This window comes from Triticum aestivum, chromosome 2D (assembly GCF_018294505.1).
Source record: "Triticum aestivum cultivar Chinese Spring chromosome 2D, IWGSC CS RefSeq v2.1, whole genome shotgun sequence".
Lineage (NCBI taxonomy): Eukaryota > Viridiplantae > Streptophyta > Magnoliopsida > Poales > Poaceae > Triticum > Triticum aestivum.
The window spans coordinates 108,001,846-108,073,934 of NC_057799.1; the positions used below are offsets into that span (position 1 = coordinate 108,001,846).

A 72,089-nucleotide genomic window follows, 5' to 3' on the forward strand; every position below is an offset into this window, starting at 1 on the left:
GCTAAATATTTCAGGTGCATCAGTCTATTGGCATGCAAAGGCAGGTTCTGCCCACACACATAGATGTTTGTTGCAGAAAGGTTTTAATTATGCTTATTGCATTCTTGTGCCATTGAGTATTATTTAAAGAATTGTTCTTCCACATATTTGGAAGCAAAGTAAGATGGGTCATATTACAATTGTGGGGCGTTAATTATGTGTTCAGTGTAAAAGCACATTTGGACAAGTACACAAGAATTTGTTGTTAGGGTCTACCGACAAAACATGTAGGTGAGGCCATTCATGTACATCATCTTATCTTGTCCTTTCTTTGTTCTGTTTTCCCCTGATTATGCCTGCAATGGAAGTGCTTATTTAGACAGTGCATATTGGAACAACATTGATCTATTCTGCTTTTCATTTAGACACTGCATCTTTTCCTGTACTTTCTTTGTCCTATTTCCCCCTTCTGTAATGTGAATTTCAAATGGAACAAATAAAATAGTAAATCACCTCCTTGTCAGCAAGAAGTTTCTTGCTGAAAACATTTGGCGACTGATCTGTAACATTAGAAGCCATGTCACTCTTACCATGTTGTGAGCAATGCAACATTTCTCTTGCTATTTTGTGTATAAATATTTCATCGGAAAGGATTGTGCAACTATGCCTTATATATCATAACTCTTGGATGCAACTGTTTGCACAACTTTTGTGCGAGGATGTATTACTACTTTGATGAAAATTTACTTGTTGTTTTTTGTGTGCATTGCATTTCAGATCTGACACATAAAGGCACCTTGCCTTGTATCATGCATTCCGCCCCATAGACATGTTCTTTATCAGATCTGATGGTTCTCTGGTGGTTACATGCCGACTGAATCGAATTGGGTTGGATGCTCAGGTTTCTTGTCAACCATTTAATTTTAAGCATTATCTTTCATGTCATAGGCTATTATGTGCCAATCCCTAATAAAGGAATCTGGTCCAGAATTCTGTGGTGTACAATATCTCAAAAACTCTTTGGAATTGGTAGGTAAAAATTGATTTGTTGTGAGCAGAAAGGATCTTGATATGGTGCTTAAAAGCACTAACCCCGTCCTTATTGTTCACATACAGATTTTTATATTTATTTTAATCGATTCACTTTCGTCGGCATTTTAGCGTGTGTTCCTTTTCATGGCCAGCTTTACCATTTGCTCTAGAAGGTGTTTTTCAACTCGGAAAGAACAAAGGATTTGAGACTGCTTTATCTTTCATGTAATAGTTCAGTTCAACTGTTTATTTTTTCCGTAGTTCATAATCAGTCTGAACAATAGTACATCAGTAAAAATAATAGTAGTTAATTTAAGACTGCTTTTACCTTTCCTGCAATAATTCAAGGTGATTGTTCTTAGTTTTTTTTTTCTGTAGTAGTTAATTTGATGATCTAATTTACAAAAAAGCAAGCACCTCTGTTTGTAGGTTGCAGGTTCCAAGGTGTGATCGTTGTCCATTTGTTTGAGGTCGGGCAACAACGATAATTAGCAGCCCTGTATCCTAACCAGGAGAACATCCCTTCCCCAATATTGGTTTTTAGATTATGTTCAGTTAATTAGAAAAATAGTGGGCTTGCTAAAACATCGCAATTTTCCATGTGAGTCGATATGGAATTAACAAACACTATATGCATCAATGTCTATTTAATGGCCTAAAAACACTGGCATGTTTGGATCTAATTTTTCATCTGTACGTATCAGCGGTGAGCTATTCCCACTTGAGGGTGACTATACATCAGTTGCACATTCATGTGTCTTGTGTTGAGTAAATAGGCAATTTCTCGATTAAATTAATCCACGAGTAAATCACTAGCATGGCATTGACACATATGATCGCATACTGATATTCAATCAAACTAGCACATACTACGCTAATAGCAGAAAGATCTACGTATAACGCTAGCATGGCTAAAACAGAAAACAGTAGGAGCGGGATAAACGAGTTATACCCTCCAGTAGGCCATGCAGAGGCCGCGGCTTTGGTGGCAGCAGCGGCGTCCTCGGCGGCCTTCTTGTCAGCTTCAGCTTTCTCGGCGGCGGCACGTTCGGCGTCGGTGGACATGGTGATGATGAAGGCGACGCGGACGTAGAGGAAGTAGACGATCGGAAGTGAGCAGTCGCGTAATCGCTGCCCAAAAACCTATTCGCCCCTCACCCCGTACAGGAACCAGAAGGGCGTGGTTTCGGAGACCTGCTCTCCCGTCGACCGTGTACGCGGCGGACGGGATGGAGTCACCGGCGGCAGCAGCAGCAAGGGAACGACGGTGGGCGTGTGCGTGGAGCAGATGTGATCTGTTCGTGGCGGCTAGGGTTAGGAGACACCGCACACTTATAGGCGCAGCCGCGTGGAGAGACGTGGGCTCGACCCACGTCCGAGTCCGTGACAGCCCACGATCTGACGTCTCAGATCGTGGCCCAGCTGTCAGAGAACTCTCCGTTAGTGACTGACAAAAATAAGCGCGTAGGTGTAAGCTCGGCTCGGCTCAATCCCGCAACCCGCGGCGCGTCGTGACGAGGCGTGGCGTGGCGGGCGGCGGAGGAGGAGTGCGCGAGGGCCTCTTCTCTTCTCAAGCTCCAATAGCATGTAGAAGAGAAACCCTTATAAGGAGGTCCAACTCCTCTTCCACTTCCGGGGTGGGACTAAACTTCCCACTACACCTAGTGCCATATAACCCACATGGGCCCTTAGAGATTTTTCAGAAATTGCTACATGGGCCTAGAGCCCATCTCAAATTTCAGCAATCCCCCACCAGATCTCGAGGGCCCATTGTGTCCTCTGTTCCAATTACTGTTTTGATATACCAGTGTTTCAGTGAAGACCTGTTAAGGTTGAGCTTCACCTAGAGCAAGTAGCTACACTCCTTCACAACTGAACAATGGACTATGCCTTGAATTGTCAGTTTGGCGTAAATAAGTTTCACCACATGTCTCACTAGTACTAGGCTGCCGAAGGCTGACCCCTCGGGTGGAGCATATAAGTCACACTCCTGGCCTATTCATGAGCTTACTAGAGATCACCCCAATCTCATAGATTGTGACCAGCAGTCGGACTCATATAGGTGTGTTCCTCTAAAGATCACTCTGTAGGATAGCATCTTGCTTATATAAGCTTCGGAACACATTAAGACAGTAGTCATCCTACCATACAGTATCGAGAGTATTGCATCTCCAACGGAGTGGGTTAGTATAGTTACTCTCCTCAGTTCACCACTGGCTTGTTTTCTCAGGTCCTAATTCACGGGATCTCCGATCACATAGGTTGGGTTACTACCATGGCAACTCATGTGGGTCTCATACCCGTCTCCCTCGATGCATTATCTATCACAACACGTGATAGCCCTTTCGTAAAGGGATCTGCCAGATTCTTAGCCGTATGGACATAGTCCAACGCTACCACTCCGGAGTTTCTTAATTTTCTGACAGCTTTTAATCTCATTCTTATGTGTTTGGTGGACTTCATGTTGTCCTTTGAACTCTTCACCTTGGTGATGACAGTCTGATTGTCACAGTTCATAAGGATAGCCGGAACCGGTTTGTCAACCAATGGCAAGTCCATCAAAAGATCTCGAAGCCATCTCGCTTCAACACCAGATGTGTCTAATGCCGTTAATTCTGCTTCCATTGTCGATCTCGTTAAGATCGTTTGCTTGCAAGACTTCCAGGAAACAGCGCCACCTCCAAGAGTAAACATATACCCAGTTGTGGCCTTCATCTCATCAGCATCAGAGATCCAATTTGCATCACTATACCCTTCAAGTACCGACGGGTCTCCGGTATAGTGAAGTCCATAGTTCATAGTACCTTTCAGATAGCGCATGACTCGTTCAACAGCATGCCAATGTACATCACCCGGTTTGGAAACAAACCGGCTCAGTTTGCTCACAGCAAACGCGATGTCGGGCCTCGTTGCGCTCGCTAGGTACATCAGTGAACCAATGATTTGAGAGTATCTCAACTGATCTATAGCCGTGCCTTTGGACTTTCGAATCAACACGCTAGGATCATATGGTGTTTGAGATGGTGTGCAATCCGAATATCCAAAACGACTCAACACCTTCTCAACATAGTGGGATTGCAGAAGTGTAATCCCACCCTCATTATCTCTCAGTAGCTTGATGTTCAAGATAACATCAGCCACACCAAGGTCTTTCATCTCAAAGTTCTAAGACAAAAACGACTTGACCTCCTCAATGACTTTGAGGTTGGTTCCGAATATCTGTATGTCATCAACATACAAGCACAGTATAACTCCTTCGCCCCCACCATGGCGATAGTATACACATTTGTCAGCCTCATTAACAACGAAACCAACAGATGTCAGAGTTGTATTAAACTTATCATGCCATTGCTTAGGTGCTTGCTTCAGGCCATATAAAGATTTCAGCAACCTACACACCTTTCTTTCCTGACCATCTATCACAAAGCCATCTGGCTGTTGCATGTAGATTTCCTCTTTTAGCTCTCCATTCAGAAAAGCCGTCTTAACATCCATCTGGTGGACGAGAAGACCATGCGAGGCTGCCAACGAGAGTAATACTCGAATGGTGGTCAGTCTAGCTACAGGTGAATAAGTGTCGAAGTAATCTTCCTCTTCTTTCTGGTCATAGCCCTTGGCCACAAGCCTAGCCTTGTACTTTTCAATCGTACCATCGGGCCTAAGCTTCTTCTTGAACACCCACTTACATCCTAATGGTTTGCAACCATAGGGACGTTCAGTGATCTCCCATGTCCCGTTAGCCATGATGGAATCCATCTCATTATGGACCGCATCCTTCCAGTAGTCAGCTTCTGAAGAGGCATACGCTTCTGAAATAGAAGTGGGAGTATCATCCATGAGGTACACGAAGAAATCATCACCAAAGGTCTTTGCAGTCCTTTGTCTCTTGCCCCTACCAAGGGTTTCCTCGTCATCCTCCTCAGGATTTTCATCATGTGTTTGTTCATAATATTCCATAGGGATGGCAGGTTCAGGAGTCTCCTCAGATTCCTGTCTAGGAGTGCTTTGCATATCTCTCATAGGAAAAGTATCCTCGAAGAATGTAGCATCCTTAGACTCCATAATTGTACCGACCTTCTGGTCAGGTACCTCAGATTTCACTACTAGAAATCTATAGCCAACGCTGTTCTTAGCGTAGCCCAAATTAACGCAGTCCACAGTCTTGGGTCCAAGCTTACGCTTTTTGGGGATCGACACATTGACTTTCCCCAGACAGCCCCAAGTGCGCAAGTACGAGAGTGTTGTCCTCCTCTTTGCCCATTTATCATAGGGAGTGATCTCATTATCCTTTGTCGGAACTTTATTCAGGACATGACATGCCGTCAATATAGCCTCCCCCCACCATGCCTTGGATAAACCCGATGTATCTAACATGGCGTTAACCAAATCAGTTATAGTACGGTTTTTCCGCTCGGCAACCCCGTTTGACTGGGGTGAATAGGGAGGCGTCCTCTCATGAATAATGCCGTGTTCCGCACAGAAGGAATCAAACTCACTCGAGAAGTACTCTCCACCACGATCTGACCGGACTCGTTTAATTTTCTTTTTAAGTTGATTCTCAACTTCTGCCTTATAGATTTTAAAGTAGTGTAGAGTCTCATCTTTAGTATTTAACAGGTACACATAGCAATATCTAGAGGAATCATCTATCAATGTCATGAAGTATTTCTTTCCACCTTTAGTCAACACACCATTCATCTCACAAAGATCAGAATGTATGAGTTCTAATGGTGCCAAGTGTCTCTCCTCCGCGGCCTTGTGAGGCTTGCGAGGTTGCTTAGCTTGCACACATGAAAGGCACCTAGAGCCTTTGGCTAAAGTAAAACTCGGGATTAAATCCAACTTGGCTAGCCGCGTCATAACACCGAAACTAATGTGACAAAGACGTGAATGCCAAACTTCAGATTCATTAACATTCGAATGAACATGGTTCACGACTTTATTACAAAAATCTGCGAGGGAAAGGCGGAACATCCCTCCGCTCTCATAACCTTTTCCAATAAAGAGTCCATATTTCGTAACAACTAATTTATTAGACTCGAAAACCAACTTAAACCCTTCTCTACATAGAAGGGAGCCACTAACGAGGTTCTTCTTGATGGCGGGGACATGCTGCACGTTCTTCAGCTGCACGATCCTTCCCGAAGTAAACTTCAGATCGACCGTGCCAACACCATGAACAGAAGCACTCGCGCCATTTCCCATCAATACGGACCCGTGGCCTGTGACCTGGTAAGAAGTGAACAATGACATGTCAGCACACACATGTACACCTACACCTGTGTCCACTCACCAATCGGTGGGCTGAAACACTGAAAAAACAGTAAATAAATTACCGTACCCAGGTGCACCATTCTCATTGTTGTCCACAATCATGTTGACGGACTTGGAGTCCTGTCCTGACTTCTTGTACTTGTTTGGGCACTTTTTGGCCCAATGTTCAACCGAACCACAAGTGAAGCAGCCCTCGTCCTTCTTGTTCTTCTTGAAGGTCTTCTTACCCTTCTTCTTAAAGTCGGTATTGTGTTGGACACCGTTCTTTTCCTTGGGCTTGTGGGAGTTGAAGTTCTTCTGGTTCACCATGTTGGCGACAGAAGTCCCTTCGGCCCCTTTTCCGTGCGAGTCCTTTGCCCTTGAATTCTGCTCAACACTCAGATGGCCAATGACATCCTCCACAGAGAATTCACGCCTCTGATGTTTCAGAGTGGTGGCAAAGTTCCTCCAGGAATTAGGGAGCTTAGCGATTATGCAGCCCGCGACAAACTTGCCCGGTAACTCGCACTTAAGAAGTTCAAGCTCCTTAACAATGCATATTATCTCATGAGCCTGCTCCAATACAGGACGGTTTTCAACCATCTTGTAATCATGGAACTGCTCTATAATATACATCTCGCTTCCGGCGTCGGCTGCCCCGAACTTAGATTCGAGCGCCTCCCACAAGTCCTTGACGACATGCACATGTAAATATGCGTCGACCAGTTTATCTCCGATCACACTAAGAACTGCTCCGAGAAACACAACGGTAGCCTCCTTGAACGCCTTCTCCTGTTCAGGAGCAATCGTTCCCGTGGAGACACCGGTGACCCAGAACACGTTCATAGCCGTGAGCCATAACGTGGTCTTAGTCTGCCAACGCTTAAAGTATGTACCGGTAAACTTATCCGGTTTCAGTGCAGCGGCAAAGCCACTTGCCGAAAAATTCCTACACATAATAGGTTTTTGGATTGTTGAGTAAATAGGCAATTTCTCGATTAAATTAATCCACGAGTAAATCACTAGCATGGCATTGACACATATGATCGCATACTGATATTCAATCAAACTAGCACATACTACGCTAATAGCAGAAAGATCTACGTATAACGCTAGCATGGCTAAAACAGAAAACAGTAGGAGCGGGATAAACGAGTTATACCCTCCAGTAGGCCATGCAGAGGCCGCGGCTTTGGTGGCAGCAGCGGCGTCCTCGGCGGCCTTCTTGTTAGCTTCAGCTTTCTCGGCGGCGGCACGTTCGGCGTCGGTGGACATGGTGATGATGAAGGCGACGCGGACGTAGAGGAAGTAGACGATCGGAAGTGAGCAGTCGCGTAATCGCTGCCCAAAAACCTATTCGCCCCTCACCCCGTACAGGAACCAGAAGGGCGTGGTTTCGGAGACCTGCTCTCCCGTCGACCGTGTACGCGGCGGACGGGATGGAGTCACCGGCGGCAGCAGCAGCAAGGGAACGACGGTGGGCGTGTGCGTGGAGCAGATGTGATCTGTTCGTGGCGGCTAGGGTTAGGAGACACCGCACACTTACAAAAATAAGCGCGTAGGTGTAAGCTCGGCTCAATCCCGCAACCCGCGGCGCGTCGTGACGAGGCGTGGCGGGCGGCGGAGGAGGAGGAGTGCGCGAGGGCCTCTTCTCTTCTCAAGCTCCAATAGCATGTAGAAGAGAAACCCTTATAAGGAGGTCCAACTCCTCTTCCACTTCCGGGGTGGGACTAAACTTCCCACTACACCTAGTGCCATATAACCCACATGGGCCCTTAGAGATTTTTCAGAAATTGCTACATGGGCCTAGAGCCCATCTCAAATTTCAGCATCTTGTGCTTCTTGTTTGAATTGTATAAAATCTAGAGCCACCTTACAAAATTGTTCTGATTACTATGACCTATAAAATCTAGAGCTAGCTTATAAAACTATTTTGAAAATAGCTTTGGGCCTTCACATGAGGGAGTAATAGGACACTTTATATTCCTATTTTATTTTTTCTGTATATGTACACTGTTTTCAGAATCTATTCGTTTGCTGGTTGCTGCTGAACCTACTTTCCTTTACGTCCCTTGCTTCCCCAATTACATCATATTCGGCTTTAACTTCGCTGAATTAGCTCTGATTAATTTTCAGTTGGACAGTTACATTGGAATAGATTCAGCAGCAAATAGATTCTGAAAACAGAACTACATCATGTTTGTGACATCAACATTTTTGCCATGCTAACTGGTTAGTTTAACTTGTTACAGATTGCATTTTATATATTTCTATGTATGCTTCTTTTAACTAACAAACCCGTCTACTGGTATATCGGTAACTATATCTTTTTAACATTCTTTTGGGACAATGAATCATATTCACCTATTCAGTTGTCCATGATCCATTACAGGAATCACCTTTAAGGTAATCTGTTCATTGTGCATTTTTGGTGAGACTTGCATGCGGGCCATGGGAGGAGCACATGAGAGGCAAAGGCGGCAGCGGTAGCGATTTCGATCTGTGGTACGCCTCCCTACTGAAGCTGGCAGCGTGATCCGTCCGTGCCACAAGACGTCAACTTCCTGACCGTGCTACTGCACCAAGACTTACCCATTCGTATCCCCTTTGGCTTGCCACTAGACTCTCGCTGTCAGGCCAAGAAAGAGGGCGACAGAGAGGGCTCAGCCTCGGTCGTCCGGCAATCACTTAGGATACGTATGTCTCCTCGGTCTATTTCTAGGAATCCTGTATTCTCCAATAATCGTTTACAAATCTGTGAGAACAAGTGATGGGAGGTTGCGAACCAACCTGTGGTTGAGATGGTTAGGTGGACAGTGGTATCACCAACCCACCAGGGTTCAAATCTTGGTGCTCGCATTATTCCTGGATTTATTTCAGGATTTCTGGCGATGCGCTTTCAGTGGGAGGAGACGTTCCCATCGACGACGAGGCGCCTACGGTGGCTTCGTAAATCTCAAGATGATATGCCGGCTCGGTCTCTCGGAGGTGCTCATAGGGGTAGGGTGCAGTGGCGAGTTCATAAGGTAGGCTTCGATAGGCTTGAGCCTACCCTCCAAATTCGCGGAATTTTTTTTACTACTAGGCTTCAAAATATTTCTTAGGCCTAGCCCAGAAGAAACGGTCCAGGAGGCAGCCCATCTAAGAATCGGTGACTAACCTAGCCTCCCGCACGCTCGCACGCGCACGAAGCACATCAGGCGCACGAGCAGCGGGCTCCCAATAACCTAGCCGCCGGCCGCCAGACGCCACCTCCTAGTCTGGCGCCGCCTCCCCACCTCCTCGTCGTGCGATACGTCCTCGCCGGGCGCCGCCTCCCCGCTTCCTCGCCGTGCGTTGCGTCCTCGCCGGACGTCGCCTCCCCGCTTCCTCGCCGTGCGCCGCGTACTCGCCGGGCGCCGCCTCCCCGCCAGACTGCCGCCTGCCGGGGAGCTCGTCGCCCACGACGCCCAGGGCTCTCTGCAGGTCGCCGGATCCGCCGCCTCCCCACTGGACGCCGGACGCCGTCTCCACTCTCCAGTCTCCAGAGTCCCAGTCCAGAGCAGTTCGAACTTCGAAGTAGGTTGTCTGCAGTCTCTCTCTGACTCTGTTTGATTCTTCTTAGTTTAGTTGATAGCAGTTGCTAGTTTAGTTAATTCTAGTCAGTACCTAGTTTGGTTCTAGTCAGTACTAGTTCTAGTAACAATTAATTCATGAACTAATTTATGTCCTTGTTTATTTTTTTTAGAAATGAAGAGAAAGAGGACCCTGCATAGTTGGTTTGCAAGTAGTTCAAATACACTTCCTATAGTTTCAAAATTTGGTTCAAAATTTGATAATTTCTAAAAAATCAAGAAAAATTCTGGTATATAGTACGTGTTTCCAGGGAAAGTTTCAGTTTATTTGTACAAAAGGACTAGGAGATAAGCATCTTTTTCTTCAAAAGAGCGTTCGATTTTCTCGGCTTAAACTTTGAGCCCACCCTCCATTTTTTCTCTAGATTCGCCACTGGTAGGGTGTGCGTGTGTGTGTTCATAGGGGTGAGTGTATGCGCATGTATATGAGCGCTTGTGTCTGTATTGATGCTCAAAAAAAGTGATGGGAGGTTAATTCTAAAGTATATATGTTAAGCTCCAATATATTACGCTCATCAAATCCTTGAAGTATACTTTATTCTCCTATCATCACTTGTTGAATTCCTTTCTCTTACTTTTTACGCCACCTCCTCCCAATCCTTTTAAGTATCCATGTGCTAAACAGAACAAAGAAAAAATAGGTGAAAGGGTTGCCTCCTACCTAGCACCGCCTGACCTTCCTCTCAGGAGGCGCACCAAGGGTGCGCCCCAACCACTAGTGACTTGTCAATAGTGACCTCGCTCCAAGCTGGCAAATTGTCGATGCAATGTAGGTGCCAAATAAGTGTTGGTGTCATACCACAGTGCACTGACACAAAGCATAGAAGAAGAATGGCATATTAACATTTCATTGTTGTACCAAAGAACAGACCATATCTTCACTGCTAAGATTAATGCGGTAGTAGCACTACAATGACTTGTCAATAGTGACCTCGCTCCAGAATGAGAGCAATTACAATCGGTTAAAACCAGGAGTTCCCGAACTTCATTCACAATTTTGCATCATCCTCGTGGACCAGACCGGCGCAACCGCCGCTGCGGGACATCCCTGATCCACCGCACGAGGATCAGGACGTCGAGGTGGATGTGGTTGCTGTCGCCGAAGCCTTAGAAAAGGACGGGGTGCCGCCGCCTTGAAGCGAGGGGATCGAAGGTCGGGGAGGCCTGTCATCTAGGATCCAGGACCAGCGCAGAGGCAGCAGCGGTGCGCCCAAGCTCGGTCACACCACTGCGGGGCGGAGGGTCGGCAAGGGCCAAGCAGCGGGAGGACGGCGGCGGGGGTGGAGATGGAGACGCACGAGACGGGCACTGGATAAGATAGAACAAATGGTCGCGGATCAAATTTCCTACAAATGCAGGGGTTCTTTTGCAAAGACAAAACATTTTCTCAGGTCCACTTAAAAAGGTATCACAGGTTCAATAAACAAGAAATATAAGGATTGTTTTGTAAAAACGCCGTGACGGTGACCCGACTGAGTCAGTCCGTGCTTTATTATTAGGGAAAGATTTGGCTACACACTGTTCTCTCTCTCAGCTCATCCATACATTTGTTTTTTAATCCATTGCATGGACCATCACCTCGGGCTTCAGCCAAAAACTCCGTGTGGATTGTTTAAGCGGAAGATCAACTTGTATTGATTGGTAGAAAGAGTACAACTTATATATGACTGGAAGAGATGCGTCGAACAGACTCGACGGTTCAAACAGTCATATCCTAGGTCGGTTGCTAATTACAGGGATGCAGCGGTTGGAAAGAGAGACACGTCCCTTGCTATGCAACCGTACAGTGTTTAGGCAAAAGTAGATTCCCTATTAATTAAACATAATTAATTAATTCTAACATTCCCCCTAATCTACGCTTGTCCATGTAGAATCTTCATATGCTTGTCCAGGTATGATCAGCGTCTCCAAGGTTGTCCATCATAGTATCACCACCTCGAAAAGATCCTTCTTCAAAAATTCTTCAATAGGATTCTTGATGAGAACCTGAACATAAACTCACAAAGAGAACGAGTGCAATATGATGTTTTTAATCAGGAATAGTTCAGGGAGAAACTCCCCCTGATACTTGCAAGTCCCGAAGTCGTCGCATACCAATTCCATGAACATATTTATGGAATGTAGTATTTGGTAGAGACTTGGTAAATAAATCAGCAAGGTTTTCACATGATTTAACTTGCAAGATGTTTATTTCCCCACTTTTCAGAAGTTCATGGGGAAAAAACCATTTAGGAGAAATATGCTTAGTGATATTACTCTTGATGTATCATGTTTGCATCTGTGCAACACAAGCTGCATTATCTTCGTAGATAATGGTAGGTGATTCAATAGAACCAATTCCACATAACTGTTGTATGTGGTTTATCATTCTGCGAAGCCACACATTCGCGTGATGCCTCAAATAATGAAATAATTTCAGAATGATTGGTAGATGTTGCCACCAGAGTCTGTTTAGAAGACTTCCATGATATAGCAGTTCCACCATGTAGGAACACAAAGCCGGACTGTGATCTGGCATTATGGGGATCAGATAAATAGCCAGCATCTGCGTATCCAATCATATTAGAGTCCTGATTTCTTTGGAACTGAAAAAATAGGCCAAGATCCTTTGTGTCTTGGAGATATCGAAAGATATTCTTGACTCCAGACCAATGACGTTTAGTGGGAGCTGCGCTATGTCTAGCAAGTAGATTCACTGCAAATGCGAGGTCAGGTCTCGTGCAATTTGCAAGATACATGAGCGCTCCAACAGCACTTAGATATGGAACCTCGGGTCCCAATATTTCTTCTCCATCATCCCTTGGCCTAAACGGATCTTTCTCTACGTCTAGAGAATGAACCACCATGGGAGTTTTAGATGGGTAGGATTTGTCCATATTGAATTTCTCCAATATTTTCTGGATATAGGCAGCTTGGTGTACCATGATTCCTGAGGGAAGGTGCTCAAGTTGAATACTTAAGCAAAATTTGGTTTTACCCAAATCCTTCATCTCAAATTCCATCTTTAGGTGATTGCGTGCTTCATCAATATCTTGTGTATTGCCAATGATGTTGAGGTCATCGACGTACACTGAAATGATACAAAATCCTGTAGAGGACTTTTTGATAAAGACACATGGGCAATCACTACTATTGGAGTAACCCTTATGAAGAAGAAACTCACTAAGTCGGTTGTACCACATCCGTCCCGACTGTCTTAAGTCATGTAATGACTGATTCAGTTTTACACAATACATATTACGTCTTGCGCTTGTATTTGGGATAGAGATTCCGTCATGAACCTTCATATACATGTCCGAATCTAGTGACCCATAAAGATATGCGGTCAGGACATCCATCAACTGCATAGATAGATGATTTTGCACTGCCAAAGATATAAGGTATCGGAAAGTGGTTCCACTCATTACAGGAGAATATGTCTCATTGAAATCAATGCCGGGTCTCTGCGTGAACCCTTGTGCTATGAGCCTTGCTTTGTATCTCACCACCTCATTGTTCTCATTCCGTTTTCGGAGAAAAAACCCATTTGTATCCCACAGGAAAAACATTGGGAGGTGTCGGTATTGCTTCAGTGAATACCTTTCTTTTGTTAAGCGAGGCAATTTCTGCTTGCGTCCTTCCATTTAGGCCAGTCGGAGCGCTTTTGGCACTCAACGATGGCCTTTGGATCATGATCAGTGAGAAGGATATCTGCAATTTTTTCAGCAAAATAAATGTCGACAGTCGTAGACTTACGATCGGAAGATTCTCCAGAATCGATATAGTTGATGGAAATTTCCTGCAGCCCTAGTGACTCTTCGTGATTTCCCAATACGCATGAATCTGGGTGTTCCGATGGCCCAGCCAGTGTGTGCAAACTGAAGCTGGGTTGTGGAGGTTGCCCTTCCACTGGGTGTATACTACCCATGAGGTGTTTGTCAACGTTGAGTTGACTTGCATTTACTGACTCTGAGGTTTTTCTCCTCGATTTCCTTTGTTGCTTGCTGGAAGCTTGTTCCAGGTCAGAGGCCGTACTACTCCCCCTCTTTTTAGGAACAGGGAATTGAGTGGTTTTTATTGGTACCTCCACTCTTTCAGGCGCATTTCTGGCCGGGTTTAAGGACTTTGTAACACCTTTTAGATCAGTAAATGAATCTGGCAGGTTATTTGCAAGATGTTGCAAATTAATGGTTTTCCGAACTTGGAGTTCGGTCTCTTGTGTATGTGGATCAGAGGACGAAATGGCTTGAGCATTCCAATCAATTTCCAGGCATTCTTTCTGGTACTTGAAGTCCCCCCCTAATGCCGGAAAGTGTTCCTCATTAAATATACAATCAGCGTGACGGGCTGTGAACAGGTCCCCAGTAAGGGGTTCCAGGTACTTAATAATTGACGGTGATTTGTACCCCACATAGATCCCCAGTTTCCTATGTGGGCTCATGGATGTCCGTTGTGGTGGTGAGATCGGGATGTATGCAGCACATCCAAACTTACACAGATGGGAAATGCTAGGAGGATTTCCACGTACCAATTGCAGAGGGGAAGTACTGTGATATGCAGTAGGCCTCAATTGTATCAAGTCACCAGCGTGTAGAATCGCATGACCCCAACAAGAGGTTGGCAAGTTGCAATTCATTAACAAAGGTCTTGCAATGAGTTTGATCCTTTTAATCAATGATTCAGCCAAACCATTTTGTGTATGGACATATGGAACGGAGTGCTGAGCTTCAATCCCCTGGGCCATGCAATTATCATTGAAAGCACGTGAGAAGAATTCTGCGGCGTTGTCCATGCGAATTGTCTTAATTCGACTTTCTAGATAATGGGCTTGTAACTTAATGACTTGCCTCATTATCTTGGCAAATGCATGGTTTCGTGTGGATAGAAGACACACGTGTGACCACGTGTGGATGCATCAATTAGAACCATGAAGTACCGGAAAGGTCCAGATAATGGTTGGATGGGACCACAAATGTCTCCTTGAATGCGTTCAAGAAATTGAAGTGGTTCAACTTGTACTTTGAGGTGAGAGGGTCTCAAAATTAGCTTTCCCGTGGCACAAGATGTGCACACAAAGTCTGAAGATTGAGGAAATTTTGACTCAAGCAAATTATGACCAATGGAATTGCTGGTAATTTTTCTCATCATCCCGATCCCGGGATGGCCTAGGCGATCATGCCAGGTTTGAAATGCGTCAACATTTTGAAAAACTACTTTGTATGCAACATGTTCTACGGGTTTGATGTACGTATAGTACAAACCAGACGATAGAGAAGGAATTTTTTCATGTACCTGCTTGCCATATCCGTGATCTTTGGTGAAGAGTAGATACTCCTCTTTGTTGTCTTCACGGGTTTCAATGTGAAAGCCATTTTTACGGATATCTCGATAACTGATCAGGGTACGTGATGAGTCGGGATACAACAAAGCATCCTCAATTATCACTTGTGTACCGCCTGGGAGGGTAAATATGGCACGTCCAGTGCCAACGATTACCGTATCACGTCCAGCGCGTTAGAATATCTCCATTCATCTTTTTTAGAGTTTGAAAATATTTCATCTCCCTCAGTATGGAGTTTGTGGTTGCACTATCCACAAGGCATAATTCCTCTTCCATCGGATTGTCCCCGTAGAGAACTATATATAAGACAAAGAACTTTCAATAAGAAAATCTCATGTAAATACATAGAATACAATCTTATTTATATCAAATATGTTGGTACAATTACAATCTTATTATATCAAATGTGCTGATACAATATAAAGAGAACAACAATACTTATGTTCTTATTACAACATCACAAATGGACATAGCTAAATAGATCACTAAGGTGATTGTGGGACTAGTCGAAGTCTCCAAACGTGTCGTTTGAGGTATACTCAATCATCATGTTCTCCGTGTCAGCAAGGTCCTCTGGCTGATGGAACTCGATGGTGTTGCTCGGTTCAGGAGGAACGTCATGCGAACTACCGGCTCCATTGGCGCTGTCCGGATGAAGGTTGAAGTTGGCTTCAAACCTCTTCCCTTGAGGTGCTTTGCGTCCCTGAGATTGCTGGTACAACATAACCAGATGTTTTGGGATCTTGCACTTGTCGGTGGGGTGCGTGTAGCATCCACACTTGTTGCAAAGCAGAGATTTATCATGCTTGGGCTTTGCAGTGCCTTTTCCCTTGTCTGAGTTCCTAGACCTCCTGTTCCTAATGCGCTTTCGCTTGTTCTGGAAATTTGATTGATTGCCCCTAAAGGCACCATCAAACTTCTGTCTATTCGCGACATTCATATGAACTTCGGGTAGAGGTTGTGCCCCAACTGGGCGTTGAGAGCCATTCTTAGCGAGTAGCTCATCATGCTTTTCAGCCTGAAGTAACATATGAATAAGCTCGGAATAGACAGTATAGTTGCGAGCACGGTATTGCTGCTGGAGGATCCTGTCTGAAGGGAGCATAGTAGATAAAGTTTTCTCTATTTTCTCCGCATCAGTAGGTTCCTTCCCGCAAAAGCGAGTTTGGAACTTATCTTATGAACCTTGTGGTTGTACTCACTGATGGACTTGAAATCCTGAAGACGAAGGTGAGTCCAATCATGGAGCGCTTCTGGCGGGACAACTGCCTTCTGCTGTTCATATCTCGTTTTGAGGGCTAGAAACAAAGTACTGGGAGATTCCTCCTCTAAGTACTCAGACTTTAGATCTGGGTGAATATGGTGCCTTATAATGTATAAAGTTGCATAGTTTTGCTGTTCAGTCAGCGGCGTGGTTCCGGCCGGTAGAGGAGTCTCCGGATCCTGGATTGCACGTGCTATCCCACGGGAAGCAAGGCTGATCTTGACGTCCATGGCCCATGTAGGGTAGTTGTGGCCATTGAGGGCAAGCTCCTCAAATTCTTTTGCGGTCATCGTGTTGGAAATATGCCCTAGAGGCAATAATAAAATGGTTATTATTATATTTCCTTGTTCATGATAATTGTCTGTTGTTCATGCTATAATTGTATTAACTGAAAACCGTAATACATGTGTGAATACATAGACCACAACATGTCCCTAGTAAGCCTCTAGTTGACTAGCTCGTTGATCAATAGATGGTTATGGTTTCCTGACCATGGACATTGGATGTCATTGATAACGGGATCACATCATTAGGAGAATGATGTGATGGACAAGACCCAATCCTAAGCATAACACAAGATCGTGTAGTTCGTTTGCTAAGAGCTTTTCTAATGTCAAGTATCGTTTCCTTAGACCATGAGATTGTGCAACTCCCGGATACCGTAGGAATGCTTTGGGTGTACCAAACGTCACAACGTAACTGGGTGGCTATAAAGGTGCACTACAGGTATCTCCGAAAGTGTCTGTTGGGTTGGCACGAATCGAGACTGGGATTTATCACTCCGTATGACGGAGAGGTATCTCTGGGCCCACTCGGTAATGCATCATCATAATGAGCTCAATGTGACTAAGGAGTTAGCCACGGGATCATGCATTACGGAACGAGTAAAGAGACTTGCCGGTAACGAGATTGAACGAGGTATTGGGATACCGACGATCGAATCTCGGGCAAGTAACATATCGATTGACAAAGGGAATTGCATACGGGATTGATTGAATCCTCGACATCGTGGTTCATCTGATGAGATCATCGAGGAGCATGTGGGAGCCAACATGGGTATCCAGATCCCGCTGTTGGTTATTGACCGGAGAGTCGTCTCGGTCATGTCTGCGTGTCTCCCGAACCCGTAGGGTCTACACACTTAAGGTTCGGTGACGCTAGGGTTATAGAGATATTAGTATGCGGTAACCCGAAAGTTGTTCGGAGTCCCAGATGAGATCCCGGACGTCACGAGGAGTTCCGGAATGGTCCGGAGGTAAAGATTTATATATGGGAAGTCTTGTTTTGGTCGCCGGAAAAGTTTCGCGCATTATCGGTATTGTACCGGGAGTGCCGAAAGGGGTCCGGGGGTCTACCTGCCCCGGGGGGCCACATGGGCTGTAGGGGTGTGCGCCTTGGCCTATATGGGCCAAGGGCACCAGCCCCAAGAGGCTCATGCGCCAAGAGATAAGGGAAAGGGAGAGTCCTAAAGGGGGAAGGCACCTCCTAGGTGCCTTGGGGAGGATGGACTCCTCCCTGGCCGCACCCTTCCTTGGAGGAAGGGCCAAGGTTGCGCCCCCCCTCTCCCTTGCCCCTATATATATGTGGGGAAGGGGAGGGCAGCCATACCCTAAGCCCTGGCGCCTCCCTCTCCCTCCCGTGACACATCTCCCTCCTCCCGCTGCGCTTGGTGAAACCCTGTTGGAATCCCGCCACTTCCACCACCACGCCGTCGTGCTGCTGGATCTCCATCAACCTCTCCTTCCCCCTTGCTGGATCAAGAAGGAGGAGACGTCGTTGCTCCGTACGTGTGTTGAACGCGGAGGTGCCGTCCGTTCGGCGCTAGGATCATCGGTGATTTGGATCACGACGAGTACGACTCCATCAACTCCGTTCTCTTGAACGCTTCCGCTCGCGATCTACAAGGGTATGTAGATGCACTCCTCTCTCTCATTGCTAGATGACTCCATAGATTGATCTTGATGATGCGTAGAAAATTTTGAATTATTGCTACATTCCCCAACACATCGTTTACCTACATGGATGAACCAGAGATAATTAATTTATGGCGGGTAAATTAAAAACCATCATGGTTGTATTGTAATAATGGTGCAAATTTTGATAGTCAAGTGGAGAACTTGAATAATGTAGACCTCCATTGATTAAACATAACACGTCGAAGATCGCGTAGATCTCATAGTAATAGGCTACATAATCTGACAATGTCAGTAGATGCGCTCGCCTCTATTACCTTGTGTATGTTATCAATTTAAATATAAGGAAGTGCACATTCAAGGTAATCATTTGTCGAACTGACCGTGATTCCAAATATAATGAGGGAGGCGTGTATCAAAAATTTGCAAGTTTGTTGTACGAGAGAAATTAATCTCAATCGTTGGAACATGTTCTAGAAATTTTTTTCTATGTGGTAAACACATTGAACATGTCATTTCCAGATAATGCTGGTTCTTTATTTACATTATCAAATATATTACACAATGTAAACATACGCCTACAAATATTTACACAAGTACTAAAAATAGAGTAAATCTAGATACCAGACTAGAATGTACGTGTACATAGGCTAAACAGTACTAAAACAGTGATAGATTACTGCTACAACTACTGTTAAAAGAATTGAACAGAAGAAAATCCAGAAAAAGAATTCTACGAATTCGGCCCGTAGCCAGGGGCGATCTAGGCCAGACCCACAGCCCAAGTGGAGAGGGGGCGGTTGGTGGCCTTTTAACCAGGCGGATTAGGGGAGCGATCCCCCAATCCTTCTGACCAAATCCACGCCTGGGTGCCGCCGCCGCATACGGGCGGCTCGCTGGCGCGCCTCCATCTTCCTCGGATGAGGAGACGTCGATGGCGCCTGCAGCGGCGCCGTTGGGTAGATTGGGGGCGAGACCGGAGCGACGACTAGGGCGGCGGTCGATGGCGGCGATGGCGCGACCGAAGAGGCGGCGGCGTCCCTCCATGCTCGCGGAGTCCTGGCGGTGCGGTCGGGCGACCGTGCGCGGGGACGGTGGTGCCTCGTCGGCGCTGCGACACGGGCCGGCATCCGCGTCTCCAGGCTGCGCGACCGGCGTCGAGCCAGCGGCTTGGGTCGTCCCTCCGGCGCCGTTTGGGAACGGCACGAAGACGAAGAAGCCGGGCTCGTCGACCGGTGCTGGAGGCGGAGGCGGAGTCCGCGTTGGAGCCGTGAGCGCGGGCCCGGGGATGCCATCTCCTGCCTGGGCGGAGCCGGCCACCGTTGGGGCGTGGTCGCAGCGTGCAGCGGCGCGATGGCCGTGTCCAGGGGCGCGGAGGCCACGTCGAGGGCCGCGGCCAGCGGCCTGGTGACCTTGTCGTCCGACTCGGCGGAGACGGTGCAGTGCCCGGTGAAGTCGACGGCGCCCGCCTACTTCGTGATGGCCACGGGCCGCGAAACGGCGACGGCGGCCGTCCTCACGGATGAGCAGAGAAAGAAGTTGACAAGGCCGGGCATTCTCACCGTCGGCGAGGCTCTCGGTAGAGAGCGTGCTGATAACGTGTTTAAGCGAAAGATCAACTTGTATTGGTAGAAAGAGTACAACTTATATATGACTGAAAGAGATGCGTCGAACAGACTCGACGGTTCAAGGTGTCATATCCTAGGTCGGTTGCTAATTACAGGGATGCAACGGTTGGAAAGAGAGACACGTCCCTTGCTATGCAAGGGTACAATGTTTAGGCAAAAGTAGATTCCCTATTAATTAAACATAATTAATTAATTCTAACATGGATGTTTCAAATCCCCTGGATTATGTAGGAATAGTTTCTAATCCTCAAAGGAATTTTGAAGGATTCCAATCCTCAGTTACTTTTTCTATGTGTTGTTTGATTCGTAGGGTTTTTCTGTTCCTGCGTTTTGAAAATCCTTCGAATCAAAGAGGCCCTCACTATTCACAATTCGTTTGATCCGAACACATCAAAGATGAAAAACCCCGTGGAATTCCTACCTTCAAAGTTTCCTTTTAAAATTCTTACAAGCCGAAAAAAGGCTTACACGTTGGGCCCACGAAGCACACGGCTGTTTCCACACCATGCGTCCGCTCAGTACGCTGCCCCCCATGACTCTTACTGCTACTTCTGTATCATTGTTTATATTGGACACAAACATTCAAAATCATCCATCTATGATATTCGGATTATCTAATGACCATACGACAGAGGGGTTCAATCCCTGCTTAACCATCACAGGTTATTCATGCAAGTTCTCAAGCACATAATGCAAAGGTGGTTAGAGCAATAACACAAAGTTATTTCAATTCTAATTTGGTTCCATGAGAACAACCAGACAACAACAATAATCCCAGTACCACAGTATTACCACAACCAAATACTCATCCGTTCCTACATATAAGTCTTTTTAGACATTTCAAATGGACTACAACATACGTATGCATGTAGACATATTTTAGAGTGCAGATTCACTCATTTTGCTCCGTATGTAGTCACTTGTTGAATCTCTAGAAAGACTTATATTTGGGAACGGATGGAGTAAGACAAGTTCATAATTTCTCGAATTAATTATTTAAGGGCTCCTCAAGCTCCTGGCCCAAATCTTGACCTGGCACCTGAACAAACGTAGGGAGATATAGATGTGATAAATTATTTTGGAAAATGAAGACACTTCTTTCAAGTGTTTGAAAAAAAACAATGAACAACTACTGCTAGAACAGAGAAATAAATTCCGTTTAGTTGTCTGCTTGTTGCAGATATTTTCACCATAACAAAATCCCTAAAATAACATAAATATTTAATATATATTTGAAAATTTGATCTGGCAAAGCTTGAGTCTCCATGGCCATGGAGGCTTTAAAACAGATCAAAATTTGAGCCTGTATATGGTTTTCTCAGGAAGTAAAAAATGTAGTAGGAGCAAAAGATTGATGGGTAACTAATTGCATCCTCTCTCCCAAAATCATATCAGCAATGAAGACGAAGCTTCAGTGCCTTAACGTCACCTGGATTTGGATATGTGACATGTGGGCCAGCCACCTATTTCTCATGATTACAGTAGAAATTGGTCATAGTTGTTGTTGACGATGCTTAACCAGGTAATATTGATGATCTAAGCAGCTCAACCACACAAATGACTTTTATGCCCTACACTTTTCTTACAGAATTTAGCGATGGTCTAGTGCAGGACTCTAGATAACAAATGTTTATGGTGGAGAAAGAACCGTCTTCACCCAAGCAAAAACCAAACCGTCAGACATGTTCACTATATATAAAATCTTGATTTGCACAGACAGAAGACATGCATGTAAATACAGGAAATATAGCTCTTATTAAAACCAGATTAACTAATATAACCAAGCAATGCACAGAACACCTAAAACTGAAGGAAAACTTGGTATACAACCTACACAGGGGTAGGTCAGAAAGAGATTAGATTATTTTTCCTCCTAATGCCTAGTGGTTAACTAGATTTTTCTTACTAATGCCTGTGGTTAAGTAGATAGTAGGTAACCCCTGGTCCAATAACTGCTATTTAAAAATAGCAGAAAGACAAGGCAATAAGAAAACAATCATACCATCTCTTTTATGTCTTCATCATCATCATCAGGAAGTGGAGGAAACACCACCTCAGCAAACTCACTCTCTGAAAAATCTGCATGCGGGCCCAGTTGAGACACTTGCGAACACCCAGAGTTGTTCATTTTGTAAACCCACTGTGCAGTAGCCTCAAATGACTTGAACCGGCGGACCATCTCTTCACGGTCACGGGATACCCCCCAATACTTGCACCAGCATTCATACAAGGCCCATAGGGATTCCTTCGACTTAATGGAATTCTCATCAACAAGGGGAAATATTCGGGGTGCTTCTTTTGACTTGGGACCGCCTGCCGTTCAGTAGCACATAGTTACAATTTGATTTGTGGTACGCAGAAAAATACAATCATTTTTACTATTGCTCTCAGCGGAATTGATTTGATTGAAGGCAGCTGGCATAAGTAAATAAACAATATCCTTGCTAGATGTCCGAATGAACATGCTTATTCAAATAGATCTACTTATAATAGGAAATAATATGGGGATTTCAGGTATTAAATTCAGATCCAAGTAAGGAGAATTCCTATATATTCAGAATTCAGATCCAAATTCTGGAAGGGCTATAAACATAACGCGGAAATTTCAGATATAAAATTCAGATCCAAGTAAGAGAATTCCTTTGAAAATTTCGGCAATCGGGATTCAGATCCAAATTCCGAAAAAGCTTTCTCAACATAGGGATTACCTGCAGCTGCAAACATGCGACGGCTGGTACCAGCCGCCAGATAGAGCCGGGAGAGACACGGGGAGATGCCACCAGCAATATCTCCAACGGGGCGGGATGCGAGGGCTGCCCGCGCGAGCTTGGACACGATGAAAGCCATAGCCTAGGTCGGAGGGGATGGTTCTGGAATTAGGGTTTGTGTGCGTCGCCGGTCCCGTATTTATATAGATCGAAAGGTCTCTTGAAACCGTTGGATCGCTCTCGCGTTCGATCTCCTCCGCACACAATCAGACACCGAGAGTCAGCCCAGGGCATGTGGGCTTGTGTGGGCTGTGCGGGCGAAACTCAGAGGATGTACTATGTATACTAGTCGAAGGCACGTGATTTGTACGTGTGCGTTGTTAACTAAAGTTCTAGGCAAACATGACAACTTTAAATAAAAATGAAGCACTTTTTATACGGAGTTTTAGCTTCGCAACCTCTTGCCGAGTTACAATGTTGATGAACAAATTTGATTATTATATTTCCAAAACATGTCAAGAGTAATTTTGGTTAACACTTGACAAACTTAGAGTAATTTTCTCAAAACAGTAAGTCACATCGGGGGACCAAATTTTTTTCAAAAAGTAATCATCTGCATGCATTGTACTACATAACTTGGACGTGGATGGAATATAATGCATTCTACCATGCATATCCAATATTTAGGATCTCCCGCAAAAGAAATTCCAATGTTTAGGACTTCACAAAAAAAAATGGGTATGTGTCATCATAAAATTTGTGAGGATGGCCGTTCAGCTCATCGACCTTCTGTTTTTTTTAACATACTGCTCGACCTTTTTGGGTCGTGCCTTAGGCTAAAATGTGGTTTTGGGCCAACAGCGTGACACTCGGCTATACGGGCCTAGAAACTTGCCACTGGGCCAGCTGTATGGAGGCCCACTCAGAAACGCCAACGCGGGTCAGTTCCCTGCCTCTATGTCGAGCGAAAAAAGAAAAGAATCTTCTCAAAAAATAAACTGTCGAGCGGAAAAAGAAAAGAATCTTCTCAAAAAATAAACTGTCGAGCTGAGCAGCACTGCGCCGCCGCCCCTCCTCCCGTCTCTGGCCCCGCGACCCGCCGAACGCCGACCCGAGGACCGCGAGGGCGTCGCGGAAGCGCACGACCCGGACATCCTGCAATCGTGCTCGGCTGCTCGCCTCGCCCAGTCCAATCGTCATTAGCAGCCATGGCGGCGCCTGAATCCGGCAGCCACGGCCTCAAACAGCACACCCCGACACGCGGCACACTTCACGCTTACACGGCTCCTCCACTATTGCACCGGCGAGTAGCACCGACCGTAGCATCACTGCATCAACATACGGTGGTCAGCAGGCAGCAGCACCGTGAGTACTTCAACTTCTCTGAATTTATGATTTTCTCCAATTAAAGAATGGAGATAAGATTGATCGGTGTGATTTTTATTTATTTTTGAAGTCTGAAAATTTGTTGATTTGTAGGTTCCAAAAATAAAGAACAAGTCTGGTGATTGAAACATGTGTGCACCCATTCCTTGCTTACAAAAGAAATCCCGGACGGAGGGAGTAGAAGCTACACTATCTATGCTGATGTTTGTAAATTTCCTTCTTGGTTTATCTCTTGTGTAAGTTCCTGCAAATTGGTAGAGGGCGCAGTGTGCTAACTCATGGTCTTACTGCCCAGGCGCATCAGATCACTATTAGTAATCTATGGATGGGGCATGTCCCTCCAGTTTTGAGTTGGCTTGTAATGACTCTGTAACTCTGATTCCCTATGAGTATTCAGAAAAGGAAGGAAACTGACCTATGCCCACTTCTGTTGACTTAATGTTTCTGTTGTACTGTATGTTAAAACTGAAAAATGTATGTTTCTTATACTTGTGAAGCCCAATGGCTATCATAAAAAATGATATCTTCTCACTTATGTTGCTGGATTTCTATTATATGCTATAACTGAGAGAAGAATAGTAAATCTATAGATTTAAGTACTGTACATGCTAGATTATTACCCCTGTAAACATATCTTTTGGTCTACAATTTTCATAAGGACAAGCTAATGACTGAAACCCTATCTAATATTATTTTTCCTGGGTACTATTTACATGAATAGAAACATATTAGAAACATCACACTACAGTACACAACATGTACATGGATTATACCAAAACATCCCTGTAGACAATATTTTTTGTGCTTTTCCCTGATGGGTCATTATCCTTATTTGGCCTTGCAAGTAATCTACTCCCTCCGTTCCTAAATATTTGTCTTTCTAGGCATTTCAAAAAGTGACTATATACGGAGCAAAATGAGTGAATCTACACTCTAAAAAATGTCTACATACATCCGTATGTGGTAGTCATTTGAAATGTCTAGAAAGACAAATATTCAGGAACGGAGGGAGTAGTTGTTTGTCTTGATGTCCCTCTAGACAAAGCAACATAGAGTTGTCCATGAGAAAACACCGGCTCATGAAGATATACGCCAACATTTGGGATGGTTTGACCCTGGGCTTTGTTGATTGTCATGGCAAAACTAAGCCGAATTGGAAATTGTTTCTTTTAAACTTGAAGGGGAGAACATCATCCTCTGAAGCTGGGAAGAATTCATTTGCATAGTGTTTTTGGTTTCTGCAAAAGGATCATTCTGCTCTGCAATCACAGCTACTATTTCCCCACCAAACAAAAACACACGGTATCAAGGCAAGCGATCAATAAGGATAATAAGTAGAAGATATCGGTTTAATAAAAACAACGTACGTTGGTTCCCTTTTGGTGAAGTCGTGGAGTGAACATTTGTAATATCTCTGAAAGGAGCTCGGCCTTCCATCTCTTGGGTTTTACTGGACGGCTCGCGGTTATGACTTTGATTCTTGATTGTTATAAGTCAGGTGTTTTCGGCCACAACCTACAGTATATAAGCATTAGACCATTTTTTAGGTTGCCAAATCCGAGAAAAATAATTAAAGCATACTCAAATTTGCAAACAGCTATGAGACATGAACAGAATGAACATGTGCTTTATATTCATATAGCACTGCCTTTTATAGTCTACCAAGAGAGCTGCTTGGACAAAAGCACAAACGCCTTGCGTGCAAGAAAAGCAGAAAAAATCAACAACTACAGCAGATCAGTGACTATGTATTTCATATAAATCTATAGCAAGAACGATCACTTGCGCAACATTCGCATGCAAAAGAATCATCACAGAATTCCAAAGGAACATATTAGGATGGGACACCTAGAGAAGGGATAGCTCACTTGTGGTCAGTGAAGGAAATATGCCCTAGAGGCAATAATAAAGTGTTATATATTTCCTTATATCATGATAAATGTTTATTATTCATACTAGAATTGTATTAACTGGAAACATAATACATGTGTGAATACATAGACAAACAGAGTGTCACTAGTATGCCTCTACTTGACTAGCTCGTTAATCAAAGATGGTTATGTTTCCTAGCCATAGACATGAGTTGTCATTTGATTAACGGGATCACCTCATTAGGAGAATGACGTGATTGACTTGACCCATTCCGTTAGCTTAGCACCCGATCGTTTAGTATGTTGCTATTGCTTTCTTCATGACTTATACATGTTCCTATGACTATGAGATTATGCAACTCCCGTTTACCGGAGGAACACTTTGTGTGCTACCAAACGTCACAACGTAAATGGGTGATTATAAAGGTGCTCTACAGGTGGCTCCAAAGGTACTTGTTGGGTTGGCGTATTTCGAGATTAGGATTTGTCACTCCAATTGTCGGAGAGGTATCTCTGGGCCCACTCGGTAATGCACATCACTATAAGCCTTGCAAGCATTGTGACTAATGAGTTAGTTGCGGGATGATGTATTACGGAACGAGTAAAGAGACTTGCCGGTAACGAGATTGAACTAGGTATCGAGATACCGACGATCGAATCTCGGGCAAGTAACATACCGATGACAAAGGGAACAACGTATGTTGTTATGCGGTCTGACCGATAAAGATCTTCGTAGAATATGTAGGAACCAATATGAGCATCTAGGTTCCGCTATTGGTTATTGACCGGAGAGGTGTCTCGGTCATGTCTACATAGTTCTCGAACCCGTAGGGTCCGCACGCTTAAAGTTACGATGATAGTTATATTATGAGTTTATATGTTTTGATGTACCGAAGGTTGTTCGGAGTCCCGGATGTGATCACGGACATGACGAGGAGTCTCGAAATGGTCGAGACATAAAGATTGATATATTGAACGACTATATTCGGACACCGGAAGTGTTCCGGAGAAGTTTCGGATAAAACCGGAGTGCCGGAGGGGTTACCGGAACCCCCCGGGGAAGTATTGGGCCTTAGTGGGCCTTGAGGGGAGAGAGAGGGCAGCAGCCAGGAGGTGGCGCGCCCCCTCCCATGAGGAGTTCGAATTGGACTAGGGGAGGGGGGCGCAGCCCCTCTTTCTCTCTCCCTCTCTTTCCTTCCCCCCTCTCTTCCTAGTTGGACTAGGAAAGGGGAGTCCAACTCCTACTAGGAGTAGGACTCCCCCCCTCTCCTTGGCGCGCCCAAGGCAGCCGGCCTCCCCCTTGCTCCTTTATATACGGGGGCAGGGGGGCACCTCTACACACAATTGATATACGGTATTTTAGCCGTGTGCGGTGCCCCCCTCCACCATATTACACCTCGATAATATCGTCGCGGAGCTTAGGCGAAGCCCTGCGTCGGTAGAACATCATCATCGTCACCACGCCGTCGTGCTGACGAAACTCTCCCTCAACACTCGGCTGGATCGAAGTTCGAGGGACGTCATCGAGCTGAACGTGTGCTGAACTCGGAGGTGCCGTGCGTTCGGTACTTGATCGGTCGGATCGTGAAGACGTTCGACTACATCAACCGCGTTGTGTTAACGCTTCCGCTTTCGGTCTACGAGGGTACGTGGACAACACTCTCTCCTCTCGTTGCTATGCATCACCATGATCTTGCGTGTTCGTAGGAAAATTTATGAAATTACTACGTTCCCCAACAGTGGTATCAGAGCCAGGTTTTATGCGTTGATGCTATGCACGAGTAGAACACAAGTGAGTTGTGGGCGATATAAGTCATACTGCTTACCAGCATGTCATACTTTGGTTCAGCGGTATTGTGAGATGAAGCGGCCCGGACCGACATTACGCGTACGCTTACGCGAGACTGGTTTCACCGTTCGGAGCACTCGTTGCTTAAAGGTGACTGGCGGGTGTCTGTCTCTCTCACTTTAGTTGAACCGAGTGTGGCTACGCCCGGTCCTTGCGAAGGTTAAAACAGCACCAACTTGACAAACTATCGTTGTGGTTTTGATGCGTAGGTAAGAACGGTTCTTGCTAAACCCGTAGCAGCCACGTAAAACTTGCAACAACAAAGTAGAGGACGTCTAACTTGTTTTTGCAGGGCATGTTGTGATGTGATATGGTCAAGACATGATGCTATATTTTATTGTATGAGATGATCATGTTTTGTAACCGAGTTATCGGCAACTGGCAGGAGCCATATGGTTGTCGCTTTATTGTATGCAATGCAATCGCCATGTAATTATTTTACTTTATCACTAAGCGGTAGCGATAGTCGTAGAAGCAATAAGTTGGCGAGACGACAACGATACTACGATGGAGATCAAGGTGTCACGCCGGTGATGATGGTGATCATGACGGTGCTTCGGAGATGGAGATCACAAGCACGATGCTTCGGAGATGGAGATCACGAGCACGATGCTTCGGAGATGGAGATCACAAGCACAAGATGATGATGGCCATATCATATCACTTATATTGATTGCATGTGATGTTAATCCTTTATGCATCTTATCTTGCTTTGATTGACGGTAGCATTATAAGATGATCTCTCACTAAAATTTCAAGATAAAGTGTTCTCCCTGAGTATGCACCGTTGCGAAAGTTCTTCGTGCTGAGACACCACGTGTTAATCGGGTGTGATAGGCTCTACATTCAAATACAACGGGTGCAAAACAGTTGCACACGCGGAATACTCAGGTTAAACTTGACGAGCCTAGCATATGCAGATATGGCCTCGGAACACGGAGACCGAAAGGTCGAGCGTGAATCATATAGTAGATATGATCAACATAGTGATGTTCACCATTGATACTACTCCATCTCACGTGTTGATCGGACATGGTTTAGTTGATTTGGATCACGTAATCACTTAGATGACTAGAGGGATGTCTATCTAAGTGGGAGTTCTTAAGTAATATGATTAATTAAACTTAAATTTATCATGAACTTAGTACCTAATAGTATCTTGCTTGTCTATGTTAATTGTAGATAAATGACCCGTGCTGTTGTTCCGTTGAATTTTAATGCGTTCCTTGAGAAAGCTAAGTTGAAAGATGATGGTAGCAATTACACGGACTGGGTCCGTAACTTGAGGATTATCCTCATTGCTGCACAGAAGAATTACGTCCTAGAAGCACCGCTGGGTGCCAGGCCTCCTGCAAGAGCAACGCCAGAAGTTATGAACGTCTGGCAGAGCAAAGCTGATGACTACTCAATAGTTCAGTGTGCCATGCTTTACGGCTTAGAACCGGGTTTTCAACGACGTTTTGAACGTCATGGAGCATATGAGATGTTCGAGGAGTTGAAGTTAATATTTCAAGCAAATGCCCGGATTGAGAGATATGAAGTCTCCAATAAGTTCTATAGCTGCAAGATGGAAGAGAATAGTTCTGTCAGTGAGCATATACTCAAAATGTCTGGGTATAATAATCACTTGATTCAACTGGGAGTTAATCTTCCGGATGATAGCGTCATTGACAGAATTCTTCAATCACTGCCACCAAGCTACAAGAGCTTCGTGATGAACTATAACATGCAAGGGATGGATAAGACAATTCCCGAGCTCTTCGCAATGCTAAAGGCAGCGGAGGTAGAAATCAAAAAGGAGCATCAAGTGTTGATGGTCAGTAAAACCACTAGTTTCAAGAAAAAGGGCAAAGGGAAGAAGAAAGGGAACTTCAAGAAGAATAGCAAGCAAGTTGCTGTTCAGGTGAAGAAATCCAAGTCTGGACCTAAGCCTGAAACTGAGTGCTTCTACTGTAAGCAGACTGGTCACTGGAAGCGGAACTGCCCCAAGTATTTGGCGGAAAAGAAGGATGGCAAGGTTAACAAAGGTATATGTGATATACATGTTATTGATGTGTACCTTACTAATACTCGCAGTAGCACCTGGGTATTTGATACTGGTTCTGTTGCTAATATTTGCAACTCGAAACAGGGGCTACGGATTAAGCGAAGATTGGCTAAGGACGAGGTGACGATGCGCGTGGGAAATGGTTCCAAAGTCGATGTGATCGCCGTCGGCACGCTACCTCTACATCTACCTTCGGGATTAGTTTTAGACCTAAATAATTGTTATTTGGTGCCAGCGTTGAGCATGAACATTATATCTGGATCTTGTTTAATGCGAGACGGTTATTCATTTAAATCAGAGAATAATGGTTGTTCTATTTATATGAATAATATCTTTTATGGTCATGCACCCTTGAAGAGTGGTCTATTTTTAATGAATCTCGATAGTAGTGATACACATATTCATAATGTCGAAGCCAAAAGATGCAGAGTTAATAATGACAGTGTAACTTATTTGTGGCACTGCCATTTGGGTCATATCGGTGTAAAGCGCATGAAGAAACTCCATACTGATGGACTTTTGGAATCACTTGATTATGAATCACTTGGTACTTGCGAACCGTGCCTCATGGGCAAGATGACCAAAACACCGTTCTCCGGTACTATGGAGAGAGCAACAGATTTGTTGGAAATCATACATATAGATGTATGTGGTCCGATGAATATTGAGGCTCGTGGCGGATATCGTTATTTTCTCACCTTCACAGATGATTTGAGCAGATATGGGTATATCTACTTAATGAAACATAAGTCTGAAACATTTGAAAAGTTCAAAGAATTTCAGAGTGAAGTTGAAAATCATCATAACAAGAAAATAAAATTCCTACGATCTGATCGTGGAGGAGAATATTTGAGTTACGAGTTTGGACTACATTTGAAACAATACGGAATAGTTTCGCAACTCACGCCACCAGGAACACCACAGCGTAATGGTGTGTCCGAACGTTGTAATCGTACTTTATTAGATATGGTGCGATCTATGATGACTCTTACAGATTTACCGCTATCATTTTGGGGTTATGCTTTAGAGACGGCTGCATTCACTCTAAATAGGACACCATCGAAATCCGTTGAGACGACGCCTTATGAACTATGGTTTGGCAAGAAACCAAAGTTGTCGTATCTTAAAGTTTGGGGTTGCGATGCTTATGTGAAGAAACTTCAACCTGATAAGCTCGAACCTAAATCGGAGAAATGTGTCTTCATAGGATACCCAAAGGAGACTGTTGGGTACACCTTCTATCACAGATCCGAAGGCAAGATATTCGTTGCTAGGAATGGATCCTTTCTAGAGAAGGAGTTTCTCTCGAAAGAAGTGAGTGGGAGGAAAGTAGAACTTGATGAGGTAACTGTACCTGCTCCCGTATTGGAAACTAGATCATCGCAGAAATCAGTTTCTGCGACACCTACACCAATTAGTGAGGAAGTTAATGATAATGATCATGAAACTTCAGATCAAGTTATTACTGAACCTCGTAGGTCAACTAGATCAAGATCCGCACCAGAGTGGTACGGAAATCCTGTTCTGGAGGTTATGTTACTAGACCATGACGAACCTACGAACTATGAAGAAGCGATGGTGAGCCCAGATTCCACAAAATGGCTTGAAGCCATGAAATCCGAGATGGGATCCATGTATGAGAACAAAGTATGGACTTTGCTTGACTTGCCCGATGGTCGGCAAGCAATTGAAAATACATGGATCTTCAAGAAGAAGACTGACGCTGATGGTAATGTTACTGTCTATAAAGCTCGACTTATTGCGAAAGGTTTTCGACAAGTTCAAGGGATTGACTACGATGAGACCTTCTCACCCGTAGCGATGCTTAAGTCTGTCCGAATCATGTTAGCAATTGCCGCATTTTATGATTATGAAATTTGGCAAATGGATGTCAAAACTGCATTCCTGAATGGATTTATTAAAGAAGAGTTGTATATGATGCAACAGAAGGTTTTGTCAATCCTAAAGGTGCTAACAAAATATGCAAACTCCAGCGATCCATCTATGGACTGGTGCAAGCATCTCGGAGTTGGAATATACGCTTTGATAAGTTGATCAAAGGATATAGTTTTATACAGACTTGCGATGAAGCCTGTATTTACAAGAAAGTGAGTGGGAGCACTACAGCATTTCTGATAAGTATATGTGAATGACATATTGTTGATCAGAAATAATATAGAATTATTCTGCAAAGCATAAAGGAGTGTTTCAAAGGAGTTTTTCAAAGAAAGACCTCGGTGAAGCTGCTTACATATTGAGCATCAAGATCTATAGAGATAGATGAAGACGCTTGATAAGTTTTTCAATGAGTACATACCTTAGCAAGATTTGGAAGTAGTTCAAAATAGAACAGTCAAAGAAAGAGTTCTTGCCTGTGTTACAAGGTGTGAAATTGAGTATAGACTCAAAGCCCGACCACGGCAAAAGATAGAAAGAGAATGAAAGTCATTCCCTATGCCTTGGCCATAGGTTCTATAAAGTATGCCATGCTGTGTACCAGATCTATTGTATACCCTACACTGATTTTGGCAAGGGAGTACAATAGTGATCTAGGAGTAGATCACTGGATAGCGGTCAAAATTATCCTTAGTGGAATAAGGATATGTTTCTCGATTATGGAAGTGACAAAAGGTTCGTCGTAAAGGGTTACGTCGATGCAAGTTTTGACACTAAATCTAGATGACTCTAAGTCTCGGTCTAGATACATATTGAAAGTGGGAGCAATTAGCTAGAGTAGCTCCGTGCAGAGCATTATAGACATAGAAATTTGCAAAATACTTACGGATCTGAATGTGACAGACCCGTTGACTAAAATTATCTCACAATCAAAACATGATCACACCTTAGTACTCTTTGGGTGTTAATCACATAGAGATGTGAACTAGATTATTGACTCTAGTAAACCCTTTGAGTGTTGGTCACATAGTGATGTGAACTATGGGTGTTAATCACATGGTGATGTGAATTATTGATGTTAAATCACATGGCGATGTGAACTAGATTATTGACTCTAGTGCAAGTGGGAGACTGAAGGAAATATGCCCTAGAGGCAATAATAAAGTATTATATATTTCCTTATATCATGATAAATGTTTATTATTCATGCTAGAATTGTATTAACCGGAAACATAATACATGTGTGAATACATAGACAAACAGAGTGTCACTAGTATGCCTCTACTTGACTAGCTCGTTAATCAAAGATGGTTATGTTTCCTAGCCATAGACATGAGTTGTCATTTGATTAACAGGATCACCTCATTAGGAGAATGACGGGATTGACTTGACCCATTCCGTTAGCTTAGCACCCGATCGTTTAGTATGTTGCTATTGCTTTCTTCATGACTTATACATGTTCCTATGACTATGAGATTATGCAACTCCCGTTTATCGGAGGAACACTTTGTGTGCTACCAAACGTCACAACGTAAATGGGTGATTATAAAGGTGCTCTACAGGTGGCTCCAAAGGTACTTGTTGGGTTGGCGTATTTCGAGATTAGGATTTGTCACTCCGATTGTCGGAGAGGTATCTCTGGGCCCACTCGGTAATGCACATCACTATAAGCCTTGCAAGCATTGTGACTAATGAGTTAGTTGCGGGATGATGTATTACGGAACGAGTAAAGAGACTTGCTGGTAACGAGATTGAACTAGGTATCGAGATACCGACGATCGAATCTCGGGCAAGTAACATACCGATGACAAAGGGAACAACGTATGTTGTTATGCGGTCTGACCGATAAAGATCTTCGTAGAATATGTAGGAACCAGTATGAGCATCCAGGTTCCGCTATTGGTTATTGACCGGAGAGGTGTCTCGGTCATGTCTACATAGTTCTCGAACCCGTAGGGTCCGCACGCTTAAAGTTACGATGATAGTTATATTATGAGTTTATATGTTTTGATGTACCGAAGGTTGTTCGGAGTCCCGGATGTGATCACGGACATGAAGAGGAGTCTCGAAATGGTCGAGACATAAAGATTGATATATTGAACGACTATATTCGGACACCGGAAGTGTTCCAGAGAAGTTTCGGATAAAACCGGAGTGCCGGAGGGGTTACCGGAACCCCCCGGGGAAGTATTGGGCCTTAGTGGGCCTTGAGGGGAGAGAGAGGGCAGCAGCCAGGAGGTGGCGCGCCCCCTCCCATGAGGAGTCTGAATTGGACTAGGGGAGGGGGGCGCAGCCCCTCTTTCTCTCTCCCTCTCTTTCCTTCCCCCCCTCTCTTCCTAGTTGGACTAGGAAAGGGGAGTCCAACTCCTACTAGGAGTAGGACTCCCCCCTCTCCTTGGCGCACCCAAGGCAGCCGGCCTCCCCCTTGCTCCTTTATATACGGGGGAAGGGGGGCACCTCTACACACAATTGATATACGATATTTTAGCCGTGTGCGGTGCCCCCTCCACCATATTACACCTCGATAATATCGTCGCGGAGCTTAGGCGAAGCCCTGCGTCGGTAGAACATCATCATCGTCACCACGCCGTCGTGCTGACGAAACTCTCCCTCAACACTCGGCTGGATCGGAGTTCGAGGGACGTCATCGAGCTGAACGTGTGCTGAACTCGGAGGTGCCGTGCGTTCGGTACTTGATCGGTCGGATCGTGAAGACGTTCGACTACATCAACCGCGTTGTGTTAACGCTTCCACTTTTGGTCTACGAGGGTACGTGGACAACACTCTCTCCTCTCGTTGCTATGCATCACCATGATCTTGCGTGTTCGTAGGAAAATTTATGAAATTACTATGTTCCCCAACAGTCAGTCCGTCGATGGCACTATGGTGAGCTGGTTGTAGTAGGATGTCCAGCTCTCATGAACCTGGACTCACCAGGAGGCAAGAAAATTTGAACCAAGTCAGAGCTTGCAAGGAAACGATGGTGGAGCTGCAATCTGGATGTTGAGGTGATTCGAAGGATCTGGGGCGTGGATGGCGGTTATGAACTGGCGGAGATCATGGTGTGTGACGTACACGCTAGAGAAATTTTATACATAGCATATGGATGTGGTGGTGAAGTCAGCGAGGCTGGCGCTTTGGCGGGGAATCGATTTGCTGGAGCCTTGGCGGGGAATCGATTTGCTGGAGGCGAGCGTGGGTTGTGTAGTTTTCCAGAAGGGGCGACTGAGTTCTCAGGCTTTGGCGGGAATAGGTTTGAGGCGAATCCGAGTAATGTGGGCCGTTCGATCTGATAAAGTGGACGGCTAAAGATGAATCCATTATGTAAGTTGGTGGGCAAAACATGGAAGAAGAAGGTAGATTCAAAATTCAAAAAATTGTGTACTATAGTAGTAGAGATAAAGCTCATCGGGCCTACCAAGCGAATCAAGCAACCCAACAAACGTCCATCAACCACTCAAAAAAAACAAGCGTCCATCAAAGATCAAAATCTTTGCTTGAAGATTAGCAAGAAAATGCTTGCGTTTCTAAAAAAACAAGACAAAGGTTGCCGACCCCAATTCCTATTTGGCGCCTTCAATGCCCTTTACAGTACGTTTTGCAACTTGGTGCACCCCCCTTCCCTAGCGGCTGTCTCTAGGCTCGACCCCTTCTTTTCTTTAACCTAGAAAAAGATAGGAGCACGTGTGGGAGGATCGAAATCAAGCAGTCCTCGTACACTCGCGGGGGCGATAACCACTGCGATGAGTTGGTCTCGTTGTGGCCACTTCTTTTTCTCTCCCTATGGCAAATGTAAGGTTGAAAAAACATCACGTCATTGTACGGTTTTTATTTTTGGTTTTTGTTCTATTTGGTTATTTTTTATTTGTACAATACTTTTCATATTTTTTTCTTGTATTAGTTTCTAAACTTTATTCAAATTCATGAAATTTATTAAGTTTTTATGATCTTTTTCTGAAAATCCATGAATTTTTATTCAATTTCATGAACTTTTTTTATCAAAACCAGTGAACTTTTTTAAAACTTTGAACTTCTAGAAAATCATATTTTTTTAAGAAAATCTTGAACTTTTTCCAAATTCATGACTTTTTTTTATCAAAACCGGTGAACTTGTTTCAAAATCCTGTGAATTATTTTTAATACGTGAAGTTTTTCAAAATTGATGGACTTTCTCTGAATTTTGGAACTTTTAAAAACATCTGTGAACATTATTTAATTTTTATGAACTTTTAAAAAAATTGATTAACTGTTTTCAAAATCAATGGACTTTTTAAAATTCATGATTATTTTAGCAAAATTGAAAGAAACAAAGATCTGTGTTTTATTAAAAAATATGGGTTGGCAATGTTTAAGAAAAAATAGAACTTAGGCTAGGAGGCCCATACGCCGGTACATACATGATGGCCTTCAAAAATAAGTCGAAACCACTATGTCGGTATGTTATGGGTTGTGCATGTCAGAAAAACAAAACCTAGGCCGACAGTCTTCGTTGTATATTTATTTCGTTTATTAACTAGGTTGACAAACTCGTGGGCCCTAAGCGCGGTATATAGTTAGGAGGAAGCATTTTTCTCAAATGAGGCACTTCTCTGTGTACGTCCATGGACCTGGTGGGTTCCGACTGTCAGCCTCTCGACGTGCAGTCCTCTCCAGATTTCTCTCATTTGTTGACCATTTTGACAACGGCATACGGCGACGCCGTGGCGAGCGCACAAAGCCGGAGGACTACGTTGTGGACACGGACGGGAACAAACCGGAGCTGCGAAAGACACCTTAGAGTAGTGAAAAAGTGCGCCTTCATTCTTTTGAACATACCGCAGTAGCCCGACCGCTACAGCCATCTCACCCAAAAAATGTATTGTTCGGGTTCGATTCCAACTGGTGCAGTTGAAAAATATCTAGTTTTGCCTCAGCTATTACTGACATGTGGGTCCCGCCATGTCATCTACACACACCACCTCCACCACTTACCAAAATTGCGTCCCTAGTTACCCAGTTTTCCGCACACTCAACATTGTCTTGGCATTTTGAAAATAGCATTTTTTACTGTGCATCATATGAAGCTGTGCTATACATGAAGGTTGATTTGCATGATGTTAACTTGTTGTTAGTTCCATTTTCGACCATAAATAAAAAAATTCAACATTCTGTTATTCATGTTTGAAAAGTGTGTGTTGATTGAAATGTTGTGCCTCTGAAACATGCAGTTTCTTATCTGAAATTAAAACTTGCAGTTTCTTCTCTGAAAATCACTTGGATAGGCAGCCCGTCGGTGGTGCATCAGATGCCGCGCTTCTTCAACCCCCCCGGCAGTGTGAGGGGGAAGAAGATGAAACTTCCTTCACGTGTTGGCGGTTGGGGAATGGAGCGAACTGGATTTAAGAGGGGGCATGGGGCACGACGCGAGGCGACATCGCTGGCCCCTGAGCGGCAGCAAGCAGTCCGGACGCACTGCTGGTTTGGGCGGCGGGAGAACAAGCAGAGGGAAGACTGAAGAAGCACATCAGACGCGGGTTTTTTTCAGTGGATGCCTCTCGATGTCGTATTATTATTTTTACTTGCCTTTGCACGATACAACTTGTATTTTTAGCTTCCCAGCCCATAGCGGACCAGGAGCCCATTTGCTGAGCGGGTCAACCTATAGAAAGCAACACTTGATTTTTCAACAAGGCCCCAAAAATAACATTATGTCGGGGGTTGAGCGTGGCAGGGGAAGACTGAGCAAAAGGATAAAAAAATTGATGCGTCGTTGCTACCCTAACAAGCAGGTATCATTCTTCTCGGGACGAAGGTGTGCCGTGTGACACTCACGCGTGACAATCCCACAGTATAAATTCTAACAAATTCACACACAAATACAACAAAAAAGGTAAATATTTAGATCAATCTCAGGTTCACAGGATACGTTCATATTCATAGCCAACATTCACAATCAACAACTAAAAAAGATTCATGTATAGAGAAGTTCAGCATGTCTATGCATCCAAATGATTCATAGATCACAAGACAATATTCATAGCTAGCATTCACAAAAATATTCAGATAGACACAAGTTTAGCATGTTTACGCTAGTATCATCCATCGACACACTTTAGTTACATAGGGTACAGACTGGTAAGTGGTGTTCACTCGGTAGTACTTCTTGCTAAAATAAATGCTTTTTTGAGAAAACTTTCGAGTACATAAGAGGCAACATAGACCACCTGAACTTTGTTTCTAGGTTCATCCTCATGATAGTGGCCTCGGTGCCGCGAGAGGTTTGAGCAACTTGGCCACTACTTTCATCCAACTAGTTTACTGGCTCATCTTTGTCTCGTTGCTCGCCAAAATTCTACATTGCAGACAAGAAACGAGGCGGTCAACAAAATGAACCACCCAAAGTTTTTGTGTAGTTCAACTGAAATGGAGCATCCCAGGCATGCAGACTGGTTTAGTGCCATATAAATATACGTGTCTACCAACTTGTCTGGAATATTTAGACTCCATGGCATACAGTTTGCTACCAGCATACAAGCGATAACCAAAAATCTCAAGTTGGGACCAAAGACTGGACTGCGTTTTGCTGGGCTATGCGCCGAGCAATATTGTTGGCATTCACTCTGGCACTTCTTCTTGTCAACACTGATGCTTGTCTGAGTGAACTTTGGAGTACATAGCAACAACATAAGTATATGTCCATCTGATCTTTTTGTGTATTTTTACTGAAATAGGCCAACATAACGATTTTCCTGTGAGTTCAGGCTCCAAGTTACTCCTTCATGAAATCGGAGATAGTTGCACAATACCAAATTACCAATACATATGACAAGCGCAATAATCAGGATGACAAGCGCATGTCAATTAGTACTTCCTTTGACTGGAAGCCCAGAGATAAGCGACTGACAAGAAAGGAAGGAAGCAGTCGAGGCAATGAACCGCCCAGAGTTTTTGTGCAGTTCCGCTAAAATCGAGTTAGCACATATATTGATAAAGTGTGATTACTGTAATAGTAGCACTAGTTGATGAAACATACACTAACAAATAGAAGCATCCTCATTATCTTAATGGGTAAAGTTAGCAACATAGTAGCCTTGCTTAAAGAGAGGTATTAGTTTATTTTACCAGTGCCAATTAGCTCAACACTCAAGGCATTGCCATGTATCACGGGTTGCAAATATTTAACGTGCAAAGATAAAGGACTTTCTCATGACAATTGCAAAACAGTAGCATGATACAAGTAGGGGTGACATCACACTAATCTGGATGAAGGCCTTAGGCTGGTACCAACATGAGAAAGGAAGCTTATTCAAGTAGTCGAGAAGACAAATTAAACACGGAATGGAATCGTTCAATAGTATATATTTTTGTGCACTTCCAATGTACGGTTGACATCACTCTTGTTTACTAGTGGTGAGATTATATCGAGAGATCATCAAGAACTTCCAGCAGAGTTAAAGCACTGGCTGGCATACTGTTCATTGTATCCTCTTGTGTACTTCCACTAAAATGTACGATTGGCACAACATGATGCATGTTTGCACAAGTAGGAATAAGGTAAAACCTTCATTATCTTGGTGAGGGAGGATAGAAAGACAATAGCATATTACTTTAACAGCAACATCAAATCATGAGGAAAATACTGTAGGATCAAAAGTATGTCTAGAGGGGGGGGGGTGATTAGACTACTTGACAAAATAAGAACCTATATTTTCCCAATTATAGTTGTAGGCAGATTTTAGCAATTATGACAAGTCAAGTGTCACCATACCCATGAAATTCTAGGAGTATACCAGCATAATGTAGAACATTGCACATATAAGTAAAGGTAAGGGTTTGGAGAAGGTAAACGCAATGGAGACATGGAGATTTTGGCGTGGTTCCGATAGGTGGTGCTATCGTACGTCCACGTTGATGGAGACTTCAACCCACAAAGGGTAACGGTTGCGCGATTCCAAATAGGGCTACACCCACGAAGGGTCCATGAAGAAGCAACCTTGCCTATCCCACCATGGCCATCGTCCACGAAGGACTTGCCTCACTCAGGTAGATCTGCACGAAGTAGATGGTCTCCTTGCCCTTACAAACTTCTTGGTTCAACTCCACATCATGTCGGAGACTCCCAAGCAACTCCACATCACGAAGTAGGCGATCTCCTTTCCCTTACAAACTCCTTGGTTCAACTCCACAATCTTGACAGAGGCTCCCAAGTGACACCTAATCAATCTAGGAGACACCACTCTCCAAAAGGTAATAGATGGTGTGTTGATGATGAACTCCTTGCTCTTATGCTTGAAATGATAGTCTCCCTAAACTCAACTCTCTCTCACAATTTTTTGTATATGATGAAAGAAGGATTTGAGTGGAAAGCAACTTGGGGAAGGCTAAAAATCAAGGTTCAAATGGTAGGATTGGAATAGCTTGATCTCAACACATGAGTAGGTGGTTCTCTCTCAGAAAATGAATGGTGGAAGTGTAGACACGTTCTGATGGCTCTCCTCAAAGAGGAAGAAGGGGTGGAGGGTATATATAGCCTCCTCACAAAATCCAACCGTTACACACTTTTGACCCATCTCTTTGGCACCGATCGGAAAACTCGGTGGCACTGATCTATGTAAAAATGTGAATGTTAGGAATCTTGGTAGGACCGACAGAAACAACTCGGATGAACCAATGTGCAACGGCTAGGGCAAAACCACGTCTCGGTGGCACCGATCGCAGCAACTCGGTGGGGCCAAAGTGAAGCAATAAGGCAATAGAGAGTTGCCAAGCCGTCTCGGTGGTTACCAATTGCAATTCGGTGAGGCCAAAATAATTGCAACAAGGCAACAGTAAGTTGGCAAGGCCAATCTCGGTGGGACCAAGATCCAAATCGGTGGATTTGATTTGTTAGGGTTTTGGCTGTGGCTAAGTCCAAAAGAACTCGTTGGCTCCGGGTAGGAAATATCGGTGGGTCCAAGTTGAAATTTAGGGTTTTGACATATTTGGATAGAGAAAGTCGCTGAGGGTTTTGGAGCAATATCACTAAGAACTTGAGCAACTAGGTCATCAAGCAACACCTCATCCCCTTTTAATAGTATTGGCTTTCCTACAGACTCAATGTGATCTTGAATGGCTTAAACAAAAATGTAGAGTCTTGAGTTTTTACCAATCCTTGTCCTTAGCATTTTGAGGGGTCCACATCTCTAGTCCTTGCCATGCCAATCATTGAACATCCTGAAATATTTATCTTGAATGGACATTAGTTCAATGAGGTATATGTTGTTATTAATTACCAAAACCACTAGGGGATAAGTTGCACTTTCAATCTCCCCTTTTTGGTAATTGATGAGAACATATATATCAAAGCTTCAAAAAATGATCAAATGAATGAAATACATCATCGCTTTGAGAAGTATGTGATAATCAAGAGCTCCCCTAAATTTGTGCATTATTAAAAATTTGCGCTTGAATGCAAATGCACAATCGATTCGGAGCATGTGTCACTCTTCCATGTCACATACAACTTGGTGGAGCACACAAAATGATATGAATGGGAATAGTAAGCATGCGTCACCAAAAACATAAGTGAATGATCATACATGGATAATGATAGAGATGATCACTAAGCATCACATGAAGCATAGTATGATCAATCACACAAAACCAATGTAGTATCTCACACATATAACGAACAAAGTATCACGAATCAAACAAAAATAGTAGCGAGAACTCAAGAAAAACCAACGAGCAAAAGCGAGATACTCTCTCTCTCTCTCTCTCTCTCTCTCTCTTTCTCTCAGCCTAATGATCTATACAATTCCCCCTTTGGCAACAAGTACCAAAAAGTTCGAAAAGGTATAGAGCTATGCATCTCCCTAGGCACGATCCTCGACAACTCTTGAAGGTGACTTCTGGCTGGCGGCGCCGGTGTGCGTAGATGGTGTTGAGATGCGTGCATCGGTGAAGGCTTCAGCCGACGCCTGTTGGGCTGGTGGGGTAGATACTGGAGGTGGTACAGTAGAAGCAGCATCAGGTGTAGAGTGAGTGGTCCGCGTGTCTGCAATAGGCACGGCAACAGATCTGGGTGCCCTGGGTACTGTCTGATATCTCTCAGTCATCTGCATGTCATCTCCACTATCATCATAAGCAACCATGACTTTGTCAACATCATCTCTGAGCTTCTCCACTATAGACTCGACCTCAGTAATTTTGACATCAAGACTATATATCTTGTCCTCGACTATCCGCTCTAAGCTTTCCTGGTCTTGGTGAGGTTGGCTAGACTTCGCGCAATCCTCAGGGTAGCTTCCAGCAGATAAGTCATCTGGTCATTCTTGGACTTGAGGTTGGTTATGGGAGCATTGGGAGCAGATGCCTTCTGAGCTTCTTTTGCTGCTATCCCTGTATGAATTTCCTCTTGAGCTTGAGCAGATGAAGGATGTGAAGGGTCCATCACTACAACATTGTCCTCAAACTTAGGCTGTAATGGAAGATTCTCACTAAGGGAGTCATGGACTAAGGGGTCCTCGGGGCAACGGCCCATTGTGCATGGGCCGGACTGGTGGAGCCGTATAATGACAGGGGATCTATGAAGCCTGGTGTGCCCTCCAAGTCAAGAAGGCACATGATCTCTTTAATCCCTTATTATAATCTATCTTCGGTAACCCTAACCCTACCGGTGTCTATATAAACCGATGGTTTTAGTCTTCAGGTCTAGAGCGACATTCATCACCTCACCTCTTTAGGGTTTAGCTCATATTGATCTCGAGGTAGATCTACTCTATAAACCATATTATATATCCAATACAAATCAAGCAGGACGTAGGGTTTTACCTCTTCGGGAGGGCCCGAACCTGGGTAAACACTGTGTTCATCATCCCTTGTTCCCCATTGATCCTAGATCCACAGCCCGGGAACCCCTACCCTAAGGTCTGCCGATTTTGACACCAGCATTGGTGCTTTCATTGAGAGTTCTGTTGTAGGGTCGCCCAAAGGATCGATGGCTCGCCTGATCATAGTAGAAGGCATCTGATCCGGGGACTTTTTCGTCCCTGGATAAATCTTCACGTTTGGCAGCATCGTGTTGCACGCAGACCTGACTGGTCATATGGGTCATGTCGACGCCTTTGTCCGCGGACACCGAATTCGCTTCGGTGGTCTAGAATATGTTGCAGACACACGAGGCAATCTGGTTTTCACCGGATTCACTTCCCCCTGCCGCACCCTCGCCACGTCCGCTCTGGAGTTCCTTTCCGATACGATCAGCAGATCAACTTTGACAGCTTCGAGCCAGGAGAGCTCCGCTTCGAGCAGGGGCCAGACTCCGCCTCCGTCCGGACACATCATGACTGCGAGGACCTATCCTCGACCTTCAAGGTAGAATCAGGAGGCAGAGGCCAAGAGTAAATCTCATCCGAACCTTCCTTTCATGACGCTCGCCTAGCCTTGAGCCCTTACGACAAAGCGACAGCTAACGGCCAGGGGTCACCCCTAGCCCAAAGCGGCTCGATCTCGAACCCCGACGGGGAAGCCCCAAACAAGGACCAAAGCCCGTCCTTGACCTCTAGTGATGGCCCGGACCCCCTCAAGGATCTGGCCCCGTACCCCGAGCTCAGCACGACCAGCGGAAATCAAGGACTGGCCAGGGCATCGATCGCCCCCACGCCGTTACAACAGAGTTCGGCCCGGAGCTCTCGAGCTTGATGACCCTCGCAATGGTAAACGAGGCGCTAGACCGAATTCAGAAAATGACCATCCAGGAGGGCCTGCCCTCCGCCTTCAATCATCAACCCTTCGAGGCGTACAATAGGGAATTTTGCGTCCCACCCACCACCCATTTGGTAGCCACTATTGACGATTTAACTGATATGCTAGACTATAATTCGGAGAATGCCCAATACATGGACGAGGAGGATGTAGCCATGGCCAATGCCGAGGTCGCCCCCCCCCCCCCACCACGGGTCGCTGGTCGGCCATATCCACCTATGACATTTACATGGTGGACACCCCCAAGGACGGCAACGACACCCCTGATCAGGACCGAGGTAAGCCCAGAGATGAGCCGCCCAAATGCTGAAAACAACGTTGTCAATCAATGCCACATAGAAGCCATGCGAGCAACATGGACTCCACAGAGAGCGACACCGTAAACAACACGGACGACCTTGCTGGGGACGCAGCCAACGAACATCATCAAGATGACCCCGCGGGGCAGGAGGACCCTCCCAATCCAGAAAACCACGATGACTCCGAGGATAGCAACTACCTCTCACTCTCTAAAGAGGATGCCAGTCTCGGGGATGACGATTTCATCGTCCCCAAAGACCCTCTGGAGCGAGAAAGATTCAAACGGAGACTTTTAGCCACCGCCCGCAGCTTAAAGAAACAAAAATGCAAAATCAAGGCCGAACATGACACCCTCAATGACCGATGGAGTAAAGTCCTAGCTGCCAAAGAAGGGTATGGTCGCAAATAGCCAACCAAAAGCTATCCCAAGTGAAGACTCCTGCCGTAGTTCGTCGACGAGGCCGTAGAGCCGACATGCCTGATATACACAAGCGCCGAACAGCCAAACCGCCCCCCCTAGAGGGCGGGATAGAGAAGCTGACAAGGCCGAACACCCAGCAACCCACCTCGCCATTATGGTAAGGATCAAGTGTGGCCCACTTACGAGTATGACCTCCGCCATGACCTAGACGCCCGAGGAGGCTGCACCAGGTCCATTTATGGACCCAAAGAAGACCCGCCTGCTTACCGGGGAGGATACTACGATCGGCTAAAACGAAACGATAGAATCCAGGAGCAGCAGCAGATTCGGAGGGCCGAAGACCTCCGACGAGATGTAGCTCGAGTTCGGGGCGCCATAGACCCCCTATGCTTCACAGAGAGGGTAATGCAACGCCAACTCTCGGAAGGCTTCAAGCCCGTGAACATCGAATCATATGACGGAACCACATATCCAGCCGTATGGATAGAGGATTTCCTCCTCCACATTCACATGGCGCAAGGAGATGACCTCCACGCCATTAAATATTTGCCACTATATAAAGCTTAAAGGTCCAGCTCGAGACTGGTTGAACAACCTTCCCGAAGACTCTATAGGCTGCTGGGAAGAGCTTGAGGACGCCTTTCGAGCAAACTTTCAGGGTACCTACGTCCGACCTCCGGATGCTGATGACCTAAATCGCATCACACAACAACCTGGAGAGTCTGCCCGACAATTTTGGAACCGGTTCCTGACCAAGAAAAACCATATTGTCAACTGCCCGGATGCCGAAGCCTTGGCTGCCTTCAAGCATAGTGTCAAGGATGAATGGCTCATACGACAGCTGGGCCAGGACAAACCAAGAACTATGACAACCCTCACTTCCCTCATGACCCGCTTTTGCATAGGCGAAGACAGTTGGCTTGCTCGCAAAAACACCAACCCAGACACACCAGGTACCTCCGAGGTTCGGGACGGAAATGGAAAGCCCCGACGCAGCAAGAATAAACGTTGCCACAATGACGGTGAGGGCGAGGATACGATAGTAAATGCCGGATTCCGAAACTAGAAGTACGGACCCCGAAAGGAAGCCCCTAAAGGCAACAATGACGGCCCGTCTAGATTGGACATAATTTTGGACAAGCCTTGTCAGATCCACGACACGTCAGAGAAGCCCGCCAACCAATCCAACCGAAACTGTTGGTTATTAAACATGCCGACAAACTCACAACTGAAGACTCGGGAAAAAGCCCACGAAGCGAGAACGATGATGAGCCACACATGCCAAGTAGTGGAGGCCAGAAACCCTTTCCTTCTAAGGTCAAGACGGTAAACATGATCTACGCAACCCAAATACCAAAGAAGGAGAGGAAGCGAGCACTATGGGACGTATACCCCGTCGAGCCAATAACGCCAAAGTTCAATCCATGGTCAGCCTGTCCGATCACGTTCGATCGCAGGGACCATCCAACCAGCATATGCCATGGAGGGTCTGTAGCCTTAGTGCTCGACCCTATCATTGATGGATTTCACCTCACTAGAGTCCTCATGGATGGAGGTAGCAGCCTCAATCTGATATACGAAGACACAGTGAGGAAAATGGGGATCGATCCATCAAGGATCAAACCCAGTAACACCACCTTTAAGGGGGTCATTCCGGGAGTGGAGGCCTGCTGCACAGGCACCATGACGCTTGAAGTAGTGTTTGGATCTCCGGATAACTTCCGAAGCGAGGACCTGATCTTTGACATTGCACCTTTCCCCATCGGCTATCACGCCCTCTTGGGCTGAACAACGTTCTCCAAATTCAATGTCGTCCCGCATTACGCGTACCTCAAGTTGAAGATGCTCGGCCCCTCGGGCGTCATAACCATCAACGGCAACACAGAACACTCGCTTCAAACCAAAGAGCACACTGCGGCCCTAGCGGCCGAACACCACACCGGCTCATATGGGCCCGGATGCCGACCCGCCGTAAAGGTCGGTGACAATAGTAAACGTGTTCGAACCCGTTCCCCATCATGGGAGCCCGCATGCATTCGCCGTAAATAGGGATACGCGCCCAACGGCACACCCACATTCTTCACACTCCATGTGCCTCGTCAGCACAATTTTGCACTCAAAATACCATGGGCAGCCGTGAGGCATACATTAATAAACCCAAAATGCATTTTCGGTTAACCCGAACTTCAGAAGTACCTCGTCTTCGGACGATCCAAGGACCAATTCCGGATACCCCCAAGCATAAAGCTTCATCGGCAGGACCGTCGCCCATCAAGGTCTCACCGAAGGTCCGAACCTTCACCCATCAGAAGCAGAGGCGCAGAAGCGCATGAGGGCATAGTGAAGGCTTCAACTGACACATCAAGGCCCTGCGTCAACCTTTACTCTGTAAAATTTCTTTTCCTTTTTTTCCTCACAAGTACCACCTTCGCAGTTTGAATTGTACGGTTAGACATCCCGAGCCTACGAGAAATAATAAAAATACCCTTTATGGTGTTCGGATATCCGCATCATGTGATTTGTCTATTCCCTTTCCAATTCTCCCTTTGCTCTCCGAACAGCTCGGCATGAAAACATGATCAGTTATATAACCAGAGCTCGATTTCTCTATCAGTTCGGCACACCAAGTCCGACACCGCTTACCGCAGCCCGAATATTGCACTTTATGCATCAAGTTCCGAATCATGTCTTAGGTCAATAGTTGGGTTGCCCGGCTCTTGTGCTTGCCCCTTATGTTCCGCATGTTCGGCTAAGAGGGCAAAGGGATAACCACTGCAATTGTACTTCTGGCTCGCCCGGTCAAGTACCTAGGAGGAGAAAGCCGAAAACTGACTGTCATGGTAAGCGCGAACAGATCAGCGATCCGACGACGAGGTTCGACTCCAAAAAATCGTTGGCGATTTCAACATGTCACACGAAATGTTCGTCTTAATACAAACCACGTGATCGGAAAGGGTAAGCGTTCAACCCCAAGTACATCACAATACACCGGGGGCTAGTCCTTAGTCCCCACCGTTAAGCTCATAAGGCTAAGTGAAAGCAGTAAAACCGAATAGTCTAATTGCCTTTGTTTGCTCACGCACTACCGCCTCCGAGTACCAAGACGTTGGCTAAGGGTAACAGTGCGGAGACGAAAACAGCCCTCACGACATTCACCTGGGGGCCGAAGCCGCCGACTGGTAGCTTTCAGATTTAACATACGGCCAAATAAGAGTCAAAATTAAAAATTATGACAATATAAAACAAGTCCGACGGATGTATTACAAAGCACAAGGTCCACTTGGTACAAACTTAACACAATCACTCAAATATTACATCTTTCGAGCACTGGTCCTCTATCACTCGCGCGCCATTCATCACCTGTGCAAAGTACTGCTCAGGGCGACAATGCTCCTTTCCCTTGGGCGGAGGTCCAAAGGCCATGTCCATTCAGTTAATCTTCGACCAATGTACCATGGTCTTCGCGAATGCAAGCCTCGGCCCCTCAAGGCATGCTGACCGCTTTACGGCGTCAATCCAGAGCGGCGCCTCCCGCATCTTCTGCACAAGGCCGAAATAGGTATCTGGAAGGGCTCGGCAGGCCACAGACTGCCACAGAGGTCCTTCACGGCCAGTTTGGACATCCGATGCATCTCCATCAGCTGCTTCATTTGGTCGCCGAGGAGGGGAGGGCACTCGAAATCCGAAAACTGCGACCAGAAGAGCCGTTGCATGGAGTCCTCCTCGACGGTGGCATAGTACCTCGCTGCGGCCGCCACATTCTTTGGAAGTTCAACAAAGACGCCTGCAGAGCGCCAGACTCGCGTCAGCAGGGAAAACCTGTTGCCTCCAAACACACTCTAAAGTAAGTATTTCTTACCATTTGCAATTTGCGCGGCTTGGCGGAGCTCCTCTCGGACACCTCGCACGTCAGTCCTCGCCTCCTGGAGCTACTTCTCCGCCTTGGATAGCCGGGAAGATTGCTCCTCCTACCCCTTCTCAAGGGCCTCTAGCTTCTCGGTGGCATCCTGGAGCTCCACTTGGACTTCAGTCACTCGAGCCTCGTGCTGCTCAGCAGCAAGCTTGGCCTTCTCAAGCTCGGCCACTGCCTTCTCAGCGGCCGTCTTCTTCGCGTCCGCCTCAGCCTCGACTTTCTTCAGGGCCTCCCTCAAGCCCTCAACATCAGCGGCGGCAGTTGCAAGATTATCACAATAAAAAGGATTAGCTTACAGTCCGCCTCGTCAATATCCGGCATCAAGCAAATACATATCTTCTCACAGGGCTTTCCTTGTGCCTCGTCAAGCCGTTTGTTGACAAGGTCAAGCTCTTTATCGGAAAGCTTGAGCTTCCGATCCATCTCCTCTAACGCCGCGACATTAGCAGCCGTGGCCATGGAAGATGTCTACGTCAGCAAAAGAAATGTCGACATCATTAATCGGCCTACCGAATTGGATCCTCATCAGTTTTCTTTGAAGTCGTTGCAGAGTCTCGGGGGCGGCTATGTATACGGCCTACCAAACTAAAAATTACAACCGCATTATGACGAAAGAGCATTACTTGACTTACCTCAAAGCCTGTTAGAAGGCCTCGAACAGCGTCGTTTAGTCCGGATTGGACGGACCAAACACCCTGCATAATCGCACTCATAAGAGTGCGATGCTCGTTAATGATGGAGGAGTTGTCCACCAGCTCCTCCAGCATGTCTGGCCAGCCAGTCACCGCCCGTGTAGAGGTGTTTGTCGCTAATGTTGGCTCCCCGGCCCCTTCCCCGGTGGGAGGATCCTGTGCTGTCAAAGGCCTTGGGGCTCGGGAGCGATCGACGGATGGGGTCCGGATGGTCCGGACTCCTTTCCCGCATCAGCCAGGAGGGACGCTCCCTCCCGGTCTTCAGTGACCGAGGTGTTAACCTCAGCCATTACGGCATCAGCCTCTCCCTCTGTGTTTGGAGGAGGAGGAGCCCTTCGGGACCGCACCTCCTCAACCTCTTCGGGACCAGAGGAGGCTCGGAGTGCGCCATAGACCCACTGTCTACCAGTTCGACGGGCGGGGACGTCCCCTTCAAAGTCTGCTCGGTGGGGCGTTCATGTGGGGGACTGTAATTCAGAAGGGTTAGCCTTCAACTATGACAAATCATTGAAAACAAGATAGCTAAAAGTACCAATGCCTTACCTGCTGGCAGGGGGCTTGACCCTGGGTCCCTTCTTTGGGATCTCCTCGGACGCCTCGGACTCCTTGTCGGAGTCTGAACTATCGGACAAGACCAGCTTAGGCCGGCATCGTATTTTCGGGGCCAGAGAAGGTTGGACCTCTTCGACGTCCTCGGACACCACCCTCTTCTTGTAGCGCGAGGAGGCGCTCTCCTCCTCGTCCTCATTCTCGCCCCCATCCTGTACGGATGAGGCTGCAGCGTCTCCGGGGCGGTTGCCCGTACGATCCCTGCGATGGAGGCCCTTCTTGGCCTCTAGTGCTTCTTTCTTCTTGCCCTTCTTGACGGGCGCCTTATAGGGCACTACGACCAGCAGCTTTTCCAGCTGCTCTGAGCGGGGCTCTTCTGGCAGTGGCGCGTGGGCCGCTGATCTTCTTGGCCTTGGCAAGCCGGCCCTGCAAAATCTGCATAACAAGGTCAGGCCGACTCAAATGCGGTATGAATATCCGAACACTCCTCGAAGAAGAGTGCCGCTCACCTCCTTCGGGGGGTTCGCGGCATCGAGGCCAGTGTCCTTTCCCTCAACCGGCCACTCCTTCTGGGGCTGGAATAGTTGGCCCCATATTTTGTCAGGAGTCGTGCCGTAGAGGTGTCACACGGTGGAAGGATCCTCGGGCTCATGCTCCCACATAGGCTTGGCCCTCTGCTGGCAAGGGAGGAGCCGGCGGTGGAGCATGATCTGGACCACGTCGATCAGCTTCGCGCCGGTCTCTATTATGCTGTCGACGTGCTTCTGCAGCGCCTTCGTGTGAGCGACACACCCCCAATCCGGGCTCTTGGTGGTCCATGAGGCTAATCTGGTAGGGGGTCCAGACCTGAATGCGGGGGCCGCTCCCCAGGCGGCCTCCCTCGGCTTGATGATGTAAAACCACTCCTTTTACCACATCCGGATGGTGTCGACAAAGTGTCTGTCCGGCCACTGGACCCGTGTCAGTTTACTAATCATGGCCCCTCCATAGTCCGCATGCTCGCCGCCAACCATCTTGGGCTTGATGTTGAACACCTTCAGCCATAAACCGAAGTGCGGCTGAACTCGAAGGAGCGCTTCACAAAAGACGATGAAGGTCGAGATGTGGAGGAGGGAATTGGGGGCTAGATCATGAAAATCTAGCCCGTAAAAGAACATCAACCCCCGCATGAAGGGGTGCAGGGGAAATCCTAGCCCCCTAAGGGAATGGGGAAAACACGACCCTCTCGCTCGGCTGGGGCGTGGGTATGATCTGGCCCTCTTCGGGGGCCGATGAACAACATTAGCCAGCAAATAGCCGACCTCTATCAGCTTCAAAATGTTCCCATCGGTGACGGAGGAGGGCTCCTACTTCCCGTTGGCGCCGGATTCGTCCATGGTCGAAGGATGCGAAGTGGGATTCGCTGTGGAAGCAGAGAAAGGGGGCGCTGAAGCTCTAAAGGTCTGCGTGAGCGGAAGGTGGAAGAGGGCGTGGGATGTAGACTGTAGCAGCCCTCCCTTTATAGATTGTTGACAGGCCTGGGATTCCATTTTCCACGCCGTTGGCTTCTCCACTTCCCGATATGCCCGTGACGTTATGTGCGGGGAGGGGAATCGAAATCTTTAACCATATCCCCCAAAATACAGAACATGATCTCCACCTCGAGGGGACGTGCCAAACGTGGCGTCGGCCTCGAGCCGTGCTTTGAGAAATAGTAGCTGCTCGGCGTTATGGCTGGAAGCGACCCTTCGTTAGGGGAGGAAGAGTTGTCAGATAAAGGCACTATTCATTCTTGAATTTTTTTTGTTATTGCCTTCATTATTAAGTAAAGTTGCCATTCAGATTCCGGACACTTCTTGATTCCGAACATGGGAGAAATATACTAAAGAACTCACCTCGCAAGCCGAATACTGGTTGGATGAGCGAGTGTCGGATACATGCATTGGCGTTGGAGGCAAGTTCGGGGGCTACTGAGGGAGTCATGGACTAAGGGGTCCTTGGGGCGACGACCCATTGTGCATTGGCCAGACCGGTGGAGCCGTATAATGACAGGGGATCTATGAAGCCGTGGTGTGCCCTCCAAGTCAAGAAGGCACATGATCTCTTTAATCCCTTATTGTAATCTATCTTCGGTAACCCTAACCCTACCGATGTCTATATAAACCAAGGGTTTTAGTCTTTAGGGCTAGAGCGACATTCATCACCTGACCTCTTTAGGGTTTAGCTCATATTGATCTCGAGGTAGATCTACTCTGTAAACCATATTATACATCCAATACAAATCAAGCATGATGTAGGGTTTTACCTCTTCGAGAGGGCCCGAACCTGGGTAAGCACTGTGTTCGTCGTCCCTTGTTCCCCATTGATCTTAGATCCACAGCTCGGGACCCCCTACTCCGAGGTCTGCCGGTTTTGACATCGACACTCACGATCAAGTAGGTATGTGCTCATTCAACTTTAGAGTTGTGTAGGATCGAAAGTATGTCTAGAGGGGGGGTGATTAGACTAGTTGACCAAATAAAAACCTAGCCTTCTCCCAATTTTAATTCTTGGCAGATTTTAGCAACTTAGCACTAGTCAAGCAATCAGCCTACACATGCAATTCTAAGAGTATAGCAGCGGAATGTAAATCATTGCATATGAAGGTAAAGGGGAGGAGTTTGGAGGGAGAAAACGCAATGTTGACACAGAGATTTTTGGTGTGGTTCCGATAGGTAGTGCTATTGTACATCCACGTTGATGGAGACTTCAAGCCATGAAGGGGAATGGCTGCACGAGTCCACGGGGGGCTCCACCCACGAAGGGTCCACGAAGAAGCAACCTTGTCTATCCCACCATGGCCATTGCCCACGAAGGACTTGCCTCACTTGGGTAAATCTTCACGAAGTAGGCGATCTCCTTTCCCTTACAAACTCCTTGGTTCAACTCCACAATCTTGATGGAGGCTCCCAAGTGACACCTAACCAATCTAGGAGACACCACTCTCCAAAAGGTAATAGATGGTGTGTTGATGATGAACTCCTTGCTCTTGTGCTTCAAATGATAGTCTCCCCAACACTCAACTCTCTTTCATAGATTTGTTTATGGTGGAAAGATGATTTGAGTGGAAAGCAACTTGGGGAAGGCTAGAGATCAAGATTCTTGTGGTTGGAATGGAATATCTTGGTCTCAACACATGAGTAGGTGGTTCTCTCTCAGAAAATAAGTAGTGGAAGTGTAGGCACGTTCTGATAGCTCTCTCCATGAATGAAGAATGGGTGGAGGGGTATATATAGCCTCCACACAACATCTAACCGTTACACATAGATTCCCAAACTTGGTGAGACCGAATGGTGAAACTCGGTCAGACCGATTCAGGTCAAAATATGAACATTAGACTTTTCGGTGGGACCGATATGATCAACTCGGTGGGACCGATATGCTAGGGTTAGGGCATCCTTAATCTCGATGAGACCGATCACATGAAGTCGGTGGGACCGATTTCAGTAATAGGCACACATGGAGTTGGTGAGGTAAACTCGGTGGGACCGATTCGTCATTTCTGTGAGACCGAAACGTTACAAAAAGGAAACAGGGAGTTTGCATTGCGAACTCGGTGGGACCGATCGATCATTTCAGTGAGACCGAAATGTTAGAAAGGGAAATAGAGAGTTTGCAATCCCATCTCGGTGAGACCGAGATCCCCGGTGAAACCAAACTGATTAGGGTTTGTGGCAGTGGCTATGTCAAATGAACTTGGTGGCGCCAGATAGATCAAATCGATGGGGCCGAGTTTGACTTTTAGGTTTAGGACATATGTGGATATGAGAAAGTGGTTGAGGGTTTTGGAGCATATCACTAAGCATTTTGAGCAAGCAAGCCATTAAGCAATGCCTCATCCCCTTTTAATAGTATTGGCTTTCCTATGGACTCAATGTGATCTTGGATCACTAAAAAGAAAATGTAGAGTCTTGAGCTTGTTGCCAATATGTGTCCTTAGCATTTTGAGGGGTCCACATCTCTAGTCCATGCCATGCCAATCATTGAACTTTCTGAAATGATCATCTTGAAAGAGCATTAGTTCAATGAGCTATATGTTGTTAAGAATTACCGAAACCACCCAGGGATTAGATGCACTTGCAATCTCCCTCTTTTGGTAATTGATGACAACATATAGATCAAAGCTTTGACAAATGATAATAGGAATGAAAAAACATCGTAACTTTGAGAAGTATGTGATAAGCAAGAGCTCCCCCTAAATTTGTGCATTATTTAAGATTTGCTTTTGAATGCAAATGCACAACCAATTAGGATCATGTGTTACTCTTCCATGTCACATACATCTTGGTGGAGCGCTCAAAATGATAGAAATAGGAACAAGCACTCATCACCAAGGCAAAGTGAATGATCATACATAAATGATAGAGAATATCATCATCCAAGCACAAGCATTAAGTATGATATGATCAAACACATGACCATTCAAAGTATCTCACACACACAATCATAAAGTATCAACCAAGCAAGCAAGCAAATAAGTAGCAAAATAAGCAAAGCTCTCTCTCTCTCGAAGCCTATGATCCACACACTTTCTCCCCCTTTGGCAACAAGTTACCAAAAAGCTTGAAAATGCATAGTGCTATGCGGCTCTCTAAGCTTGATCTTTAGGAGGTGGCGTTGAGAGGACTCCAAGGATGAATGCATCTGTTGAAGTTGATGGAGCTGGTGGAGTTGCCACTGGAGGGGCAACTGAAGCTTTGGCTGCAGGTGCTGATGCAGTAGCTCTAGTGTCTGGCACTGGCATAGCTGCAAATCTTTGTGCCCTAGGCACTCTCTGAAACACCTCAGTGGTTGCTTTCCCTTTCCTCTCCTCAGCTTCTTCTTGGAGCTGCCCAACTGCTGTTTGAATTTCTGTCACCTTCAAGTCAAGATCATAGAACTTTGTTTCAATGATCCTCTCCAGGCTCTCTTGATTCTGAGTCAGGGTGGCCAATCCTTTCTCAATCCTCAAAGTAGCTTGAATAAGATATCCTAGTTGGTCTTGCTTTGACTTGAGGAAAACATGTGAAGCTTCTTCAACACTTGGCATCTTTGTTGCCTGCTCAGCTTTTGCTTTCTGCCTCTTCTCTTGAGCCTCCACTGATGTGGGATCTTCAGCATTCATGACAACAGTGCTGTCCTCAAAATCAGGCCTCAAGGGAAGGTGCTCTTTGTCCAACAAATACACTCCTTTGTTCATCTTGGAGTTTATCAACATCTGGATGTGTGGAGCATATCCACACGACCTCTTCTGGTCAGCAACTATTCTCTTGATGGTCTCAACAATCAGACTCATCACTTTGAACTTCTGGGGAAAAATCAAAGAGCTGAAGCAAGTTGATGGAGTGGCCTCTGATCATCCTGTGATCTCCTGATTTGGGCAACAAGGTGTGCCTCAGAATAGTGTCCATGGTGGCCAGTCCTGACATCAAATAGTACACTAAGCCTAGCTTATGTGTCTCCAAGGCTTTGTCAAGTATTTCCTTGTACATGTTGGCCATGGAGTTGAGATCCTTCTTCTTCTCAGCATAGACATCAATGTCTTTTTCAGCTTCTTTAGGGGCATAATGAGCTTGGACCACTCAGCTACAGAAGATTGTGTCGGCGTTCTGGGAACGGGGTTCCCCAGACTTGCCTGCCTGCGGCCCGCGGCGTGGCTCCACTAGTGGCCCAGTACGGCCCATCTTCATCAACCGGCGCTCAAGACCCTCGCGAGGGGCCAAGCCTCGCGGGGCGGACGACACAAGGCCTCCTCGGGAGCAGCCTCACCAGGCAGGCTCGCGAGGGGCGGAGAGATCAAGGCAAGGGGTACCTCGCGAGTTCCCGTAACGCAAGCCATGACGACCAAAGCCACGCGGGCGCCAGCGCGTGCAGTGTCCTCGTTTCCCCTTTGGTGCTAAGGGGGAAAGCGCAGACGCGGAGTACCGAGGCATCAGGCAAAGGTTTCCATATCGGTGCAACAAGACCAAGACCAGCAGGACGACAGGACGGAGGTCATCATGGAGCCCAAGACGTCGTCACCACCAGCGCCTTTGACAGGCGAAGACCACCTTTAGTCAGGATAGCTTGTACTAGCTGCCCCCCTTCAAATTGGCCGTTGTTGGATCCCTTCCCGCTCAATATTTGGGAGGAGGACCAGGGCCTCTATAAATAGGACTAGCCACCACCATAGATAGGAGATCTCACCTTGAGCTGAACCACCCACCAAGCACAAGAACACCTCGCCTCAGGAGGCTATTCTTCCCCTTGTACTGTTCATCATCAGCCCAAGAGGCAATCCACCACCACCACACTTGAGTAGGGTATTACACCACAATGGTGGCCTGAACCAGTATAAATCTCGTGTCTCTTGTGTTGTGATTTGATCGAGCTAAGCTTAGAGACTGCGGCAAGGCTGAGAGGCGAGATCGATAGGGGGAAGATCTTCGTGCGCACCCCAGTGTTTGAACCTCAAGGGTTTTGCCGGAACCCAAAATCCAACATTTGGCGCGCCAGGTAGGGGTGTGCCGAAGCCTTCCTTCCGTAGATCCGTGTCCCGTCGCTCCGTCGTAGGCATGTCTGACGCCTGTCGTGCCCGCGCTGAGCGCCGCGCCGCTCTCGCCACGCATGTCGCCCAGACGGCTCCTGTCGGCGGACCTCCCCGTCGCTCCCTGTTGCCTGCCACCCACGCCGCCACCGGCCCGGCGGGGAACGAGCAGCAAGCATCCTCGCTGCACCCCTCGGTGCAGCGGGACGGCCGCACCGCCACTCTGTCGCTGACCCTAGCCGGTTCGTCGTCCCACGCTCGTCGCGCTCCCACTGGCGCGCAGGCCGCGCTGCTCATGGCGCGCGAGCTCCTGCGCTACCGCCCCGTCGACGACCTCTACGAGGAGTGGCTCGCTCGCATCACCGAGCTTGTCAGCGCTGAAGGGGGCTCTCTCGCGTCGTCCCTCTCGTTGCCTCGCCCTCCGCTAGGAACAGGCGATGTCGCTCATGGAGCGCCTCTCCCACCTCTACCTCAGGACCGCGCTCTGGTGCCAAGGCGCGCGGCCCCTGGGCGTGACCCACCGCGTCCTGCGCCCGCATGCGAAGAAAGAAGCTGTCAAGAAATCCCTCGGCCACAAGAAGGCCCTCCCTGCGCCGGCACGACAAGACCACGTACTGCCTATGGCGGCGGTGCACGAGCACCATCAAGAGCAAGCTCCGCAGCAGCGAGGGGCCCCAGTGACCACAAAAGGTTGCCGCGCCTTCACCCCCGAGCTGCGTAGCGTTGCCTGACTGGGCAAGTTCAAGCCGGACCTGCCTCCTCGCTATGACGGCACCCCCGACCCTACGGAGTTCTTGCAGCTCTACGAGCTGAGCATCGAGGCGGCCGAAGGCGACGAGAAAGTGATGGTGAATTGGTTTCCCATGGCACTCAAGGATGGTGCCCGCTCATGGCTCCTGAACCTGCCTCCCGGCTCGATCTCCTCCTGGGACGAGATGCGCAGCCGCTTCATCGCCAACTTCCAGGGCACTCGCGACCACCCCCGGCCACGGGTGAGCTGCGTCGCATTAGGCAGCAGCCCGGGGAGACCCTGCAGAAATACATCCAGCGCTTCAACAACGTCCGCCTCAAAATCCCCAAGGTGACGGACGAGGCCATCATCTCGGTGTTCTCTGATGGCGTCCGTGACGTCAAGATGAAGGAGGAGCTAACCATCCACGAAGAGTTGTGCACATCCCTGGAGCTGTTCAACCTGGCGATCAAGTGCGCAAGAGCTGAGGAGGGACGCCTCTCCCTCCTCGAGCTCCCAGCTGCCGACTTGGAAGAAAAGAAGACCAAGGCCAAGGACGTGAAGCGCAAGGGAATCACCGTGCTTGCTGCGGAGCCAGACACAAAGCGCGGCAGGGACCGGCCGGAGTCGTCCAAGGGCAACCGACCATTCTGCGCCTACCACAACCTCCACACCCACAACACCAACGACTGCCAGGAGCTCAGGGCCGTTCGAGAGGAACACTTCGGTCGACGCCCCGAGTGCAACGACCGGGGCTACGACCGAGGAGGAGGACGTGGCGGAGGACGATGGGACGACTGTGGCCCTTGCCAGGAGTGGCGTGACCGACCTCGTGAGGATCGCTGGCAGGACCAGCCTTGCGAGGGCGCTTGGAGGGACCAGCCTCGTGAGGGCGCCTGGAGGGATCAGCCTCGCGAGGATCGCCCCCGGGGTAACGCGGGCCTTCCTCCACTGTCGCCGCCACCAAGAAGGAATGACGACCACCATCAGGACGAGGGGGCTGGGGGCTTCTAGGAGCTGCGTGCTATCGCTTGCATCCTGGGCGGAGCTCAGGCCCCAGCCTCTCAGCGCATCTTCAAGCAGTTCGCTCCCGAGGTGAACGCAGCCCTTCCCAGGCTCGGGGCTACGCGCCCGCTCAGGTGGTCCAAGTGCGCCATCACCTTCAGCTCGGCAGATCAGCTCAAGTGCGGCTACTGCTGGCGTTCTCCCGGTGCTCTGCTCACCAGTCATCAGCAATGTGCAAGTCACCAAGACCCTCATCGACGGCGGCGCAGGGCTTAGTGTCCCATCCGTTGAGACGTTCGACAACCTTCAGGTGCCACATGATCATCTCCAGCCTACCAAGCCCTTCTCAGGAGTTAACGACCGTTCCACCACCCCGATAGGGCAGGTCCGCCTCCCTGTCACCTTCGGGCAGCGCGACAACTACCGCACCGAGCTCATTGACTTCGACATCGCCCACATCCGCCTGCCGTACAATGCCATCCTCGGGTATCCAGCCCTGGCCAAGTTCATGGCAGTGACCCACCACGGCTACAACGTCCTCAAGATGCCAGGAAGCGGTGGAATCATCACGGTCCCCTGCAAAGAGAGAGATGCGGTGTGCTCCCTTGAGCGTGCCTTCCAAGCCGCAGCAGTCGAGGACCCGGACAGCAGGAGCGAGAACCCTCCTGAGGCCATCCCCAAGAAGAAGAAGAACCAGCCGCTCCGCGCAGGGCCTCAGGAGGTCGGGGCCTCAGGTGGAGCCATGTCAGGATCAGCACCCGTGCTTGGGGCGCCTCCTTCCATCGCATAGGAAGGCGCGCCCGGCGCCCTCCTCGGGCGGGGCTTGGGGGCTCTCTTCTGGAGGGCCTCAGACCTCGCCGACATCATGAGGGAGGCGCTCAGGCACCACTTGGAGGCGTGCTTCATGGCACGTTTCCTTCACGAAGGCACAGGGCGTGGAAAGCCTAACGTTCAGAAGTTCATTGCCAAGACCACTCAGGAGCTTCAGGAAGCAAGGGCCATGCGCGACGACCACCGCTCACCTTGCTCGGCTCCCCATCTGGGCGAGGATGGTGGGCTGCGCGTCTGCATTGACATCCCAGGACTCAACCGAGCCGCATCTCAGGAGCGCTTCTGGCCTTCGCGCGCGGGACGCTGCAAGGGTCCGCCGCACAGCTACGTTCGCATGCCTTTCGGCCTGCCGAACACGGCTGCCGCCTACCAGCATCACCTGTGGAGCGCCTTGGGGGCTCAGGAAGCCAGGCACCATGTGATCCTAGCAGAGATGAAGACAGTCCTCAAGGAACCATCCGCCCCTCAGAGCCTCCTGAGGTTTAGGGTCCCGGTGGCTCGTGAGGGTCGGCCCCTTCGCCGCGCATCACCAGCCGCCCCAACTCCTCTTCTACAACGAAACCAGGTGACATCTTCCAAGTTCATTTCAGCTGGGAGCGCCCTCAGGGCTGCATCATTCCCAGGTCGCGTGGGTCAGCCCCTGCGGCATGTATCTCTTTTTATGTCTTTAGCTTGCTTTGCTGGGGGCGCCCCTCGGGCTGCATCATCCCCAAGCCGCTTGGGTCTGACCCAGTGGCATGTATCCATTCCGCATTTACCTAAGCCGATTGCCTTGCATGCCTAATCTGCCTATGATTATTACCTGCTCGATTGCCACCTACCAATTCGCTTGCGCATTAAAAGGGGGGCTCCTAAGCATCGCGACTTAGGAGCTCTTACTGGCTCTCCAGCCCTCACCCCCTGGCCTTGACCATGGCATCGCGACCTGGCATACCAGCGGCGGCTGAGCTTGCTCGAGGGCCGGGACCTGAGGACGCAGAGCACCCGTACCTAACCGTCTCGCAGGAACACACATCTGTCAAAGACTCAAGACTAGGCACAACCCGCCTTGAGGTAGGGCCTCGTGAGTCCCGCGCTGGCTCACGAGTGCCCAGATACACCTCCTCTAGCCCTACCGTGCAAGCCACGTGTCAGGGCAGGGCTATACACGCCCCAGGGGCTCTCCGCAGCAGGGAGCCCCCCTCCCACGCACCAGTGGAAGCACCATGCTCCGTGCTGGCCGTCAACACTGCCAAGGAGCGGCTATGCCCGTACACATACGGAAGCGCTATGCTCCGCGCTGGTGATAAACAACTGGGGGCGGCCTCACGACCGTATCAACCTCAGGGAGCCCCAGAGCTCAATGTCTGGCCTCATCGCAACACCTCCCCTCAGGAGCGTCGCGCGAGGGGTCTGGACACGGGGGCTGCGCCCGGGTCACGCCCGAGCGTACGCCACCCAGCCAGGTCCCTCGGACCTGGTCGTCGCGCGCCCTCCCCGAGCGGAGCCAAGGTATGAAGATCGTTTGAGCATCAAGGGGGACTCCTGAGCATCGCGACTCAGGAGCCTAACTGGTCACGTAGCCCCTCACTCCTTGGTCCCGTCCTGGTGATCCGGTCGGGGCCAACGGCGGTTGAGGTATGCGCGGGGCCGGGCTCTGCCGACGTAGAACGCAAGATCTACACCTACGTTCCCTTCCTATGAGCTGTTTGCACATCAAGGGGGACTTCTGAGCATCGCGACCCAGGAGCCTAACTGGTCACGTAGCCCCTCACTCCTTGGTCCTGTCCTGGTGATCCGGTCAGGGCTAACGGCGGCTGAGGTATGCGTGGGGCCGGGCTCTGCCGACGTAAAACGTAAAGCAAATAGGAAGAAAACTGCAAAATCTCGAAGCAAATATTACAAATCATAGTTGTCTTCACAATACCAGATGCAAGTTTAAACGCCTCCACGAGGCATGGTGCACATTGCAGGAATTAAGTAGGAAAGGAGCCAGGAGTCAGTCATCCTTGCCGCCGCCGTCGCCTGCCAGGGACTCCACTCCCACGGCAGCATCGCCTTCACCTGTACCACCACCCAGGGCCGGAGGATCAGCAACACTGCCTGCCATGGGTGCAGGATCGAAGGGACGGAACTTCTCCAGCAAGGCCTCCACCTGGCCCTTCACGGCTTCGGCAGCGGCGGCGTAGCGCTTGTCGTCCATAGGCTCCAGCAGCTCGTCAAGATTGGCGCCAGGTTCACGGAGGTGGAGGTGGCTGAAGACGTGCGTCAGTGCAGCGGAAGAAAGGACGCGAGCTTCTTCCTCTGCCATGGGGCCGATGCCGCTCACGACTTCCTCAAGCGCCTCGACCAAGTAAGGAAGCAGCTAGGCGGGACCGTCCTCGTCGGTGGCCAGCGGCTTCTCCAGGCCCTTCTCATAGAGTGCCTTCAGCGCCGCGCAAGACCTCTCCTCGAGAAGCATGAAGGCCGTGCGGTCCTCGGCCAGGACCTTCGCCTTGGCGTCAAGCTCGGCCTTCTCTGCCCTCACCTCATGCTCTAGCTTCTCCAGCCGGCCGCGCTCAGCGGCCTGCGCCTCCGCCGACCGCGCTAGCTCGGTGTCGCAGCCCCTGACGGAGTCCTCCTGAGCCTTCATCCTCTCCTCCTCTGCCAGGCGGTTGCGAGCTTCCTCAGCGCGCTTGTCATCCAAAGCCTTTAGCTCGGCCTCCAACGCCTTGCAGCGGTCCTGGGCGGCCGCGGCATCCTTCAACGCCACCTCGCGAGCGACCACGGCTTGGGTGGCAGCCTGCTTCTCCTTCTCGGAGGTCGCCGCGGCCCGCCTTAGCGCCGCCCGGACAGAGGTGTCAGAATGAAGCCAGCCAGAAACCAGCTCCAGCCGCCTGGCTACCAGATGGGAGTTGGTACCCTCGAGGTCTTCTCGCAGCTGGACCATCTCAGAAAGGGCACGTTCCAAGACATCAAGGGAGGCAGAAGGACCTGGAACCAGCGGCGCAGCAGAAGGAGGAGGCAGCAGTGTAGCCATGGCTCGGGAGACTGGGGGCTCCTGAGCCTTGGGCACCTCAGCAGCAGCGTCAGGTATAGGCGTCTCTAGAGCCAGCAGGGCCTTGGGGACTGGCTCTTCACGAGGATGCTCTTCCGGGCCTCGCGAGGACGACTGGGCAGGGGAGGTGTGAACACCATCGCCTCCCCTCCCCGCGGAAGAAGGTGCGGCCGCGGCAGGCGGATCGGCCCCAGACGACGTCACCGCGTCCCCCTTCCCCTTCTTCGCTGCAGGCGGCGGCCTGGCCAATCGATGGCAAACGTCAAGGACCAACATCATAATCAAGAACAAGATGGAGCATGGATACTTACTGGTCTACCACAGTGTAGTTTGCCTTCCTCTTGTTGAGCTTGAAGCCCGAGAGCCTCGCGGCCCGGGGCGCAGCCGCAAGGGCTCCAGGAGCAGAAGAATGTGCAGCAGAAGGGATAGAAGCGGTTCCTGGTGGCATCCGGACGGAAGCAGCCTCTCGGGAGATCAGCGCCGACCTGCCCTTCGTCGGGATCGCGGGCAAATCCCCCCTCTCTTGGATGGCGTTGGCCTCGTCGTCGTCAGGCAAGGCGCAGAGGATGTCGGCCTTGTGCAAGGGGGAGGTCTCCCCCATCCCCTCGGGAGTCACCTCCGAGTCGTGCTCCTCGTCTTCATCCTCTCCTCCTCCTCTGCGAGAGTCACCTGAAGACACGTCCACCGGTGCCGTCGCTCCTCGGGCCGCGAGGGGCGCCGGCGGCACCAGGCCGCGCCCGTCAAAAGTGGGCATGGCAGCCACCACCTGCTCCCTGTCCTCGCGAAGGAACAAGGGGGCGAAGGCACCCGGCGGATAGTCCTGGTCGTCCCCGACCAGGAGGCGGAGAGCTGCGGCCAGCTCCTCGTCAGTCAAAGCCACCGGGTTCAGGCAAAGCTTGTCGTCTTCACCCCCAAGCGTCCACAAGGGGCACGAGCAAGCCTGAAGCGGAGCCACCCGCTGCATCAGGAATTCCCTCAGGAGCACTACTCCCATCAGCTTCGCCGCCTTTGCATTGCCCGGCTTCAGGTCGGCGTTCATCCTCTCCAACACCAACGTCGCCCGGTCATCGGTGAGCTCCGTGCGAGACCACCCCCATTGGACTGGGGCATCTCCATCGGTAGCGCCAACTAGGGGTGGACACACTTGGCATCCATCATGACCCATTTCCTCTGGAAGCCGTCATCCCTCTTCCCGGCCTTTGAAATCGCGTTGGCCTTGCCGTACGCAATGAAATTGGCGCACCCCGAGGTGTGGTCACCGTGGAGTCGGAGGAAGAAGAAGTGGCGCAGCAGAGCCACGGACAGCACCACCCCGGCATACACCTCGCAGTAATAGGCAAAAATCGACAAGAGAAGAATGGAGTTGGGATGGAGATGAAGGGCTTGCAACCTGTAATGGCGGAGGACGACGTAGAAGAAATAGAAGAAGGGGAGAACTAGGCCCGTAGCAATGGCGCTACTGAAGAAGGGATAGAAGGTGCTCCCCTGAGCCTCCGGCTCGGTGGAGCCAACTCGGAGTTCGGTCTTCCCCCTTTCATTGCTCTCCCCCGCTGTCAGCAGGCGTGTGGCGGCGAGGTTCTTCTCCGGGACAGTGGGCGCGTCCAAGGCCGGCTCGTATCAAGCCGGCGACGCATCAACCTTGGCCTTGCGGGGCGCCATGGTCGCTGAAAGGGGAAGGGTCGTAGCGAATCTAGGATTTTGGAAGCAAGGAGTGAGAAAGGGGATCTGGAGCAAGACGAAGGGAAGCAATGAAGGCAAGCTTTGCCCGTGCCAGCCTTTTGTCAGTCGAGCAGTTGCCGAGGTAGCGTGGGAAAGCGGAGACGCCCACGTCCAATCAGTCGCCACGCGTCGACCAAGGCCGCATGCTTTGGGGGCCCGCGGCGCTCCGCACTTGCCCTTTGGCTTCGCCACTAAGCCAAGTCCGAGCGCGCCTTGGGCCCGGGGGATACTGTCGGTGTTCTGGGAACGGGGGTCCCCAGACTTGCTGTTGGGGAACGTAGTAATTTCAAAAAAAATTCCTACGCACACGCAAGATCATGGTGATGCATAGCAACGAGAGGGGAGAGTGCTGTCCACGTACCGTCGTAGACCGAAAGCGGAAGCGTTAACACAACGCGGTTGATGTAGTCGTACGTCTTCACGATCCGACCGATCAAGTACCAAACGCACGACACCTCTGAGTTCAGCACACGTTTAGCTCAATGACGTCCCTCGAACTCCGATCCAGCCGAGTGTTGAGGGAGAGTTTCGTCAGCACGACGCCGTGGTGACGATGATGATGTTCCACCGACGCAGGGCTTCGCCTAAGCTCCGCAACGGTATTATCGAGGTGTAATATGGTGGAGGGGGGCACCGCACACGGCTAAGAGATCTCAAGAATCAATTGTTGTGTCTATGGGGTGCCCCCTGCCCCCGTATATAAAGGAGCAAGGGGGAGGCAGCCGGCCAAGGGGAGAGGCGCGCCAAAGGGGGGAGTCCTACTCCCACCGGGAGCAGGACTCCTCCTTTCCTTGTGGGAGTAGGAGAAGGGAAGGGGGAATGAGAAAGAAGGAAGGGGGCGCCCCCTCTCCCTAGTCCAATTCGGACTAGCCCATGGGGAGGGGTGCGGCCACCCTTTGGGGTCTTTCTCTCCTTTCCCGTATGGCCCATTAAGGCCCAATACGAATTCCCGTAACTCTCCGGTACTCGAAAAATACCCGAATCACTCGGAGCCTTTCCGAAGTCCGAATATAGGCGTCCAATATATCGATCTTTACGTCTCGACCATTTCTAGACTCCTCGTCATGTCCCCGATCTCATCCGGGACTTCGAACTCCTTCAGCACATCAAAACTCAATAAAACCGTCATCGTAACGTTAAGCGTGCGGACCCTACGGGTTCGAGAACTATGTAGACATGACCGAGACACCTCTCCGATCAATAACCAATAGCGGGACCTGGATGCCCATATTGGCTCCCACATATTCTACGAAGATCTTTATCGGTCAAACCGCATAACAACATACGTTGTTCCCTTTGTCATCAGTATGTTACTTGCCCGAGATTCGATCGTCGGTATCTCGATACCTAGTTCAATCTCGTTACCGGGAAGTCTCTTTACTCGTTCCGTAATACATCATCCCGCAACTAACTCATTAGTCACAATGCTTGCAAGGCTTATAGTGATGTGTATTACCGAGTGGGCCTAGAGATACCTCTCCGACAATCGGAGTGACAAATCCTAATCTCGAAATACGCCAACCCAACAAGTACCTTTGGAGACACCTGTAGAGCACCTTTATAATCACCCATTTACGTTGTGACGTTTGGTAGCACACAAAGTGTTCCTCCGGTAAACGGGAGTTGCATAATCTCATAGTCATAGGAACATGTATAAGTCATGAAGAAAGCAATAGCAACATACTAAACGATCGGGTGCTAAGCTAACGGAATGGGTCAAGTCAATCACGTCATTCTCCTAATGAGGTGATCCCGTTAATCAAATGACAACTCATGTCTATGGCTAGGAAACATAACCATCTTTGATTAACGAGCTAGTCAAGTAGAGGCATACTAGTGACACTCTGTTTGTCTATGTATTCACACATGTATTATGTTTCCGGTTAATACAATTCTAGCATGAATAATAAACATTTATCATGATATAAGGAAATATATAATACTTTATTATTGCCTCTAGGGCATATTTCCTTCAGTCTCCCACTTGCACTAGAGTCAATAATCTAGTTCACATCGCCATGTGATTTAACATCAATAATTCACATCACCATGTGATTGACACCCATAGTTCACATCTCTATGTGACGAACACTCAAAGGGTTTACTAGAGTCAATAATCTAGTTCACATCGCTATGTGATTAATACCCAAAGAGTACTAAGGTGTGATCATGTTTTGATTGTGAGATAATTTTAGTCAACGGGTCTGTCACATTCAGATCCGTAAGTATTTTGCAAATTTCTATGTCTGCAATGCTCTGCACGGAGCTACTCTAGCTAATTGCTCCCACTTTCAATATGTATCTAGACCGAGACTTAGAGTCATCTAGATTAGTGTCAAAACTTGCATCGACGTAACCTTTTACGACGAACCTTTTATCACTTCCATAATCGAGAAACATGTCCTTATTCCACTAAGGATAATTTTAACCGCTGTCCAGTGATCTACTCCTAGATCACTATTGTACTCCCTTGCAAAAATCAGTGTAGGGTATACAATAGATCTGGTACACAACATGGCATACTTTATAGAACCTATGGCCGAGGCATAGGGAATGACTTTCATTCTCTTTCTATCTTCTGTCGTGGTCGGGTTTTGAGTCTTACTCAATTTCACACCTTGTAACACAGGTAAGAAACTCTTTCTTTGACTTGTTCCCTTTTGAACTACTTCAAAATCTTGTTAAGGTATGTACTCATTGAAAAAACTTATCAAGCGTCTTGATCTATCTCTATAGATCTTGATGCTCAATATGTAAGCAGCTTCACCGAGGTCTTTCTTTGAAAAAAAACTCTTTTCAAACATTCCTTTATGCTTTGCAGAATAATTCTACATTATTTCCGATCAACAATATGTCACTCACATATACTTATCAGAAATGCTGTAGTGCTCCCACTCACTTTCTTGTAAATACATGCTTCACCGCAAGTCTGTATAAAACTATATCCTTTGATCAACTTATCAAAGCGTATATTCCAACTCCGAGATGCTTGCACCAGTCCATAGATGGATCGCTGGAGCTTGCATATTTTGTTAGCACCTTTAGGATTGACAAAACCTTCTGGTTGCATCATATACAACTCTTCTTTAATAAATCCATTAAGGAATGCAGTTTTGTTTATCCATTTGCCAGATTTCATAAAATGCGGCAATTGCTAACATGATTCGGACAGACTTAAGCATAGATACGAGTGAGAAACTCTCATCGTAGTTAACACCTTAAACTTTGTCAAAAACCTTTTTCCGACAAGTCTAGCTTTGTAGATAGTAATACTACTATCAGCGTCCGTCTTCCTCTTGAAGATCCATTTATTTTTATGGCTCGCCGATCATTGGGCAAGTCAATCAAAGTCCATACTTTGTTCTCATACATGGATCCCATCTCAGATTTCATGGCCTCAAGCCATTTTGAGGAATCTGGGCTCACCATCGCTTCTTCATAGTTCGTAGGTTCGTCATGGTCAAGTAACATGACCTCCAGAACTGAATTACCGTACCATTCTGGAGTGGATCTCACTCTGGTTTACCTACGAGGTTTGGTAGTAACTTGATCTGAAGTTACATGATCATCATCATTAACTTCCTCACTAATTGGTGTAGGAGTCACAGGAACAGATTTCTGTGATGAACTACTTTCCAATAAGGGAGCTGGTACAGTTACCTCATCAAGTTCTACTTTCCTCCCACTCACTTCTTTCGAGAGAAACTCCTTCTCTAGAAAGGATCCATACTAAGCAACGAATGTCTTGCCTTCGGATCTGTGATAGAAGGTGTACCCAACTGTCTCCTTTGGGTATCCTATGAAGACACATTTCTCCGATTTGGGTTTGAGCTTATCAGGATGAAACCTTTTCACATAAGCATCGCAACCCCAAACTTTAAGAAACGACAACTTTGGTTTCTTGCCAAACCACAGTTCATAAGGCGTCGTCTCAACGGATTTTGATGGTGCCCTATTTAACGTGAATGTAGCTGTCTCTAATGCATAACCCCAAAACGATAGTGGTAAATTGGTAAGAGACATCATAGATTGCACTATATCCAATAAAGTACGATTATGACGTTCGGACACACCATTATGGTGTGGTGTTCCATGTGGCACGAATTTGTGAAACTATTCCACATTGTTTTAATTGAAGACCAAACTCGTAACTCAAATATTTGTCTCCGCGATCGGATCATAGAAACTTTATTTTCTTGTTACGATGATTTTCTACTTCACTCTGAAATTATATGAACTTTTCAAATGTTTCAGACTTCTTTCATTAAGTAGATATACCCATATCTGCTCAAATCATCTGTGAAGGCCAGAAAATAATGATACCTGCTACGAGCCTTAATATTCATCGGGCCACATACATCTGTATGTATGATTTCCAACAAATCTGTTGCTCTCTCCATAGTTCCGGAGAACGGCGTTTTAGTCATCTTGCCCATGAGGCACGGATCGCAAGCATCAAGTGATTCATAATCAAGTGATTCCAAAATCCCATCAGTATGGAGTTTCTTCATGCGCTTTACACCAATATGACCTAAACGGCAGTGCCACAAATAAGTTGCACTATCATTATTAACTTTGCATATTTTGGCTTCAATATTATGAATATGTGTATCACTATGATCGAGATCCAACAAACCATTTTCGTTGGTGTGTATGACCATAGAAGGTTTTTATTCATGTAAACTGAACAACAATTGTTCTCTAACTTAAATGAATAACCGTATTGCAATAAACATGATCAAATCATATTTATGCTCAACGCAAACACCAAATAACACTTATTTAGTTTCAACACTAATCCCGAAAGTATAGGGAGTGTGCGATGATGATCATATCAATCTTGGAACTACTTCCAACACACATCGTCACCTCGCCTTTTACTAGTCTCTGTTTATTCTGCAACTCCCGTTTCGAGTTACTACTCTTTAGCAACTGAACCAGTATCAAATACTGAGGGGTTGCTATAAACACTAGTAAAGTACACATCAATAACATGTATATCCAATATACCTTTGTTCACTTTGCCATCCTTCTTATCCACCAAATAGTTGGGGTAGTTCCGCTTCCAGTGACCAGTCCCTTTGCAGTAGAAGCACTTAGTCTCAGGCTTAGGTACAGACTTGGGCTTCTTCACTTGAGTAGCAACTTGCTTGCCGTTCTTCTTGAAGTTCCCCTTCTATCCCTTTGCCCTTTTCTTGAAACTAGTGGTCTTGTTAACCATCAACACTTGATGCTCTTTCTTGATTTCTACCTTCGTCGATTTCAGCATCGCGAAGAGCTCGGGAATTACTTTCGTCATCCCTTACATACTATAGTTCATCACGAAGTTCTACTAACTTGGTGATGGTGACTAGAGAATTCTGTCAATCACTATTTTATCTGGAAGATTAACTCCCACTTGATTCAAGCGATTGTAGTACCCAGACAATCTGAGCACAGGCTCACTAGTTGAGCGATTCTCCTCCATCTTTTAGCTATAGAACTTGTTGGAGACTTCATATCTCTCAACTCGGGTATTTGCTTGAAATATTAACTTCAACTCCTGGAACATCTCATATGGTCCATGACATTCAAAACGTCTTTGAAGTCCCGATTCTAAGCCGTTTAAGCATGGTGCACTAAACTATCAAGTAGTCATCATATTGAGCTAGCCAAACGTTCATAACGTCTGCATCTGCTCCTGCAATAGGTCTGTCACCTAGCGGTGCATCAAGGACATAATTTTTCTGTGCAGCAATGAGGATAATCCTCAGATCACGGATCCAATCCGCATCTTTGCTACTAACATCTTTCAACATAATTTTTCTCTAGGAACATATCAAAAATAACCACAGGGAAGCAACAACATGAGCTATTGATCTACAACATAATTTGCAAAATACTATCAGGACTAAGTTCATGATAAATTTAAGTTCAATTAATCATATTACTTAAGAACTCCCACTTAGATAGACATCCCTCTAATCATCTAAGTGATTACGTGATCCAAATAAACTAAACCATGTCCGATCATCACGTGAGATGGAGTAGTTTCAATGGTGAACATCACTATGTTGATCATATCTACTATATGATTCACGCTCGACCTTTCGGTCTCCGTGTTCCGAGGCCATATCTGCATATGCTAGGCTCGTCAAGTTTAACCTGAGTATTCCACGTGTGCAACTGTTTTGCACCCGTTGTATTTGAACGTAGAGCCTATCACACCCGATCATCACGTGGTGTCTCAGCACGAAGAACTTTCGCAACGGTGCATACTCAGGGAGAACACTTTTATCTTGAAATTTTAGTGAGAGATCATCTTATAATGCTACCGTCAAACAAAGCAAGATAAGATGCATAAAGGATTAACATCACATGCAATCAATATAAGTGATATGATATGGCCATCATCATCTTGTGCTTGTGATCTCCATCTCCGAAGCACCGTGCTCGTGATCTCCATCTCCGAAGCACTGTCATGATCACCATTGTCACCGGCGCGACACCTTGATCTCCATCGTAGTATCGTTGTCGTCTCGCCAACTTATTGCTTTTACGACTATCGCTACCGCTTAGTGATAAAGTAAAACTATTACATGGCGATTGCATTTCATACAATAAAGCGACAACCATATGGCTCCTGCCAGTTGCCGATAACTCGGTTACAAAACATGATCATCTCATACAATAAAATATAGCATCATGTCTTGACCATATCACATCACAACATGCCCTGCAAAAACAAGTTAGACGTCCTCTACTTTGTTGTTGCAAGTTTTACGTGGTTGCTACGGGCTTAGCAAGAATTGTTCTTACCTACGCATCAAAACCACAACGATAGTTTGTCAAGTTGGTGCTGTTTTAACCTTCGCAAGGACCGGGCGTAGCCACACTCGGTTCAACTAAAGTGAGAGAGACAGACACCCGCCAGTCACCTTTAAGCAACGAGTGCTCCCAACGGTGAAACTAGTCTCGCGTAAGCGTACGCGTAATGTCGGTCCGGGCCGCTTCATCTCGCAATACCGCTGAACCAAAGTATGACATGCTGGTAAGCAGTATGACTTATATCGCCCACAACTCACTTGTGTTCTACTCGTGCATAGCATCAACGCATAAAACCAGGCTCTGATACCACTGTTGGGGAACGTAGTAATTTCAAAAAAAATTCCTACGCACACGCAAGATCATGGTGATGCATAGCAACGAGAGGGGAGAGTGTTGTCCACGTACCCTCGTAGACCGAAAACGGAAGCGTTAACACAACGCGGTTGATGTAGTCGTACGTCTTCATGATCCGACCGATCAAGTACCGAACGCACGACACCTTCGAGTTCAGCACACGTTCAGCTCGATGACGTCCCTCGAACTCCGATCCAGCCGAGTGTTGAGGGAGAGTTTCGTTAGCACGACGACGTGGTGACGATGATGATGTTCCACCGACGCAGGGCTTCGCCTAAGCTCCGCAAAGGTATTATCGAGGTGTAATATGGTGGAGGGGGGCACCGCACACGGCTAAGAGATCTCAAGGATCAATTGTTGTGTCTATGGGGTGCCCCCTGCCCCCGTATATAAAGGAGCAAGGGGGAGGCAGCCGGCCAAGGGGAGAGGCGCGCCAAAGGGGGGAGTCCTACTCCTACCGGGAGTAGGACTCCTCCTTTCCTTGTGGGAGTAGGAGAAGGGAAGGGGGAAGGAGAAAGAAGGAAGGGGGCGCCCCCTCTCCCTAGTCCAATTCGGACTAGCCCATGGGGAGGGGTGCGGCCACCCTTTGGGGTCTTTCTCTCCTTTCCCGTATGGCCCATTAAGGCCCAATACGAATTCCCGTAACTCTCGGTACTCCGAAAAATACCCGAATCACTCGGAACCTTTCCGAAGTCCGAATATAATTGTCCAATATATCGATCTTTACGTCTCGACCATTTCGAGAATCATCGTCATGTCCCCGATCTCATCCGGGACTCCGAACTCCTTCGGTACATCAAAAATCAATAAAACTGTCATCGTAACGTTAAGCGTGCGGACCCTACGGGTTCGAGAACTATGTAGACATGACCGAGACACCTCTCCGATCAATAACCAATAGCGGGACCTGGATGCCCATATTGGCTCCCACATATTCTACGAAGATCTTTATCGGTCAAACCGCATAACAACATACGTTGTTCCCTTTGTCATCGGTATGTTACTTGCCCGAGATTCGATCGTCGGTATCTCGATACCTAGTTCAATCTCGTTACCGGCAATTCTCTTTACTCATTCCGTAATTCATCATCCCGCAACTAACTCATTAGTCACAATGCTTGCAAGGCTTATAGTGATGTGTATTACCGAGTGGGCCCAGAGATACCTCTCCGACAATCGGAGTGACAAATCCTAATCTCGAAATACGCCAACCCAACAAGTACCTTTGGAGACACCTGTAGAGCACCTTTATAATCACCCATTTACGTTGTGACGTTTGGTAGCACACAAAGTGTTCCTCCGGTAAACGGGAGTTGCATAATCTCATAGTCATAGGAACATGTATAAGTCATGAAGAAAGCAATAGCAACATACTAAACGATCGGGTGCTAAGCTAAAGGAATGGGTCAAGTCAATCACGTCATTCTCCTAATGAGGTGACCCCGTTAATCAAATGACAACTCATGTCTATGGCTAGGAAACATAATCATCTTTGATTAACGAGCTAGTCAAGTAGAGGCATACTAGTGACACTCTGTTTGTCTATGTATTCACACATGTATTATGTTTCCGGTTAATACAATTCTAGCATGAATAATAAACATTTATCATGATATAAGGAAATATATAATACTTTATTATTGCCTCTAGGGCATATTTCCTTCACTTGCCTGCCTGCGGCCCGCGGCATGGTTCCACCAGTGGCCCAGTACGGCCCGTCTTCATCAGCCAGCGCTCAAGACCCT

The 72,089-nt window shown here is 47.4% G+C and overlaps 1 protein-coding gene and 3 long non-coding RNA genes across 9 annotated transcripts in view; 2 read left to right on the forward strand and 2 right to left on the reverse strand.

The window, feature by feature from the left end:
• LOC123051974 (uncharacterized) overlaps positions 1-1,764 on the forward strand; it is a 3,811-nt gene extending 2,047 nt beyond the window's left edge. For 3 of the 6 annotated variants that reach the window (XR_006424395.1, XR_006424392.1, XR_006424391.1), the window contains one exon: positions 1-1,764. This exon is cut by the window's left edge. This is a non-coding gene — a long non-coding RNA (uncharacterized lncRNA). The other 3 variants (XR_006424396.1, XR_006424394.1, XR_006424393.1) reach the window with 3 other exon arrangements.
• Positions 1,765-9,417: 7,653 nt separating this feature from the next.
• LOC123048949 (uncharacterized) lies at positions 9,418-10,459 on the forward strand. The gene is made up of 2 exons (XR_006423408.1): positions 9,418-9,822; positions 9,992-10,459. It is a non-coding gene; the product is annotated as an uncharacterized lncRNA (long non-coding RNA).
• A 10,246-nt stretch (positions 10,460-20,705) lies between these two features.
• On the reverse strand, positions 20,706-22,985 carry LOC123051975 (uncharacterized). The gene is made up of 3 exons (XM_044474991.1): positions 22,712-22,985; positions 22,006-22,316; positions 20,706-21,042 (listed from the first exon to the last, which is right to left on the reverse strand). Exons 1-3 carry the CDS (start codon positions 22,848-22,850, stop codon positions 20,992-20,994), a joined length of 501 nt encoding a protein of 166 aa, XP_044330926.1. The 5' UTR covers positions 22,851-22,985; the 3' UTR covers positions 20,706-20,991.
• Positions 22,986-25,215: 2,230 nt separating this feature from the next.
• LOC123051976 (uncharacterized) lies at positions 25,216-25,686 on the reverse strand. The gene is made up of 2 exons (XR_006424397.1): positions 25,465-25,686; positions 25,216-25,371 (listed from the first exon to the last, which is right to left on the reverse strand). It is a non-coding gene; the product is annotated as an uncharacterized lncRNA (long non-coding RNA).
• Positions 25,687-72,089: the final 46,403 nt, after the last annotated feature.

What these genes read in the sequence shown, in the direction of transcription:
- LOC123051975 (XM_044474991.1), bottom strand. Translation starts at nt 22,850, where the DNA reads ATGGCTTTCATCGTGTCCAAGCTCGCGCGGGCAGCCCTCGCATCCCGC. An exon ending in TCGCATGTTTGCAGCTGCAG is followed by an intron (nt 22,317 to 22,711) that starts GTAATCCCTATG and finishes ACTGAACGGCAG; the next exon opens with GCGGTCCCAAGTCAAAAGAA. An exon ending in ATGAAGACATAAAAGAGATG is followed by an intron (nt 21,043 to 22,005) that starts GTATGATTGTTT and finishes ACGTTTGTTCAG; the next exon opens with GTGCCAGGTCAAGATTTGGG.